The sequence below is a fragment of the Equus quagga genome, chromosome 7 (assembly GCF_021613505.1).
Source record: "Equus quagga isolate Etosha38 chromosome 7, UCLA_HA_Equagga_1.0, whole genome shotgun sequence".
In the NCBI taxonomy this organism is placed as follows: domain Eukaryota; kingdom Metazoa; phylum Chordata; class Mammalia; order Perissodactyla; family Equidae; genus Equus; species Equus quagga.
In genome coordinates, this window is record NC_060273.1 from 18849472 (window position 1) to 18921560 (window position 72089).

The window sequence follows — 72089 nt, forward strand, 5'->3', positions numbered from 1 at the left end:
CACTTGCCGTTCACCCTACCTAGAAATTTCTTTCCCCAGAACTTCACATGGCTAATTCTTGTCATTCAGATGCCAACTCAAGGTCACCTCCTTACAGATGCTTATCTTGACCATCCAGTGTTGTCACCCTTGCCCACTCTCCATCTCACTACCTTGTTTTATTTTCTTCATAGCACTTATCACATTCCACACTTATTTTCTCTTTGCTTGTCTAGCTGCTTATTGTGCCTCTCCCACACTAGAATGGAAACTCCAGGGGAGCAAAATCCTTGCCCATCGTGTTCACTGCTGTATCCCAAGTACCTAGAACGAAGCCAGGAACAAGCTGTCAATCAAAAAGGATCTATGAGATGAAGGAGTGCCTTTCTCCTTTGCCCCACCCCTTTCGTCCAGTGTTCTCCAGGAGCAAAGCCAGCATACCAAAGGCAAGGTTCGTGCCTAAGATGGCACGGGTTTGACAGACACCACCAAGGACCCCTGACAGGAGGAGTAAGCTCACCACTGCATTTGAATTCTGGCTCCATCACTGCTGGCTGTGACCTTGGACTCACTTCCAGGGTGTGTGACCTTGGGCTCCTCTCTCTATGCCTCAGTTTTCCTCCTATGTAAAACTTGGAGAAGAATCGCACCTACCGCACAGGATCACGGTAAGGATAAATGAGATAGGACACACCAAGCAGCTACACAGTGCCAGAACCATTGGATCAGCAGTCCTGGATGCAGAGTTGGGGAGGGGCAAGCACAAAACCCAAGGGATGGCCTGCGTACAAAAAGGCGTCCCCATTTGCACTTCCTCAAGGGAGCTTTGGGAGGATGAGGGGAGATTGAAGGCCACTGCCCTGCTTTAACCCATCAAGCTTGTTACTGTTGGCAAAGCCAGACAGAACCACTTATCAAGAGTCATTTTGGGGCTCCACAAATAATTGCCCAGCACCTGCCAGGTGCCTTAGAGAAGACTGCCCTCTGGGAGCTTAATTTAGGAGTAGAGACAAGATAAAAACACAAGACCAAAGATAACAGAGGAGAGGCGGGAGACGGAGGAACGCCAGGGGACAGTGTGCTGCCACTGGACCAACTTTGCTCCTGGTACCCGGAGAGAGGGCACCCCTTCCCACGGGCCCCTCCATAGGATGCCTTGGGCGTAAAATAGAGTCAGTGGTTAAAAGACTGCTCTTCCCAGCCAGGCACACCCTGTTTTAAATCATAACTCCTTTGTCACCTCAAGTACCTGACCTTACCTCTCTGAACCTCATTGCCTCGTTTATAAAGTAGGGATAATATTGGGACATATTCACGGGGTTCTTGGGGGGATTTAGGGCAGATTACATTAAAAGTACGTGGCACAAGGCGTGCAAATAGGAAACAGGCGGCAAATGCCAGCCATAGTTGTTGTGTTGTTGTTATATTTATCCTAGTTGCAAGCACTTCAAAGAAACATCTCTAGCATTTGCCACTTTATTTCCCAAACCACATTTACATGGAGCTTCTGCGCCAGCCACTGTGATGGAATTGTCTTAACAAACCTATGAGAAAGGTACATTTTTTTGTCTTCTTTTCTTTTTTCACATAAAACGATATTTGCCATCATAACCATTTTTGTGTTCAGTAGTGTTAAGCATGTTCACTTTCTTGCAAAATTCACATTTACGTTCATGTTGTTGTGCACATTGTTGTGCAACAGCTCTCTAGAACCTTGTCATCTTGCAAAACTGAAACTCATCTCCCATTTCCCCCTCCCCCAACCCCTACTTTCTGTTTCTAGGAAGGTACTATTTTAACCCTGTTTCACAAGTCAAGAAACCAACAGCAGCTACATAATTTGCGGGGCTCTGTGCAAAATTAAAATTATGAGGAATGTCAAGATGGCAACAGCAGAGCATTAAACCAAGCACAGCGCCGTTCTGAATGCAGTCACATGGGGCCCATGAAACAGGCCCTGGAGGAAACCAAGGACCAGAGAAGTTGTTACTGTCCCAAGGTCACACAGCAAATTTTGGAGACTCTAAAATTACATTACCTCCTTTACTTAGTGTAAACTCTCTGCAGACAGGGGCTTTGATTGCCCAGTGCCCAGCACAGTGCCTGGCACACAGTGGCACTCATTACAGATTTCATAGCTGGGGGAATGGATGAACAAGTCCCATTCACTCGAGAAAAAAGAGGCTTCTCCAAGTTTCTGTGCTTTGCCCCAGCTCTGGCACAGTAACATTCCCTCCCTACTCCTCCTTTGTGTTTACCTAGTGCCCTCTAATTCCTAGGAGAAGGCAGAGCGGCGTGTGTCTGTCTATATATAATGTCCCCTAGCACTTTTATGAGGCCCCACCCCTGCAGTACATTCCTGGTTTTGAGTCCCACTTTTATGGAGTGGAGTGAAGCTAGAAGACACTGGACAAAGTGAGGTCACTAGTGACATGCCTTGGTTCCAGGTCCCCAGGTCACCCAGAGTCTGATGGCTAAGTCCCCTCTCGGATGTCAACAGAGGAAAACTAGAATCGAATTACTAAAGTATGACCAAAACGTGAGTTTTATGTACAGCTGTGGCATGAAGTGCTGCAAAGAGTTTAGGGAGCTGTCCTAATGTTTGTTTCTTTGAAAGAAACTCCCTTCTTCTGTCTGAATGTTTGTGAGATTCTTTGCTGGCAGTGGGAAGAAAGGGGAGATGGAATCTTAGGGGCACATGAATAGCTTAATCATAATCCTGATCTCACGACCGCTTGTCATCATTGTTCTGTGCATGGCTCCTTCTAGTTTAATTATTCCTTCTGTCTTTATTTTCAGGAAAGTAATGAATACATACCTGTGAACCCACCCAACAACAAGATCATTACCAAAAACTCATATCTCCCCTGGGCTCCCCATCTAGCTCATCCTTCCATCTTGGAGGTAATCACTGTTCTGAATTTTGTGTTTCCTGGTCGTCTTTTTTCAGATGTGTTAAATTTGTATGCCCAGCTAAATAATACATTGTTTAGTTTTACTTGTTTCTGAAATTCATAGAAAGGGTATTATGTAATATGTCACCTTCCAAGACTTGCTTTTTTGACTCAAGAGCAGCTAAAAGGATCCCATCGACATGTTGCTGCACATAACTGTATTTTATTTATTTTCACTGCTGTATAATATTACACTGTCTGGATAAGCTACAATGTATTTTTCATTCTCCAGTCATGGGCATTTGAGTTGTTTCAGCTTTTTGCTATTAAAAAGAGAGCTTCCATGAAATTCTTATGCAAGTACGTGAGTTAAATTTTGCCTTGGGTATAACCAGGAATGGAATTACTGATTCATAGAGTATAGGAATGCTCAAATTTGCAAGGAATGCAAATTTGGCTTCCCAAAATTACTCTTTCAGTGTATATCCCGCCAATGATCGTAGGAGATCCCACTGATGCCCATCTCCCAGACATGGTATTGTCAAACTGTTAATTTTACCAACTGAATGAGTGTCAAATGATAAAATGAATGAATAGTGGGGAAACAACAGGTTGTTCATATGAATTTTCAAGAAATCAGTTCATGTGATGACAAATAATCTATGATGTTTAGCTTTCAACAAATTGAATGTGCCTTAAAACGCTGCTAAGACAAAACAAAAAGGAGTCAACTATAATGTTGCAACAATCTTCTGAAAACTAAGTTCATCCCATCTTTTATAAATCCTCAAAAATATAAATAGCTAAAAAGCAAAAGATAGAAAGTCCCTTTATGGGGCCAGCCCCGTGGTTAAACTCACACACTGCTTCAGTGGCCCAGGGTTTCGCCAGTTCAGATCCCAGGCGCCGACATGGTAAGTCGTCAGGCCATGCTGAGGTGGCACCCCACACAGCACAACTGGAAGGACCTACAACTGGAATATACAACTATGTACTGGGGGCTTTGGGAGGAGAAGAAGAAAAAAAAAAGAAAATTGGCAAGAGTTGTTAGCTCAGATACCAATCTTTAAAAAAAGTCCCTTTATAAAATTTACGTATGATTTGCATCAAACTGTAATGTGTATTTTATGTTTCTTCTTTAACAATATATTTCACAATTTAAAAGGGGCTAAAATGATTTTCGCTCTATATTGTATCCTAGTCACAAAAAAGTTGGAATAGATTACAGAGTTTAATTGAAATTCATGAAGCCCATACATAAACTAGAGGGAAACACAAGGAAATAAATACCTAAGGGGAGTGCTGAGCAACTAGGAACTACTTTTTTAAGAATACAAGTAAAGGTAAAAAACCATGAAGAAAAAAAACATTGATGGATTTTATTACATAAAGATGCAAACCTTTTTGTAGGCTGCAATATTAAATAAATAAAATATAAAGGGAACCAACCACCTGGGCAAGACACATTGGTGATATAAGGGACATATCTACCTTTTAGGAATTTGGGCTGACTGAAACTGAAATTTTGGCACAAGGAAATAAGGTAGGGGATCTGCTAAATGGATGTGTCTGGTGGAGATGTGAGGGTACAGTGGGTTTGAGAATGACAAACGTTTAAAATCCTACGACATGGGAGCTCCAGAATTGCCACACGGGAGGAGCTTGGAAAAGGATGCTTCATTCACTGTAGGTACAGCACAAAGGGCTTTTTGAAGACTTACAAAAATATTGGGGGGGGGGGGGGGGGGGGGGGGGGGGGGGTGGGGGAGATAAAGAAGAAAAAAAAATTAAAAAAAAAAAAGAGTGTTCAGGGTGAACAAGTCTTTGTAAAGGGCTCTTGACTGAGGAGAACAGTTGGACCAAATAATAACAGTGACGATACTCTTTCCAAGGACACACACTCCTGTTCTGGCAGGGTTCTGATCTACCCTAAGAATGTGGGCTCTTTTAAATTCTATCAGGCTGATTAAATTAGGTGTGCAGGGATTAGCCAAAGATGATGAAAGGATACAGATTCATCACTTCGAAGGTGTGAGTACCGAGATAATTGTCATTCTCTTGTCCAGTTTCTCTTTCGTTAGATGTAATTTCCCCCGCTCATTCACACAGGGGTTTTTCAAGAAAAGCAGCAGTTCTCAAGTGGACCCAAGAGCAAGAAAATTTCGGTGAGTTACCTAAGAAGGCAAAAGCGGGAGAAATCTGTTATTTGTGATACGGTTGAGTTAAATTGTATTTGTGTCTTTGAGGCTGCCCTTGATTTGTCAAAATCTTATTGCCACGGTATTTCTATAGACCGTGTAAAATGTATTTAGTTATTCAACATATATTTATTGAGTGCCTACTATGTCCAGGCAGTGTTCTAGGAGCTGGGGATACAGCATAAACAAAAGAGATAAAAATCCCTGTTTGCCGCTCCAGGAGAGACAGACAATTAAAAATAAGCATACACTTGATCAAGTAGCAATGAATGCCTGGAAGAAAGTAAAAAAGGGTAAAGGAAGGGAGAAGGATGGCCGTCCTATTTAGATAAAGTGGCCTTAGGAGATTTTTTTTGACAAGATGATGATTGCTTTAAACCAAGTTCAGTAAGAATTTGGAGTGTGTATTTGGGAAGTCCTGGTAAATTTTGCCACATCTTGACAGTGTGATCTTGTTCTCAGTGACTAACTTCTCTGAGCCCCCCCGTAAAATTAAGAGAGGATGAGGAGAATGCATTGTAAATGATAGTGATTATCGCAGTTTATGAATGCAAGCTGATTATATTATGAATTTTATGGATGTAATAATAACTTCCCCAGGCCCCAAAGTAAGAATATTCCAATCCACTGAGGGGGTTCTTGGCACAGTGCCTGGCATTTATAATTAGGAATGGGATTTGGGACCAGCTACGGAGTAGGCACTCCCCTGATTCTGCGAATTCAGAAAGTGTATGATTGCTAACTTCAGTTCCCTCATCTATAAATTGGAAATAATGGTGGTGCTGACCACTTAGGGTTATTTCTTTACATTGTTAAACTGACATTTATTGAGCCACATTGAATCATGCATCAGGCATGGTCCTAAACAATGGAAATGTATTCATTCATTTAATCGATAACAACCCAGTAAATCAAATATTATTTTTTAACAGAAATTTACAGTCAAGGAAACTGAGGCACAGAGGAGTTAAACCTAGAGTACATTTAGGGTTCCAACCTAGACAACTTGGAACCAGAGGCTGGCAGCATTACAAAGCGCTTAGCCCTGTGCCTAGCACGTAGTAAGAGCTCAATAAATGTTTATAGTGGTTGTTGTTGCTATCACTTCCAGCCAGGGGCTGCAGCAGAATTTCCACTTAGGAAGAGCTTAGGGTAGCCAATTTGTCGGAAAGGGAAACTACGGGGTGCTCGCATAGCAACCATAGTATACTGCATAGCAACCATAATGTTTACTGAAACTGGGGGGGCTTGGAGGAGTTGGTGGGGATTGTGGGGAACAGGGAGTTAGCCGGCCAACGGTCGGCACCCCCACTGTACCGTGGAAACTAGCACGGTAGCAAGCGCAACCTGAGCTCCCCTTCCGGAACCGCCCTATTAGCCGGTCCTCTCGGCAGCCTCCCCCTCCCTTTCGAGGCAGATGGTTTCTTCCTTTCCCCCGGCTGGTTCAGGTTCCGCGCTCCGGAGTCCCAGAACGCGAGGTCACGTGGGCGGGCCGGTGCGCTTTGTGACGCCGCGGGCCCCGCCTCCCGGCCCGCCTATCCGCACACGCCGGCCCCGCCCCGCGCGCGTCGCCCGTGCAATCGCTGCTTAAGAGACCCCGGAGTCGGGCGCTCGCTCGGAGCCAGGCCGCGTCCGCCATAGTGCCTGGCTTGGAGGTGTCGCCTGTGCCTGGTGAGGGCCCGAGAGCGCGGGGGGGCAGAACAAAAAGGGAGCCGGCGAAGCCCTTGCCGTCGCCCGGCGCCTTCCGGGCGTATTCTCGCGATTCTGGGCCGAAAGGCGACGGGAGCGAGAGGCGAGAGAAGCGCGGAGCCCACGGCGAGAGGAAGCGTCGGGGAGCCTCAGCGGCGTCGCCAGGGTCCGCCAAGCCCCCCGGCCGCTGGCTGGGGCCCGGGGTGGTGAGGAAGTGCTTCGAGGCCTAGTTGAGGCCTAGCCCCGGCTTTGTGTCTGAGGCGGCGGCGGCGGCGGCGGCGGCGGGGGGGAGGCGGAGCCGGAGCCGGGGGCGGCCTGCGGGAAGGCCTCTCCTCCGCCGACCGCGCGTTTTCGGCCTAGGCCGCGGGGCCGCGCGGGCCTCCGGGGAGCAGGCGACAGGGGTTTGTGTGCGGTGGGGGCCTGGGCCTGGGGAAGCCGCCGCCCGTCGTCCGGAAGCCAGGAGGAGGCGAGAGGCCGCTCGTGGACTCCGGGCCTGACCCTCTCCCCTCAACCTCCTCCCGGGGCCTGGGTCACCCCGATCCACGGAAAGAGAGACCAGCTGGGAGGTGCGGCCGCGCTATGGACCCCTGACCCCGCGGGGTCATTTGGACTCTAACGTGTGGACTGACCGCTCACTGACTGCACCGCCTGCCCCCCGTCTCCGGCCGGCCTTTAGCATGAGCGAGGGGGACCCAGCCGGGTGACATTGTGCCCGTTGGCGGATTCTCGATTTCCCCTTCCCCGGTCCTCGTCCACCTTCTCCCACATGAAGTGATTCTGAGTCTCGGGGGGGGTCTGGATTATTGTTTTTACGAACCCCTGCTTGTAGTTGGGGTGGGTATTTAATCTGAGGCCTTAGGGTCCTTCGGTGTCTTTGAGTGTTTTGTGTGTGTACATATTTGCTCTTAAGTTTATAAATATACATATATTGAGAGTGTCCACGTCTCCTCGCTGAACCTTAGGAATCCTTTGGCACCATGTCCTGTGTGCATTATAAGTTTTCCTCTAAACTCAACTATGATACCGTCACCTTTGATGGGCTCCACATCTCCCTCTGCGACTTAAAGAAGCAGATTATGGGGAGAGAGAAGCTGAAAGCTGCCGACTGCGACCTGCAGATCACCAACGCGCAGACGAAAGAAGGTAAGAGCCACATGGGCTCCGGATACTTGCTGCTTGAAGCTGGATCCTGGTTGTGAGATGCCTGGCAGGGGACTAACCGCCATTATGTCCCTTGTGGGGTTGATCGTTCTAATAATTTTTATCCAACTTTGATAGCCGAGGGTTACAGCAGGCTGCTTTGGAGTTTTGCTTTGTGCGTACTTGGATCATCTGTAACAGGCTAGTCCCAAAACGTGGAAATCTGATTATGCTTCTGAATTGTTTTTGAAAATGAGGATTTGCGTGGGAGAGGGTGGCGGTGTTATCCAGGTTCTTTGGGTGCCTGCTTGCCTCGTGCCCGGTTGCTAACTTGTTTTTCATCGATGGAGGGGAGGAGAGCACATGCAAGGCTGCCTGTTTCTTAAAGCAGCGATAAAGATAACTTCTCCAACTTTCTAAACCTACGTTTTGGGGTTTAATGGCAAATTCCCCTTCTTCTCTCTCTCCCTGTTTATTTATTTTTATTTTGGAGTTGTCTGCGTTGTTGAGAAGGGATCCTCACTTTAATATTTTTGAAGATTTAATCCAGCTAGTCTTTTATGTTGGAATTGCTTTTGGAACTTGCTATGTTCTCAGGTGACCACTTTTGTGTGTAAATTCCAGTATTAGTAATACAATAATTAAGTAGTTGAGCTCCGAGTTCATCACATTACTCTTAAAAAATTTAGCAATTCAGTAAAGATCAAAAGTACAGATTTTTCTTTTTTTGAAGTAGTAATTGCTAGACTTTACATGATTATGTTGATACTAAAATACTGAAAAATTGTAGGCTGCTACCATATGAGTACAGATAAACCACTGATTGAAATCTTTTTAAGTTCTTTTTAAAAGCATTTTATAATATTGAGAATTTAACCGCAGATAAGAAAATATGACAAACACCCTTTTTAAATTCTGACTCTGAACTTGTTTTGGTTTCTTTTTCTCAGAACTGTAATGCTGATGTGTAGTTTTCAGTGGGTTGGTCTTTTGAGTTTTATTGATGGGATGAGAAGAAATAAAGTGAAATTCTGATTAGATTAGGATATTTTATTGATCACTAAATTTGGCATAAGGTGTGCCATTGGTTCTTTTAGTTGAAATGGAGGGAGCACTGCTAGGTTATGGTTTGACAGGTAGGGTAAATCTGGTGTAAAAGAGCCGTTTTTTATTTACATCCAGAAATAAGTATAATTGTATTATGTTAAGGAACAGCACTACTGGTATATCATGACTCAAAAATGTTCATTAAGGAGGAACTTTATTTACTCACATGATAACACATAAAAGAATATTCTCCACTTCCCCCTTTTTTGAAACATGTCATACCTAAGGGACACGTCATGTGAGGCTTTGGTAATTGTAATTATGTGTAGCATCCCTCTACTTAAGGAGAGGCAGCATTGTTGGTGGTCATGAACAGTTGAGAAACAGCTTTTTAAAATATTTATTCAAGAAAACATCTTAAGGAAATTTTCTTTAAAGCCACCAAAAGCATCCCTTAAGTATTAGAGTCACACTTCACAGAACAGATGGATTTATAAGAAATTTAGACTATCGTGGTATGTTAATGGTACTTAGAAAAGAGAGGAAAGAGAACATAAAAGAAATTAGAGATATTAAGGCAATTGTAATCGTATACTATACAAGTTTCATATTTTAATGGAGTGTTACATGCTTTAATCATTTGGGGCTGGACTTTGTCCACCTAATAATTTAATACAACTTTGTTAAGACTGACATAAATACGATTGACGGAATTCTTGTCTACAAATTTAAGATTTTTGTGATATTGTGTTATTTTTTTCCTAAGCGAGGAAATTATGTGGTACATTATTTTTACAAATCCTGAAGGCCAGGGAAATGCTTTGCCCACCAGCATATTTTCTTTTATATATTTGCGTGAACTGTCCTTATTGGAGAAAGCTTTGATCTTAGATTGGTTTAGAGAAGGAACTTCAGGGGAGAAAATGTGCATTTTATGCAGTCCTCAAATTAGGGGAGGAAAAGATAGTCAGTGATAATAGTGCAGAGTAAGTAAGAGCAGAGTAAGAGATAGTAGTAGAGTAAGGGACTACTGAGTTTTATGGGAAATAGGATCCAGTGTCATAAGGCAGCTGAGTAAGACTGCCACTTGGTTTAAGCACCATCCAGTGAATTAAAGAGTAAAAAATAAATGTTTATAGCTTCATAGTTAGGAGATTGCTTAGGAGGGAATGCTGAACTGGATCACTTTAGTTTGAATTAATGTTTAAATTACCTAACCTGCTGTGTTTCTATAAAACATTCCTTACAGTTTCAGAAATCTGTCCATTTCTGTCAGGATCCATCAAGGTTTAAGACCCTTAAATCTTGAATAGCCTAAAATGCTTAGTTCAGAATTTCATGTTTTAGACTTAAGAATCCTGCTTCTTTATTTCTAGACCATGTTTCAAAATGAATCTCAAATGACCTTATGTTTTCCATATATAACTTTACTATATAAACTTATTTTCCTACTTTTCTGCATCTTCCCCTCCTCCCACAAACAACAACAAAACAGCTTTCATTCTGAACTTAGTGTGAAAGATTTGGAAGCTGAGGATGAAGTGTTTTTGAAAGACTTATAATCTTTCTCTATTTTCTGAAATTCATCTTGTTTTTCATTCCATCCATGATCTTCATGTTTTTGCTTCAGAAATTATGCTGGCTTATAGAAAGAGTCCTTTGAAGCTAACAGGAGGTTAGGGAGATTTTTTAAGGGTAAGAAATCATGAGTGTAATTCAGATACTTAAAAGGTCAATTAGAGCAGGTAGCGTTAGGCACCTGGCTTTTAGTTTGACCAAGTACTGTGCTGATCAAATTAATACATTGTCTTGGAAAGCTACCGTGAACACATTTGCTCTTTTTTCCCCCAGTGAACGCTTTTAAGAGTTGTTACATATTCAGAAACTTTCTGTCAGGTGTTTGACAGCAAGTTTTATTTCTAGAATTTACTTTTTAAAGATCCTCCATCCCCCTGCTCCCAATTGTTCTTACTCAGAGCTTGCTTGGAATTTGGGATTATTAGGAACTATCCAAGATAAGGATGATAGTCTTACATTGGTATGCCTGAACCTAGGAAATTGCATCACTCTAGTTGGATACTGTGAGATAGAGCCTACTACTTGAAGTATACTAAGTTTTCCTGAACAATTTAGTTTATGTCAGGGAATCCTAATAGTATCATGATTAAAATAATAAAGCTGAGATAGAGATATATATATATATATATATATATGAAAGCTTAAAATGCATACATATGTGATAAACTTGAAATAATTGGAAGAACAGAGATATTCACCCACTTGGTGCTGAATAACTTAAGTAAAGCAGGTAAACTCAGTAACCTTAAGAGTGGACCTTAATATCTGATTGCGTGATTAAGGGAGATGGGTACATTTTTTCTCTCTCCCTGTGGTGGGTTGTTTTTCCTTTTGGTAATTTTACAAATTCCTTCCTTAATAAATCTTTTTACCATAGTTAAATTCATTGGTCCAGTTTTTAAATTTCATTCTGAGAGAAGTATCGCAAGTAACAGTCGAAAGAGTAGAAAAATAGGATCCCGGCCTTCTCAGAAAGTGCTCTCAGTGTTCATCCAGTTGCTTAAGCCAGGAATCCAGGAATTCATGCCTGATTCCTCTTTCTCCTGCATCCCCTTACCCCATATTCAGTCCATCCCCAAGCCTTAGTGTTTCTACCTCAAAACTGACTCTCCATTTCTCTCTCTGTCACAGCCCAGCACAGCCCATCATTATCTCTTACCTGGGCTCCGCAGCAGCCTCCTTATTAATCACCGTTTCTACTCTTGTTCCCCTACGAATTCATTCTCCACTTAGACACCAGAGTTATCTTTTTTTGTTTTTAACATAAATCAAATTGTCATCATTTTTCTTTAAAATCCTTCGATGACCTCTTGTTGTACTTAGAAACAAAATATAAATCAGTGTATGATCTGTACCTTTGTACCTGTATTTCAAATCATTCTTTTCATTTTCTTCAGCTAGTCTGGCCTTTTTTTGTTATTTTTTCACCTCTTTTCTCTGTATCAGCTTTTTTGCACGTCTGGCTGACTTCTCAGCCTTTAATTCTCAAAACTCAGAGGGGCCTTCCTTGGGTCAACATTCTAGTCAAAGTTGTATCTCCCATTTAACTTTTTGTTTTAAAACCCTTTCTTCTGTATTCAAAACGTGTCATAATTGTTTTAGTCTGTCTTCCCCAGTAATATTCATGTTTAGGGGCTAGGAGAGACAGAATTTCTTCATTCTAAATAACTTTTTCTCATAGTTCGGATGTTCGGCATTACTGGCTAAATAAACTAGAGAATGACTTAGTCTTTCCGAGATTTGGGGTTCCACAAAAGTAGAGGTGCCAGAGCCAAGAACCTGCTGACACTCTTTGATGTCCTTTGAAGAGAGGCTCCTATGGCTTTGGATATTTGTTCTGAGAATATCAGTAATCTAGATGCCAGGAACATGTAGTTATTAAGGCTTTTTTATATTTAAGTTCATTTCTCATAAGATTTATGTTTGGTTGAAGTTTTCTAATTGAGGCCTGAGACTTACCCAAATCTCCAAATAGAAAGTCAACTCTTTTTCTTTTTATTTACAGAATATACTGATGATAATGCTCTCATTCCTAAGAATTCATCTGTAATTGTTAGAAGAATTCCTATTGGAGGTGTCAAATCTACAAGCAAGACATATGTTATGTAAGTATAAAGTCTCATGTATTTAACTTCTCAAAATAGACTTTTTTATACTTTGAGAAAGAACAAGTATATTTTAGAACTGAACTCATTTCTTTACCCTAATGAATATATCTTCTCAGTCCTTAAAACTATGAGGATGAGTTGGTTTGTTTTTTCCTGATTTCTTCCCCCAGTTAAGTTAACCTGTAATTAGGAGTAAGAGCTATTAGGAAGAATTTTTGCTCTATATAGGCAGTATTTACAAAGACAAGAAAATAATGTTCTTGGGGCCGGCCCGGTGGCACAGCAGTTAAGTGCACACGTTCCGCTTCACTAGCCTGCGGTTCGCCAATTCAGATCCCAGGTGCGGACATGGCACCGCTTGGCAAGCATGCTGTGGTAGGCATCCCACATATAAAGTAGAGGAAGATGGGCATGGATGTTAGCTCAGGGCCAGTCTTCCTCAGCAAAAAGAGGAGGATTGGCAGCATTGGCAGCAGATGTTAGCTCAGGGCTAATCTTCCTCCATAAAAAAAAAGAAACTGATGTTCAAATAAGTGAATAGATATATCTGTGCTCTTCTTTGGTTTTATTTGTCTACACACTTTCTTTTTTTTCCTGTTTTTTCACTATAAAAATGTGTGTGTCTTAAGAGATCTGTCCTAAATAATTCTGACAGCATCAAGAATATTCAGTAGTGCTGACATTTGCTCCTCATCAATAAGGGGCTCTTTTTGAGAGGCTCTTAAGTTTGTAGGCTTTATGGACACAAATGCTGGAATCAGGCTTAGGTTTGACTCTTTACTGCTTCACACCAGTTCTGTGACTTTGGATAAGTTATCTAAAGTTTGTGCCTCAGATTCCTCGAAATAAAATAGGGATATGAGTACTTAACTCAAGAGAGTTGTAAGAATTAAACAGTGCCTGGCACATGGTAAATGCCTGTTATTGGGGTAAGAACAGAGCAATATCCTAGGACTAGTCTAGAGCTTAAGAAAATCACTAAAAAGGCAGGATTAAAACTTTATATCTTTATCTTTCTCTACTTTCTTGCAATGTTAATGGTTTTAGAATTATAATATGTGGAAAGAGTAACATCTTGGGCTGTTTAAAAAGGCTAGTGATTTCTACTTAGAAGTTAGGTAACCTTATTTGAAACAGTTTGGCAAATTCTGAGTTTGGTCATTGAGAAATTCTGGAATTTGCCAGTCCTAGGAAATGGAATGTGTTCTTGGAATTGAGGTAAAATAAAGTCATTTCTTGGAGCTTTGCCTCATGTGAGCAAGTATTCATTCTAAGATTATTTTCATTAGTTTGCTTTGAAGTTATATTCCATATCTTAATGTTTGGAGGTCCTTTTGTGTACTATTTTCTGTATAGTAACAACTTAAAAAGCTGAATTTTTTTTTTTCTGTAAATACTAGTGAACTATGAGTTTGTAACTTAATATAATTTTAAGAAGTTATAAAGAATTAATTCTTAGAGTCTAGTGTGAAATTACGCTTAACCAAGTGTTTTTTTAAAATAGCAAACATTCAGTTTCGTTAGATTTTGTGATGTTCAGAAACTCTTGGGGAGAGAACTATTTGAAGGACACGGCACAATAAGTTGCCTCTTAGACAGAATTGCATATGAAATCATTGTGTGTATGATTTCCTTGGTCATGTAAAATGCCTCTGAGTTTGTTGAGCAAATACTAGAAAATGAAAATTTCGTTTTTGTCTGAGGACTTCCAAATCGTGCACAAACTTAGAAACTCCTTTCAGATGGTGTCTAACATTTCTCCATAATCAGGATAGCATAAACTTAAAACTAAATGTTTAAAGGCTATATTTAGCAACTTAACTCCTGTCCCTTTTCCTGTGTGAACTTTTAAAGGAATTTCTGCCTGGGCTTATTTGTATTTACTTTTAAAAATAGATTTGTCTAATTCTCCATAATCATTTAACTCATTCTTTAAAATATTCTGTCAGACTATGTTGCATTTTTCTGGAAGTTAGAATTTTTGTTCAATCTTTGGTCCTTTTTTTTTTTTTTTCCTTCTGAGGAAGATTAGCCCTGAACTAACATTTGTGCTAGTCTTCCCCTATTTGATATGTGGGTTGCCACCACAGCATGGCTGATGAGTGGTATAGGTCTGTGCCCAGAATCCAAGCCCATGAACCTGGGCTGCCAAAGCAGAGCACGCTGAACTTAACCACTCTGTGGAACTTAACCACTACACTACAGGGTTAGGCCTGGTTACTGTTATTTGAGACTTTCAAAAATGTTTGAAGTAACTATCAGCCCACCTTTCTGAATTTGAAATTTAGTTTTTGGAGCACAGCAGTTTCTCAAAGATCCAAATTATAAACGTTGACAGTAGTGGTATTGCTTGAAGAAAATCAGATGTGTAAAAATTTACATCTGTACCTATTTAAAAAACTGGGGAATAATAGAAATGTTCAAGTTATTAAATAACCACAAAATTTCTTAGCATAACAAAATCCTCATACTACCTTTCAGAAAATGTTTATTGTAAGTGGCAAGGTACATCTATTCTAGAATTCCCCAATGTGGATTTTTTTTTTTTTAAACTACAGATGCACCTTAAACTGTTCAAAGGTGGTAAAGATTAATCAAAGCAGTGTGTTCATTGCTTCAGAAATTGGCTGTTTTTAAACCTTTGTATCAAAGGAAAATCGTGTTCCCAAAAATGTGTGATTGGAGATATGTATTAAGATATTTTAGTGCAAAAATTCATAAATAATTGCTCATAGGTAAATAATATTTTTGTTTTTCTTTTTTAGAAGTCGAACTGAACCAGTGATGGGAACTTCAAAAGCAGTATGTAAAAACACAATCTCACACTTTTTCTACACATTGCTTTTACCTTTATAATGTAGCAGTGAAGTAAATCATTTTAGAACTTACTATGCAACTGATCATAGTGCATATTGTAAATAAAATGTATTTTGATGACAGCTCAGTTGAATATGGATATATGTAGCATAATTTGCACACTTATTTTGTAGAAATGGGTAATTTGTGCCCCCAAAACCCTGTTTCCTATTAAATATAGCATTCTCCCTGTATGACACTGTGTTGTACAGTTAATGTATGATCCTTTTTAGATCGCGTAGGTTTTACACTAATGAACATGATAACATGTTCTACATCTGTCTGTCTATAGTTAGTATTTTGTATGTATGTACAGGCTGTTGTGTGCTTTTTGTTTCTTGCAATAAAAAAATGTTTGGAGTGTATATTTTGCCATTTTCACGTTGTATCACTTAGTTTTTGTTAGTTTTTTTTTCTGCCTGATTGATGGCTTTCAAAAATGCGTTAGCAACATGCAAAGCTTATATTAAAGTTTGATGCTTTCTTCAAGTTCAGACACATCATAGAAAGGAGGTTTCCAGAGACCATTGATGCAGCTTTATTGTAGTTTTGCTTTGTTTGACAATTTTGAGCTCCTATTCTTTGTTTATATCCGTACTACACAGTGAAACCTGAAATTGGGCCCCCCATGAGTATATAAATGTCTCATTGATTTTATACAATTGAGTACGTTGTTTTCAAATTTTAATGCAAAGTCTTTGACTTCTAGTCTGCTCAGTTGTCCAGATTAAAACATTTCCCTCTTTCTCATAAGACATTAAAATGCTGCATTAATTATAAGCTCATTGAAAGCTGTAGTTTATTAAAGGTAACTCCTTTTAACCCAGGGTAAGATCTTAATTTTTATTATCACAAATTAACTTTAATTATGACACCATTTTGACTTTGAGCTCTTAAGTAAAAGGTAGCGGCATTCCTAAGTTGTGGGGTGAAACATCTGTTTTAGAACACAGGTCTTTAGTAATTGGGTGCTGTAAACTCGGTGGTTCTCTAAACATTTTACTACTCAGGCTTGATTTGTACACAATACAAGATGTCTGAAATCTTCATTTAGAATTCAAGGGTATTGCTTGCTGTTTCACTTTATCCTTTTTAAATACTACTGATCTTTAATTGTGTATCAGGCATTTCACTAACCTTGGATCATTGGATCTTAAACATGAAATCATAGAATATCTGAACTTTGGACTTGTTCTCTAAAGTATACGGCCTTTAGTTCTCATGGAACTAAATATAGTGATTGAAAGATCAAAACTCTTAGTGTTTCGGGGTTTTTTTTCCCTCTTTTGGGGTCTGTGGAGTTTTTTTAAGCATAATGCTGTAAAAACTGTCCAAGTTTCTGTTTTGCTGGTGATTGGTTTAAAACTGATTTTTATGTATCCAAATCTAGCACAAATTAGATTGACTATCCTGGTGACTGTAGTAGTTAATGTAACACATTTTGTGTAAAGTACATTTTATATAGTATTTAAACTAATTCAGATGAAGTTTTATTTCTTGAAAACAATTATTTCCTTTTTGTTTATTAGCATGTGTATAAACACAAATCACATGTTCATAAATAAAGTTAACATTCTTTTAGCCTTGTGTGTTCCCTGGCATGTCTGTATTACACTTATAAGAAGCAGTTTGGTTTACACTTAATTAGGTTTCTCTTTTCTTTCTTTTTTTTTTACTACTTTAAAAATGGCTTTAATTTTTAGGTAGAATTATCTGAAATCGAGACATTAGATAATTTAATATCCCCATCATTTATTTGCTTGGGGTACATTTGCTGACATTTAGGATGGAGAGAGAAAGTATTCATCAAGCATAGTAGTACCCGTCTTAGGAGACTTCAGAATCACTTGTATTGTACACATTCACAAAACCAAAGTAAGACGGAGTTGCTAAACCAGATTTTTAAAGTTCCAAATAGTAAAAGTAAATGTGTGTACATTTTTGGTAACTGAAGCCAACTCCAATCAAGGATGGCTGTTTCCATCTGTATTCCTCAGCTTTTTTTTATTTAGTCATCCTTCCATGTTGGGACTCCAAAGCTGGATGTTCTTCCTATTAACTAAACATCAGAATTAGATTTTGTAGGATCCTTGAATTTCAAGCAACTATAGTTGGCATAAAAGATTTCAGATTCTTGCTCCCAGAACCAAGACGACAAATTAGATGTGCGGAGCTGTGTTGATTTTAAGATGTCTACGGTGTGCATCTTAGAGATGCAGTTTTTTTGAAGACTACTTTTTTTTTTAACATGGCAGGGTTTTTTTATCGTTAGTATCTGAGAGTTACTATATTTATTGATGTTTAGTACGTATAAATTCCTCATCATTTTTAAACCATTCCTTGTCAGCATTTTTTGCTTATTTCTTAGTACCTGGTACGTTGGTATATGTAGAAAACAATTGGATGCCTTTGTAAATTTGTGATAAATTTGACCTCCTTGTGGATTATAAGGTATTTAGGTGCTATAGTGATTATTTGGTTGAAAAAGTGATTTAGATGCCGTTGCATATCTGAAACCACTTTCAACTCAATAAATATATGATAGTAACAACTTGACAGAAAGCTAAAAAGAAAGGACAAGAAAGCCCAGCATAAGAACAAAAAGACAATTATATTTTAAGTGTTAGCAGTGGGAAGAACCAAAAATGCTAGTTTTGTAGTTCCAGTGATGAGAAAGTTAATATAACTGATTGCTTTCTTTATAAGGAAGTGATCAGTATTCATATTCTAGATAGTAATGGTCTATTTCTGAAGGCTATTAATTTGTTCTATTGGTTAGAAACATAGATTATGATTGAGAGCAATTTGTTCAGTTCTTGGTACTTAACTCCTGGTTGATGTAAAATGTAACCCTCTTGAAAGTAGATTGAATAGGTCAGAATTAATTCTGAATAAAAATAGGATATTTATGGGGGTTTTTTGGTTTATTTTTTTAATTACCCCTTGAGATTAGTTCTTTAAGGAAAGAATATTTCAAAGCTGGGCAAGAGTGAGAAGCCATTGGTGGATTATATGGAACGTAGGGTTACTCTACAGTCCCTCAATGTGGGGCTAAGAACCTTTTGTTTAAATGTGCCTCCCAGTAATAAGATCCGTCAAACTAACTTTTAAAACCCAAAGATCGTTATAGGGTTTATTTTAAATTTCGCCAACATTTGTATTTACGTTTATTGAATTCCTACTGTGATGGGCATTGCCAGTTACGTTTCTGTTGTTGCTCTTAAGTCGTGCTGCTTTTATTTTAATATTATTAGTTCTTTGGAATACTTGAAAAATACCTGATGAAGACTCACTTCTTTGGGGTTTTTTTTTGATCCAGATATCTGTCTTTCCATTTTAAACAAGAGTTCTGACCAGTAATGCATGAGAAATTCATAACGCTGAAAAGCAAACCACCTGCTACATGGGAAGCTAATAATGTTTTCATTTTGGTACACTTGTAGGGAAATTATATCTTTAGAGTTACATGCTAAAGATATATGTGTGTGTGTATACTTATATATATATATATATACTCATACATGTACACTTTTTAAAAACTGATAGTAAAATAATTTCGGGATGAAATAATGAAAAATTTTAAAATGTCTCGTGAAAATACATTTTTTAAGGCCCTCTTGTATCCTTCATATATAATACTTGCTCCGTTTGATTAAATTAGCTTTCTTTTCTCTACATATTAAAGTCCATCATCATACATGACAGCCGTTGGCCCTTTCCCCAGGTTACTTTTTGTGTCTCCATTTTGGGCTTAACATCTTTGCCCTGATACAGTTGCGGTTTCTTTGGCAAGAAGCTGTTGTTGTTCTATGTACGGGAGAATAAACATACTGAGACTGAGAAGCACATGCTCAAAAAAAGAGAAAAATAGCAATTATGTGAGAGCTGTTTTGTTAAAGCAATTATCTGAGCCTTTAAAGAGCTGCATGGTTTTACAATGTTGTATAATGGCGTTCCAGGCAAGTTAGAAGGATTTCTTATTCTTTGTTCTAGTGTACGTTGTTTTGAGCATTATCCAATTGAGACCATTGACAGACGCAGGACTCTAATTTAGTAGTATTTAGTCACCACTCTGAGCAGATTTCCTATTCGATAGACTTTTCTTTACCCCATTTTTTCATTGTAATTGAGTCCTCCTCAACTGTTAGCCTTTATTACTGTATGTGAAATAGGTAGAGAAGGATAAAGTAGGGTGAGCTGCACTTTCAGCTTTAAAATAGAAAATAACATTCTTTAGAAAATTTCTAAGAAAATGCCCAATATTTGAACATTAAGTGGCAGTAGGGACTAAATGATCACTTCCAGATGTTTTCAGTGTGGAACTTGAATGTGTGTTTAATTTTTTGTGAACAGATTGATGACTCTTCTGCGTCTATTTCTCTGGCCCAGCTTACAAAGGTATATATATATATTCTTGAAAATATAAATCTTTTTCTAACATTTTTTTAATGTGCAACAGTTATTTTAAGAGGGGTTGGGGGAGGAGCTATTTTGCAGAAACAATGTACATATTTTTTACTATCCTGTAAAGAGTAGTTGCCATTTTGAGAAGATAGGGGGCGTATTTTGTCAGCCTCACCATAATGTTGGAGTGTTCATCTTCAAGACAGAAGAAACACATGAAGCTACACTTACTCGTTTTTTTCCCTCAAACATTTTGTTTAATTATACATTGGAAAACTAACAAAGTTCTGGAGGAATTCCCTGGTTTTGGCTGTAAATTATGTGGACTGACTTTAAGCAGCCAAAATAGAAGCTTTCCTTTATATGGACGATTGTGTGGTTATTTCTTGAATATTTGAATTGATCCCTTGAAGGTCAACATTTTAAATGTGATACAATTGTTTCTTTATGCTATAGACTTGTAGTCTGTCTGCATTAGGAGAAGTTTTAAACAACCTAATTTGTTTGAACACAGACTACATGAATTGTGTAAATGTATAAAGCTGTTTGCAGGAATATACCAGTGTGTATGTTTGGCAGAGGGGCAAATTGTTACCTCCTGAAATCATTGTATATGCCATGTTTGCTCTAAGATTGCTTGCATTTTCTGCTCAACAATGTGTACCTTTTGTTTGGGAAAGCACTAGTGATGGATTACTTTATAAAACAATAGATTTAGCTTGCAAATCTTGTCTTAAAAAAGTAAAAGGCAAATATTGCAGAATAGGCAGATTTTTTCTTTTTTCTTTTTCCTCCTTCTCCCCAAAATCCCCCAGTTCACAGTTGTATATTTTAGTTGTGAGTTCTTCTAGTTGTGGAACGTGGGACGTTGCCTCAGCATGGCTTGCTGAGCGATGCCAGGTCCACACCCAGGGTCCGAACCTTTGAAACCCTGGACCGCCAAAGCAGAGCACGTGAACTTAACCACTCAGCCACGGGGCTGGCCCCCAGGATAGGCAGATTTTTGAGGGCAAACAAGGAAGTTTTCTAGTTTTCCAAAAATCCTTTTTTCCATACTATCAGAAATGTAAAACCAAATTTAGCAACCAAGATTGAGTAGATAAGTTTTCCATTAGTGCTGTCCCTATCTTGTCCTTGGCTTTGTTACAGGTTGTGTCCCTTTCCCCTAGAATGTATCTCAGAAAATGTCCTAGTAACAAATATAGCTTTTTAAGCTCCTCTTCTGGGAAAACTAAACATTAAAATTGATGATTCTAAAACATAAAATGAGCTAAAACCATCCTCATAATTTTCTAATGCAAAGTGATTTAGCCTAGAATTAACATCTTTAGTGGTTTATAGTTCACTATGTCAATTCTTATGTACTGTAAGGACCATATATGAGTTTTGGTCTATTCCTACCATTGTTTCTTTGTGGGAAACAGTTGGGGAGTTTTGGAGGTTTGGGGGATTTTTTTTTTTTAACTATTTGTAAGTTAATGTTTGGGTTCAAACAAATTAGTTGTTCAACATCTGTAAACCAGTTTTCTGTAAATGTGCCATTGTTCAAAGCTCTGTTAATGTTAAGCATTCTCTGTATATAAAATTACAATAAACTGTTAAAACTGGTTGCTTGTTTTGTGGATGAATGTAAAGATAAAACCCAATGAATGGCTGATATGAGTGCTAGATGCTTGAAAATTCAAATTATTAGGATTCACTCCCTTAGACCCTGCTTATATCTAGACTATTGTATATAATACCTTAAAGGTGAAGGTCATAAAGCTTTGGAGAGTTGGATTAAAAATTATCAACTCTCAATGCATGTGCTTTACACTTAATTTGAAACTGACACCACTACGTAAAGAGCCTTCTGGCCTTTAATATCTGTGCATAATGTGTTTAATGTTTTATCCCCAACCCTACCTCCAATTTGTAAGTATAAATTATAGTCATCATGCTGTGACACTTGAATTATTTTTAAGGTTTAAAAACATCAAGTGTTTCTTTCCTTACTTAATCTCAGTTTTTAACTCTTAGAGGAGGAGTATGCAAAACTTAATGTAAGGTACAAACAGGGTCTAAGGTTTGAGTGCCCACAGAAGCACTTTCTTCAGCCCCACAGACACTCAAACATCATGTAATGACCTAAGGAACTCCCAGTGCCTCTTCTAAGTTATACATGTAAATACTGTTTTTATGTAAGGTTAGATACTGCTCTTTACAGGATGAGCGGTGTTGTCTTTGGCTGTGTGGTCTTAAATGTGTTTCTAATGTGTGTGTCAAATAATTACCTGTTAAACAGACTGCCAATCTGGCTGAAGCCAATGCTTCTGAAGAAGATAAAATTAAAGCAATGATGTCGCAATCTGGCCATGAATACGACCCAATCAAGTAAGTCCATAAATACTTTACACTAATAGGTACCTTGGGGTGGGTTCCCTCCCCCCCAGTCAAAAGCATTATTTGTTCAAGTCTTTGTGTACATGTAATTTTTTGTCTCTTGCAGTTACATGAAGAAACCTCTAGGTCCACCGCCTCCATCTTATACCTGTTTTCGTTGTGGTAAACCTGGCCATTATATTAAGAATTGCCCAACAAATGGGGTAAGTGCAAAGCGCAAAGTATACCTTATTTTTCTTACAGTTACTTCTTAGCCATCTTATTTTTCTTGGTAAATACTGCCTTCTCTATTAGAATGGCAAGTGAGCACAGCCCTTGGAGCCAAATTGCTAGGCTTCAGAGCCTGGCTCTGCCAGTTAATAGCAGAGTGAACTTGGGCAAGTTACTTGATTTCTCCAAGCCTGTTACTTGTTCTCTGTGAAAGAGAGATAATAGTAGTACTTAACTCACATGGCTGTTGTGAGGATTAAATGAGATCATATGTGTAAAGCACTACAAGTAGTATAGGCAGTAAGCACTGCGTGTTAGCTAACATTAAATAAAAGTAACTGCTTTCTATCTTCCTCTTCTCTCCTTTCCCTTCCAAATAGGATAAGAATTTTGAATCTGGTCCTAGAATTAAAAAGAGCACTGGAATTCCCAGAAGTTTTATGATGGAAGTGAAAGATCCTAACATGAAAGGTGCAATGCTTACCAACACTGGAAAATACGCAATACCAACTATAGATGCGTAAGTATTCAAATTAGGTACCACCTGTGGAGACTACAGTCAGTCCAGGTTATAGTGTTTTATTTAATCTTGGGCTTGTATCTTGGCTACTAGGATTCCTTGTGAACATTGTATACCAAGACTATTAGTCTCCATGTGCTGCATTTCTGTGTTAAGAATGAGGCTGCAGTCTGCTCCATTTAAAGCAAATTTAAAATGGATTTGGGGATTTTTGTTATCACCTAGTGCCACTTCCCTTGTAGTCTTCTAATTTTTTCTTTTTCTGTCATTCCCTGCTTTCTTCCTCATTCACGTACATACTCTCACATAATGTTATATGCTATTTGCATTTTTTAAGTGAACAAGACAAATATCTTAATCATTTTGAGAAACAAGAGGCTTAAGAATAAAAGTTCTGCAAGATGTCAAGGCACATTTAAGTGCCAAGAATAAATGAATACTGAGGTATCTTGAATAAGTTTAGATATACTGTGTGAGTCTTAAGAATCTAAAGTATGGTTTATTTTGTAAACCGTTAGTTCAGATCAGCTATAGTTATGCAAGCTATAGCTTAATGCTTATTTATAATGTATTTTCAGATTTTAATTTATGAGTTTGTTTTTTAATTAAGTGGATAGACATGAAAACCTAGTGGCATAGTTCAACTAGATAACTTCCAATTTTATCTGCTCTTACTAATATATTTAATTACCTTTCTGAATACCATCAACAGTTGTGAACTCACAATATACCACACAATATTGTGTTCCTTTGGACTGTGGTTCTCTAACTTTATTGTTTATAAGAATCTCTTGCAAGAGTATGTTCAGTGATCTGGGTCCCCTGCTCCCATTTTTTGATTTAGAGCTTATGTGATAGGACTCTGATTCTGCATTTTTAACAAGACCTCCGGAAGATTATGAGGTTAGGGGATCCTCAGGACATAACCTTGAGAAACATCAATTTAGAGAATAGATGTCCATATTCTCAATGACAAAAAAATCATATATAAGAACACAGTTTTCCTCAGCTTCATGCTATATTGTTGAAATGTCACGTAGTGAGCAGATGAGGACAATGAAAATGGCTGTGTTACGGAATGATATTGAAGAGATCTAGTGTTTTGGGGTGTGGACTTTAGTAGATACAGTGTTTTATTTTCAGATAACAATTAACGTTTCCTAAACTCCTAACCCTGTTCACTTTCTCAACTTCACCCCCATCTGTTTTTTATCAGTCACCATCCTGTTTTTGTGGTTCATCTTAGATAGTCTTTTGTTATACTGTTTCTAATTCAGACATTTCATACATGCTTCCAAACAACTTTAGGTTGAAATTAATGATTTTTACGGACACAATTTAAGAGCAGACCGCTTCATCATCATATAATATAAAAATGTATGGAAGTAAAAGTATTTAAATAGAAATTTGTGTTGGAAAAGTTAACATCAGCTGTGAACCCTAACTAATAATTAACTTCATTGCTTTTGAATGCTGAAATACAAAAGCGCATTTGTGCCAAACACTCAGCAAATACTGGGGAAAATGGGAGCCCAAATATTTTAAATGAAACTTTCACCCTCTCCACTAACACCACTGATAAGCAACTCAGACTCTTCTTCTGTTTCTTTTTCTATCCTCTGTTCTCCTCTTTTTTTTTTTTTTTCTTTTCTCTCTTTTGGGCAGTGGGAGACTCCTCTTTCACAAATTGGGAACAATGGGGCATAAGCAAATTGATACTTATTTCTGGAATCGTGGTGATGTCTATGGAGCAACTGCAACACAAATAACACACCTAAGGTACCCTCCTCTGTCCAGCTGAGAGTCTTCCATTTTCAGCCTTGAGATAGACACACCCTGTTCCTAAAGGAAATAGAAAGGATTTCCCTAGGAATTCCTGTTTACAAATTTGCCTGATTACAGAGAAGGTGGGAGTGTTGGAGGCACTGGTGATGAGTCTGAGAATAGCATATTTTTGCTTTTTGATTTTTAATATATTTAATATCCAACATTTCTACAAAGTGCATTTCCACAAAAAATGGACCCAAAATGTCTAATGAGATGTTACTTTATATTTTTGTAACACAGATTCTAATCATTTAAGTCATTAATATTTCTTAATTGACTATAAATAGATTAATCTCTCTTTTAAAATACTAATTATAAGTAGATCACTGGATTTGAAGTCTAATTCTGGCTATTAATTATTTGCGTGGTTGGTGACATATTTCTCTAGAACTATCTGCCTTAATAGTGTAGTATCAGTACCAATTTTAGTTTCCCATGTTATGGCATTCACTCTAGTACCTTCACAGATTTTGGGAACTGTTAGGCTGTGGATGGGAAATATTCCCCCCTCATCCCCAAAAAACATAGTAAGGTAGAGAATATTGTGATTTGAGTGTTGTGATATCTAAGTTCAAATTCCTGCCACTTAAGTGTAACTTTGTGGGACTGAATGTGTGGCACTGAACTTGACCTCTTTGGCCCTCAGTTCTTAGAGTTATGGATTCTAAGATCCTTTTAGCCTCTTTTATAGCATTTCTTTGTTTCTTTTGTTACACTTATTGAGGATTTTGTTTTATGTCCTGTTTTGGGGGAGGATGTTCATAATAACTACCTTGTTCTGGAAGGTATTACACTTATATAAACTAATTTGGCATTTTACTGAATTATAAGTTCTCATTACGGTATAGTAGAAAACAAATGTCTTGGAGATACTTTGCCTTCTTAACAATGTTAAAATACTAAAACTTTCTTTTACAGAGAAGCATATGCAATTGGGAAGAAAGAAAAACCACCTTTCTTACCAGAGGAACCATCGTCGTCTTCAGAAGAAGATGATCCTATCCCAGATGAATTGTTGTGTCTCATCTGCAAAGATATTATGACTGATGCCGTTGTCATTCCCTGCTGTGGAAACAGTTATTGTGATGAATGTAAGAAATATATTGAACTTTTGAAGATATATATTTTATTTTAATTTATGTATTTATTAATGCTGAGGAAGATTTGTCCTGAGCTAACATCCACTGCCAATCTTCCTCCCTTTTTGCATGTGGGCCTCCACCACAGCATGGCCATTAACAGATAAATGGTGTAGGTCCATGCCTGGGAACCAAACCTGGGCTGCTGAAGCAGAGCACACCAGACTTAACCACTAGACCACCAGGGCTGGCCAGACCACGTATATTTTAGAATGTGTGTATTTACTTGGAAAGGCTCTTAGTGACATTGTTTGTTTTATAATAAAATATGAAATGTAGGTAATTGATAACTTTATCAATGAGCATTTAATAGCAATAACTATTTCTGTTGCTATACTTTTTTTTAAACAACAGCCTCTTTGTCCTTTTAAATGTTAGAATTGACCACCTTCTGTACGTTCATTGGGGTGACTGCACTGAGGTTTTATAAAATGTAGAACTTTTGTTTCCTGTATGTTTTAAATGATACAAAAAATTTTAAAAACCTTTCGGTCCTCACATATTCTGAAAGTATTTTTAAATGGTACCTAAATCCCTTTCCTAGATTGTGAAAAATAGCTTATTCTGTAATTCCTAAATGTAATGAGAACTGTTCTCTGTAAACATTTGCTATGTGATTACTTGTGGCTTTTTTTCCTAATTATTTATATTACCACTTGGTTTTTTTCTGCCACTTACCTAAATTTATCCCTTTTTACCTAGATTACAGTGGAATCATCTGAAAATTTCACTGCTCAATCCTGCTCTGACCTTTTTCATTTCTAAAGATAGTTTTGGAGTATAAGTCTTTATTTTGGGGCTTCTTCAGTGAAGACCAGAGTCAAGAAGAGATCACTTAAGACCTTGGTTTAACAAACCATTTCTTATTACTGGATTTTTTACTGCACTGAAGTATAATCAGTGAATCTATAATTGAGTGTTATTCTTACCTACTGTGTTATGTCTCTGATTTCCTTAGCTGAATAATGCTTCCGTTTTTTTTCATGCCTTTTTCTTATGATGCTTTTTTTTAAAACCCTGTTAGCTGTATAGAGTTTCTCTCTCTTTCTAGACTGTCTCTTATTTCTGGTTTTGTTTTGTTTTTTTTCCTTTAATATTCTAACTGCTAGCTACGTGAAGAAAATAGTATCTGGGAAAGAGTGATTTTTTCTCCCAATTTACATGGTGGTTTTAAATTATATCCATAACTTCTTAAGGTAGAGACGTTAGGGAAGAGTGTTATCGGCGAGAGATTTTAAGTTTCTTAATCTAAGAATAGAAATAATTAGTGATAAGTGTTTGAAAAACAGTAATGTAAGTGAACAGATGTGAGCTATCTTTTTAATTCATTCCCTAAACACTGAGTTTTCACGATGCTTTTATTAATATTTAAAATTTTATACATAGGTATAAGAACAGCACTCTTGGAATCAGATGAACATACATGTCCAACATGTCATCAAAATGATGTCTCTCCTGATGCTTTAATCGCCAATAAATTCTTACGACAGGTAGCTATCTTTGTATCCCTTTTATGGAAAAAGTCCTTGTGATCTTTTAATTGATTTAACTGTACTTCTGTAAATAAAATACTATATTACATTTTCTGCTTTTTTATGTTTGGTGTCTGTAGGCTGTTAATAATTTCAAAAATGAAACTGGTTACACGAAAAGACTACGAAAACAGTTACCCCCACCACCACCCCCAATACCACCTCCAAGACCACTCATTCAGCGGAACCTACAACCTCTGATGAGATCTCCAATATCAAGACAACAGGATCCTCTGATGATTCCAGTGACATCTTCCTCAACTCACCCAGCTCCTCCTTTATCTTCATTAACTTCTACTCAGTCTGCCTTGGCCCCTCCTGGGCCTGGAAATCCATCTTCTACCCCAGCTCCTGTACCTGATATAACTGCAACAGTCTCCATATCAGTCCACTCCGAAAAATCAGATGGACCTTTCCGGTAAGTATATATTTCTCTTGGTTAGGAAACAAGGTGATTGATGTAGTTTTTTATTATAGTCTGTTCAACAGTCATTTTAGTGACCTGCAATATGTATCATCCTTGTGGACTGCTGTGCTCAGTAAGCTAGGTGACTTGAAAAAAATGACTTAGTCTTATTGGAGGAACAGGCAAATGAAGGAGATTCATTTGCCAAATGGTTAAGCATCCCAAGGTCGAAAACTATACAAGTTGCCGACAAACCCCTGTTAATGAATTATATACTATAACAGCTCTGCAGTTCAGAGGAGGAAGAGTTTGCTTGTGGTCATAATGATGATATTGGAAAAGAGCAGATTTGAGCAGAATTAAGAACAATTTGGACAGATGGAGAAGAGGGGATAAAACATGGGTAGAGGTAGAGAGGACAGGAATAATAATTGGGAGCATAATTATGTAGGAGAGTAGTGAAAACTCACTTAAATCCTACTACTTCAGAAATGAAAGAGACCTTTTACCGTGAAATCCAGTGGCTCATAAATTCCTAAAAAAATCAACCAGCTTTTTAAAGATAGATGCCAGGGGTCTGTTCCAAATGTACTGAAGCAAAATCTTTAGGATTAGGACCTTCACGTGTATGTTTAAGTAATCTCACTGATTAATTTGTTTGATTAATGGCGGCAATAATGCTCGGAGAGTTTATTAGCTTATCTAAGATTACCCCTTTGATTTAGTGGTAGGGCTGGAAGTAGAATTTACTCTTAGTCTTGTGTTTTTTTTGTCCCATACTTTGATTTTCTTCTTTTTTTGAACTTTACTCTTCTCACAACTGAACCAATTTCTATCGTATTTGTGGTAGATAGTACTTCTTAGATAGGTTTCTTCTTACTTTTCACTGAAATATGAAGAACTCTCTAAAAGTCCATCCTCTCTCACTTTCCTCAAAAGTTTTCATCATCATCATTGATTTAATTCACCTTAATGCGGGTGATGGATAAGCAGAGTTAGTAACAAGATGTAATTTTTACTCTTAATCCTCTATTTCTGATGACTTTAATGCATTGTCAATTACATTGTTTTCTAGGGATTCTGATAATAAATTATTGCCAGCTGCAGCCCTTGCATCAGAACATTCAAAGGGAACCTCTTCAATTGCAATTACTGCTCTTATGGAAGAGAAGGTAAGTTTTGCTGACTTGTAAATTTGGAGATTTCTTTTATAGTAGAGTTTTTGGCGTTTTAATTTCTTTTAACTTTCTTAAACTATTCTTTTTGTTGTTGTTTTTTCCTCAAGGGTTACCAGGTGCCTGTACTTGGAACCCCTTCTTTGCTTGGGCAGTCATTATTGCATGGACAATTGATCCCTACAACTGGTGAGTAAAATCATTTTGGTTTGCACTTTTTTTCTTTTATAAAATAGTTTTAACTTTATTTAATGTGGAATTTTATGTTTTCTTACTGTTTTTGTTTTTTGTTTCTAAGGTCCAGTAAGAATAAATACGGCTCGTCCAGGTGGTGGTCGACCAGGTTGGGAACAGTAAGTATATGTTCAAAGTAATCTTAAGATGTTTGCTTTCAAACTAGATAATGGGAATTACAAACACTAGGCAAACACTAGGTAGTGTGTTGCTGAATGTTTTTTATTGTAAACCCCTCTTTTATATGCCATATTAACATAGTTTTTATGTAAAAGTCACAAATTTAAGATTATATGAACATTTTCTAAAAGAATGAGTGATTCTTTTCTAAAATAGTAAAATGTAAAATTTTGTAAATTCTTTTTACATTTGTGTCTTAACAAATGGTGATCTTGACAGGATCTCAGCTAATGAATAGATAAGAATTACTTGAAAGTTTATTTTAAATACTGAACTACTTATTATTCCTAATATATTAAGCTTTTTCCTGTCCTTAATTTGGATGTTCAAAATTTGATTTGAGTAAATAAACATGTATTGAGATTAAAGTCTACCAAACACAAAATTTCTCATTTTGAAGAGTGTATTAATGAAATTTTATTGTATATTATAATCTATAGGGTATGATTTTCTGCCCCAAAATACAGAGAAGTTTGATCTTCTCTATAGGATGTTTCATGGCATTAAAAACAGTAGATTTATTATCTTTCTGTTTATATAATCATTACTGTTTATATAATGCATATAAATAGGCTTATATAATTATATAAACTGGCTTCTATTCTAAAACTTTGATGTTTTTGTTTGAAAGATAAACCAAATTTCTTATTGAAAAAGTGTGTTAATGAAAGACTAGCAGAATATGTCAGAAAGAACACAGGATTTGGAAACAGGTAGACCTGGGTTTGAACACCAGCTCCTCTATTTGCTAGCTACCTGAGAGTAGGCACGTGGTTTTCCTTCTCAGCCTCCATTTCCTCATCTGTCAAATTGGAATGGTGCTACCTGCCTCACATGTAGAAGGCCTTCATAGTGCCCTGCAGATGAAAGGGCTCTTTTCCTTTTCCAGAACAGTCAGTTCACAGAGTAACTTAACAGAATGCTAATTAAAACGTATTACAGAAAATAATCTATATTGAGGTTTAGTTATTGTTACAATACAGTTAATCAGAAAAAATAACTCCTTTTAAGTAAATGTAATGCTTGCTCATATCTCCTCTATCTGGAACAAGTTTCAGAATTAGGATCAGGGAGTTGGGAGAAGTTTTCAGAATGGTGAAAATAGGTGTCTTAAAGTCTGCACACTAAAAGGTCATGTATTATACTCAAGCCTGTTTTACCTTTCTTTCCACACAGTTCCAACAAGCTTGGATATCTTGTTTCTCCACCACAGCAAATTAGAAGAGGAGAGAGGAGCTGCTACAGGTAGGCTTGCTAAAAATTTTGCAAAACAGTAATCTGATGACACACTGAAAAATATAACACAGCAGATTAAAAATTAAAATACAGCAGTGGTGGGGCCGATCATTTAGTTTATGCTTATCTCACTTAGGTCCTTGGTAGTTGCCCTTAAGAGGCCTAGAAAACGATAGATAACGTTTAGTATTTTAAATAATGGTTTTTAAGGCTGCATCTTTAATATTCCTTCCCAGTGACTACTTTCTCCCTGTCAGTACACAGCAGGATATATTGGCTTACACTGACTCTTGAAGGCAGAAGGAAGTGATTAAGGCCCAGACAATATTTAAGGTGTTGGTTTAAAATGAAAGTTAACCAGCTCGGCTCCCAAGTGTAAAGAATTGCATTTATTTCTCTTCTAGACTCAATTCTCCCAATTTTCTCTGACCTTCTCTTTTTCAAAAGAAGAGACGAGATTGTTAGGGTCTCTTGCTCTGGACAGACACAAGCCATGTTAATCTAAGAAGTAAGCCATAGGTCTTGCTATGTAGGTTATCCTTGCCATCAGAATGAAGGGGCCGGCCTGCAAATTAACTTTTGTTATATCGAGAATATTAAGGGTATCTTCTAGTGCTCCACTGAGAATTGCTAAGCTTATGAAAGTTAGTTACTACTTTGTTATTAGATCATGTGTTAGTAGAAGATAATATTTACTAATTCAGGCTTTCTGAAAAGAGGCTTAAAATCTAAACCCCTCTACTGCTGTTTTTTATTAGTTACCTATAATTTAAAGAACCTTTAGCTTAAAAGAAATAAGCCCACTCTTTCAAAGAAGCCATTATTTCTTTGATTAGGCACAACTCAGAAACTTTGGCCAGTTTTGTTATATTTATGTAACGCTTTGAGAGAAACCATTGAGATTCTCAATCGTTAATTACAAATGTTAAAACTAGTATTTATAGGGGCTGGCCCCGTGGCCATGTGGTTAAGTTCACGTGCTCTGCTTCAGCAGCCCTGAGTTTCACTGGTTCAGATCCTGGGCGCGGACATAACACCGCTCATCAGGTCACACTGAGGTGGTTTCCCACATGCCACAACTAGAAGGACCCACAACTAAAAATACAACTATGTACTGGGGGGCTTTGGGGAAAAAGAAGGAAAAATAAAATCTTTAAAAACAAAAACAAAAACCTAGTATTTATTCTACTTTGAAGGATCTTTACTGACTTTCTCCCTCAGAAAGGAGATTACAGGCAGTGGTTTTTCTTCATCTAAACTTTTGGTCTCAGAACGCATTTTGGGAAGAAGTAAGTCACAGAGGCATTAACCTGTCAGTTCCTTTAATCACCAGATTCGGAAGTAGTAGATAACTGTGGAATGATAGTAAGTCTGAACTTCACAAAAGAAAACTTTAAAATATGGCATCTCCATATTTGAAAGGCCCTGTAAACATATCATCCCAGTCCCTAAGAGGCCTTAAAAATTAGTTTTGTTTTGGAGTTACTTTTACATATAAATTTCATGTGTTCTTATACTTATTTGAATAATTGATGTTATTCTGCTGTTTGTAAGTTTGAAAATAGTTATGGATAGAAAAGCCAAGCTTACTTGTCTCAGATGATTTTAGTTTGAAGGAATAATATCTTGGAATTTATTTCTCCAGAAGTATAAACCGTGGACGGCACCACAGCGAAAGATCACAGAGAACTCAAGGCCCATCACTACCAGCAACTCCAGTTTTTGTACCTGTCCCACCCCCTCCTTTGTATCCGCCTCCTCCCCATACACTTCCTCTCCCTCCAGGTGTTCCTCCACCACAGTTTTCTCCCCAGTTTCCTCCTGGCCAGCCACCACCTGCTGGGTATAGTGTCCCTCCTCCAGGGTTTCCTCCAGCTCCGGCCAATTTATCAACATCTTGGGTATCATCAGGAGTGCAGACAGCTCATTCAAATACCATCCCAACAACACAAGCACCACCTTTGTCCAGGGAAGAATTCTATAGAGAGCAACGGCGACTAAAAGAAGAGTAAGTGTTTTAATTTGAAATTACTGTACACTTTCATTTTCTGATGTAACATTAAATAGGTGTCTTTGGAAACGTTTTTCACTGTTTCCAGTTAGTAAAAGAAAAACCACCTAAAAATTAAACCAAAGCCATACAAGCAGCTTCCTGAGGGATTCCTAGTTATTTGTAGTTTTAAAGTGGAAAACTAAATGGCAATTTCATTCATTTCATTCATGATCTAATTACATTTGTCTTGTTAGTTTTCTTAAATGGTTTTTGTTAACTTTCACTCTTTAACTTTATTTTACTAGGGAAAAGAAAAAGTCCAAGCTAGATGAGTTTACAAATGATTTTGCTAAGGAATTGATGGAATACAAAAAGATTCAAAAGGAGCGTAGGCGCTCATTTTCCAGGTTAGTGTTTTGCAAGCCTTCACAACAGAATTACAAACGGGACTTTGAATATCCAGGGATTAGCTATGGATATAAATAACATTGCACTTACGGAATTTTCTGATTCGGTCTAGGTTTATAGAACTGGAGACGTAGCTTATTTCCCAGTATCTGTTTATTGAAATAATATCTCAATGTAAATTCTATTGTAGAATTAGCAGTTATGGGGATTAAATTGCCCTTGTCCCTCCAAGTTATTTATAATGTGAAATAATTGGGAAATGTTTCTGGCAGGAAAGAAGTAGGAGAATAGCCAAAGAACATTTCTGAGGACCATTTTACCCAAGGCTACAGCTTCTTGCTGGAACATTAACCTGTGTAATTATGAAGTAGTAGTAGAATACAAATTACTTTATTGATAGAAAAACTAAATTATAAAAATTCCCTGGAAGTTTGTTTAAAAGACTTATTTTTTAAGCTTACACTTGAAATGTGGTTCCTTTTAAAGCTAGATAATGGCCAATATAGAAGAAAAAAAAATACTCCTACTTAAATAATCAGATAGGAAGTAAAATTTAAATTTAATTGGCATTTCGTTTAATGTTAAGTTAATTAGCTCATATAACTCACGGTACATTAATGCACTTCACTCTGATTGTTAAGATTTCAGTTTTGTTTTGTGAGAAGTGATTCCTCTGATCTCTGTGTACTTTATTCCATCCCAATAGAGGTCACTGTGCCTCTTTAATCATCTAAGAGGAAGCTTGATATAAGGAAGTAACCGTGAGGAGAGCAAGATAGAATCTGAGAGTTTGTATTTTCTTTTATATATATTTCTCAAATATCAACTATTGTTTTGTTTTTGTTTTTAGGTCTAAATCTCCCTATAGTGGTTCATCATATTCAAGAAGTTCATATACCTATTCTAAATCAAGATCTGGTTCAACACGCTCACGTTCTTACTCTCGATCATTTAGCCGCTCACACTCCCGCTCCTATTCACGATCACCTCCGTACCCCAGAAGAGGCAGAGGCAAGAGTCGAAATTACCGTTCACGGTCTAGATCTCATGGATATCATCGATCTAGGTCAAGGTCACCCCCATATAGACGATATCATTCACGGTCAAGATCTCCTCAAGCATTTAGGGGGCAGTCTCCCAGTAAACGTACTGTACCTCAAGGGGAAACAGAACGTGAATATTTCAATAGATACAGAGAAGTTCCACCACCTTATGACATGAAAGCTTATTATGGGAGGAGTGTTGACTTTAGAGACCCATTTGAAAAAGAGCGTTACCGAGAATGGGAGAGAAAATACAGAGAGTGGTATGAAAAATATTACAAAGGTCTTGCTGCTGGAGCACAGCCTAGACCATCAGCAAATAGAGAGAACTTTTCTCCAGAGAGATTTTTACCACTTAATATCAGGAATTCTCCCTTCACAAGAGGCCGCAGAGAAGATTATTCTGGTGGACAAAGTCATAGAAGTCGAAACATAGGCAGCAGCTATCCAGAAAAGCTTTCAACAAGAGACAGTCACAATCAGAAGGATAACACAAAGTCAAAAGAGAAGGAGAGTGAAAATGCTCCAGGAGATGGTAAAGGAAATAAACATAAGAAACATAGAAAAAGAAGAAAAGGGGAAGAAAGTGAAGGCTTTCTGAACCCAGAGTTATTAGAAACTTCTAGGAAATCCAGAGAACCTACAAGTGGTGAAGAAAATAAAACAGACTCATTGTTTGTTCTCCCAAGTAGAGATGATGCTACACCTGTTAGAGATGAACCGATGGATGCAGAATCCATCACTTTTAAATCAGTGTCTGAAAAAGACAAGAGAGAAAAAGATAAACCAAAAGCAAAAGGTGACAAGACCAAACGGAAAAATGATGGATCTGCTGTATCCAAAAAAGAAAATGTTGTAAAACCTGCTAAAGGTCCCCCAGAAAAACTAGATGGAGAGCGTGAAAAATCTCCTCGATCTGAACCTCCGCTTAAAAAAGCCAAAGAGGAGACTCCAAAGACTGACAACGCTAAATCATCATCTTCCTCTCAAAAAGACGAAAAGGTCATTGGTACCCCCAGAAAAGCTCACTCAAAGTCAGCAAAAGAACACCAAGAGACAAAACCAGTCAAAGAGGAAAAAGTGAAGAAGGACTATTCCAAAGACATCAAATCAGAAAAGCCAACTAGTAAGGAAGAAAAGGCCAAGAAGCCTAATGAGAAAAGTAAGCCACTCGATAGCAAAGGAGAAAAAAGAAAACGAAAAACTGAAGAAAAAGGTGTAGATAAAGATTTTGAGTCATCTTCAATGAAAATCTCTAAACTAGAAGTAACTGAAATGGTGAAACCATCACCAAAGCGCAAAATGGAACCTGATATTGAAAAGATGGATAGGACCCCTGAGAAAGACAAAATTTCGTCATCAACTGCCCCAGCCAAAAAAATCAAGCTCAACAGAGAAACTGGTAAAAAAATTGGAAGTACAGAAAATATATCTAATACAAAAGAACCCTCTGAAAAATTGGAGTCAACATCTAGCAAAGTGAAACAAGAAAAAGTCAAAGGAAAGGTCAGACGAAAAGTAACTGGAACTGAAGGATCCAGCTCAACTCTTGTGGATTATACCAGGTATCTGGTTATGGGGGGTGGTGGATGTGGATGTTTGTTTTGGGAAAGAATTTCCTTTAATTTTATCCATGCTTGCACTTTTTATTAAAGTGGAATATGTTTAATTAAGAATGTACTGATGTTGGGGGTTAGGCTGGTTTACTCTTAATCTTTAATGAAAGGAATTGTTAAAGATAAGGTTGAAAGTAGATTTTGGGAGTGAACCACATTTGTTTTTATGCAGTCATTTACTTAAATCATTTATATCTCTATTGGAGCAGAATAATTGTCTTTTCAAAGTTAAAGGGACGTTTATCATGTTTAAGGTAGCCTTTTTATATTTATTGGTTTAATATTAGTAAATTTTTCATTAATTAGAAATATTTTAATTCTTTTTTAGTACGAGCTCTACTGGAGGCAGTCCTGTGCGGAAATCTGAGGAAAAAACAGATACAAAGCGAACTGTCATTAAAACTATGGAAGAATATAATAATGACAATACAGCTCCTGCTGAAGATGTTATCATTATGATTCAGGTTCCTCAATCCAAATGGGATAAAGATGACTTTGAATCTGAAGAAGAAGATGTTAAATCCACACAACCTATAGCAAGTGTAGGAAAACCCACCAGTGTTATAAAAAATGTTAGCACTAAACCGTCAAATACTGTCAAGTATACTGAAAAAGAAAGTGAGCCGTCAGAGAAAATTCAGAAACTCACCAAGGAAGTGAGTCATGAAATTATACAGCATGAGGTCAAAAGTTCAAAAAACTCTGCATCTAGTGAAAAAGGGAAAACCAAAGATCGAGATCATTCAGTGTTGGAAAAGGAAAACCCTGAAAAGAGGAAGAACAGCACTCAGCCAGAGAAAGATACTAATTTGGACCGTCTGAATGAACAAGGAAATTTTAAAAGTCTGTCTCAATCTTCCAAAGAGACCAGAACTTCAGATAAGCATGAGTCCACTCGAGGTTCCTCAAATAAAGACTTCACTCCCAATAGAGACAAAAAAACCGACTATGACAACAGAGAGTATTCAAGTTCCAAACGTAGAGATGAAAGGAATGAATTAACAAGAAGAAAAGACTCTCCTCCTCGGAGTAAAGATTCTACATCTGGACAGAAAAGTAAGCCAAGGGAGGAGAGAGATTTGCCTAAAAAAGGAGCAGGAGATTCCAAAAAAAGTAATTCTAGTCCTTCAAGAGACAAAAAACCACCGCATGATCACAAAGCTACTTATGATACTAAACGCTCAAGTGAAGAGACAAAACCTGTAGATAAAAATCCTTGTAAGGATCGTGAGAAACATATATTAGAAGCAAGGAACAATAAAGAGTCAAGTGGCAATAAATTACTTTATATACTTAACCCACCAGATCCACAGATTGAAAAAGAGCAAGTTGCTGGACAAATTGACAAGAATGCTGTCAAGCCTAAACCCCAGTTAAGTCACTCCTCTCGACTTTCTTCTGATTTGACTAGAGAAACTGATGAAGCTGCTTTTGAACCAGACTATAATGAAAGTGACAGTGAAAGCAATGTATCTGTAAAAGAGGAAGAAACTTCAGGAAAAATTTCTAAGGAACTGAAAGATAAAGTAATGGAAAAACCAAAAGAGAGCCTGGATACTGCAGCAGTCAGTCAAATAGGCGTGAACAGGAGCCAGAGTCAAAGTAGTCCCAGTGTTAGCCCAAGTAGAAGTCATAGCCCTTCTGGAAGCCAAACCCGAAGCCACAGTAGCAGTGCCAGCTCTGCAGAAAGTCAGGACAGCAAGAAGAAGAAGAAGAAGAAGGAAAAGAAAAAACACAAGAAACATAAAAAACATAAGAAGCATAAGAAGCATGCAGGCACTGAAGCAGAATTGGAAAAAAGCCAAAAACACAAACACAAGAAAAAGAAGTCAAAGAAGAGCAAAGATAAAGAAAAAGAGAAGGAGAAAGATGACCAAAAAGTGAAATCTGTCACCGTGTAGAAGGACAGATTTTAAAAAATTGACTTAATTACTAAGTCATCTGTATTAAATTTTGTTATAATGTAAAGAGATTGAAGCCTTGTAAATAGTGATATGGGAGACCCTGTGCTGCACTTAAAATATTGCTGCTTGATTATTTGATTTTTACATCAGAGCTTTATAACACGAACTTTTGTACAGAATTGTGAGTTGTGACCATGTAACATGAGAGGTTTTGCTAGGGCCTATTATTTTTAACCACCATTAATTAGTTGGGGTGGAGTTTACTGTACTGTGAAATTTTCACATTTGAATTTTTTTAATTGCCTGGCAAAAGCTGATATCAGTTCTAAAATATCAGCAGAATGATTTGCTGAATTCATTACAACCCCGTTATGTCACTTTTTGATTACAATAAAAGTTTTCAGTAAACTTTCAAATGTTGAATATTTGCATTATTTGAAGAAAATAGTGTCATATTTCTTCCCCTTTCTATTTCCCTATTTAAAATATCCTTTGAGCCTTTAATATAAGCTGAACCCAATATACCAAATTCTAAAGTAAACATGGACGATATACTTTGTCAGTGGGCTGATAGTAGGTGGCCAGAAATGAGAAATCAGGATTAATTGGAGATCTGCTTGAATAAATCTAGAAGGGTCTTGAATACAGCAATTAGAAATTTGAACTTGAATTTCATAGATGAGGAATTATGGTTTGTTTATGGCCATGTGTTTTTCTTGAAACCCTGACAAATGAATATCAAATTCTTTGATAAAGTGGCAGCTGAAGAACACACACCAGTGAGCATCTGTGGCCTACCCAGTCTGTGCTCAGATGACAGAAGCAAGCAGTAATAGGTCCAGGAGCACTGGGTAAGACTGTAATGGGTTTTCCTTAAAGGCTGAAGGAACTATATTGTCGGCAATGAAAAGCTATTGTAAGGATTTGGGGAATTAGGGTAAGAATGTTACTTGAGAAACATGGTGGTATAAATAAGGATTAAGAGACAGTGGCTAGAAGGAGGAAAAGAGACCAGTCCAGTCCGAGCTGGTGATCCAGGAGTATTTTGGCAGGGGGCATTGGACTGGTGGAAGAAGAGAAGAGGGTTTATATTGGCAGCAGCTTGCTTCTGTTAACTCTCCCTGCCTTGATTCAGTATTTCCAGAGTGTGCTGTGTTTATAGTACTGTATACCATTGTTGGTACTCAATTTTAGAGGATATACAAAGACGCTTTCTTGAATATGTGTGTTTTTAATGCAACATTTAACATTTAAAGAAAAATATTAAGTAATTTAGAGAAAAATATATAAGTGACGTGAATACTGTTGACATCATGAAGGCTATTCAGGACTGACTTAAATTTGGGAAATGCCTTTAGATGAAACCAACTTTCTTGGGCTGGCTCCGTGGCCGAGTGGTTAAGTTCGCGCTCTCCGCTGCGGCGGCCCAGGGTTCGGATCCTGGGCACGCACATGGCGCTGCTTGTCAGGCCAGTTGAGGCGGCGTCCCACAACTAGAAGGACCTGCAACTAAGATATACAACTGTGTACGGGGGGGGGTTGGGGATATAAAGCAGGAAAAAAAAAAAAAGATTGGCAACAGTTGTTAGCCCAGGTGCCAATCCTTAAAGAAAGAAGAAAAAAAGAAACCAACTTTCCCTTAAAAGGCTCTGCTTTTGCTGTGATTTTTAATCACATTTGTTTATTCTCTACGTCTGTCACAATATGGAATGTCTGTTCTACCCACTCCCGGCCCCGTCCTGCCCCCCACACAACACGCAACTGCCACTTCTACTTTCAGATGCTCCAGCTAGGCTGCACTCTTAATTCTTTTTTTTTTTTTTCTTTAAAGATTGGCACCTGGGCTAACAACTGTTGCCAATCTGCTTCTTTTTTTTTTTTTTTTCCTTTTTCTCCTCAAATCCCCCCAGTACATAGTTGTATATTTTAGTTGGGGGTCCTTCTGTTTGTGGGTGGGATGCCACCTCATCATGGCTTGATGAGAGGTGCCATGGCCATGCCCAGCATCCAAACCAGTGAAACCCTGGGCCACCGAAGTGGAGTGTGTTAACCACTCCGCCACATGGCCAGCCCTGTACACTCTTAATTCTTACTAATCTAGACCCAAAATCTCAATTATATCTTCCACATTTACTGAGGATTTGGGCAACCAGAACTCACCTTTTATCATAAATTTCATCATGTGAGGTCGGTTTCATTACCTAGGCTAATTGTTCTTTAATTTTAAGCTCAACTGACCTTCAGTTTAACAGCAGTCCACTCCGATGACAATTTTCTGGAGTTAATCATCATCTGTGACCGTTACCCTCTTAAATTTAAACTCCAGTATTTCGTCCACAACCTGGTCTTCCAGCTCCATCCCCTATTGGCCTTATTTAGGCCTGAGGTTTTAACTCAGCCCTTAGTCACTCTTCTTTCTGCTGTTCTTTCTATAGTTGCCTATACCCCGTCATGTCAACCATATGCTAACACTCCCAAAACCTCCTCCCCCTTATCCGTCTTGCTGTACCTAAACAGCTTAACCCCTGCACCTAGATAAGGGTGCTGAGCCCTGCAGAACACTAACAAAATTTAAAGGCCTTAAAGAAAATTTAAAAAATAAGTTTGCCAGGCCCTGTGCTAGGTGCTTGTACGTTTCTAATCCTTAAAAATTCTAGTGTTTTATAATGTCTAATGCTACTTTGGGCAAGAAATCCACTGCCTATGAAGGTTCAGTCCAACCTTGGATACTCAAGCTAGTGCCTCACTAGTCCAACTCACCCAGCTATTGAGGACTCCGCCTATGGAGGAGCTGGACAACATGTAAGACCCACCTATTTTTGCTAGTCTCCAAAAAGGCCATGTTATGTCTCCATATCTTTTGCACTTGGCTGTTTCATCTGGCTGGAGTTTCCCACCTCCTTTGCCTGTCTCAATTGTCCTGCTCATTGTTCGAGATTTAGCTTGCTTTTTTGGAATTATTCTCACACAGTGCCTGCCGGCCCACCCCCAGACACACCCAAGATGCAGTAGCATCACTGACCAGGCTGTGTAACGTGCCAAATTGTTTTCTATGGGCTCTTTTTACTTGTCTCCCCTTCTGGACTGAGTGTGAGCTCCTCAGAAGGAATGTGTCTGATTTATATTCCAGAAGCCAAACCGTGCCTTGGACATAATGTTTGAATCGATAAGATGAAACAACTTTTTTTTTTTAGCTTTGAAGTTATGTTTTGCAAACTTGGTGGAAACCAGCAGTATGTTAACTTTTTCAAGGGAGGAAAATAAGCTTTGAGTACTATACGTTTGAGGGATAGTATTCTTCCAAAAACTAGCCACTTCAGTGTGCCAAGGATATTCCCAAGCCTTGCAATGAGGAGCCTGAAAATAGCTCCTCTGTAGTCTCAGCAAGCCGAATGCCAGGAGCTAAATCCCCTCCAAAGTGTCGACACCAGGGATTTCAGGGAGGTGGCAGCTAGTTAATGGTTTATTCACCCCAGTTGGTGCAAATGTCCCCATCTGTATCTTGTCTACTTTTTACTGTCTTTAACTCCTTTAATGAAAGCTGCTCTTATTGTACAAAACTATATAGAACAAAACCTCTGATTTGGAACATCATCTTCTCTGAGTCCTTCTACACTACTGCCATTTACTTAAGCTAGCTTCAGCGGGTCTCTTATTTTAGCATGAAAAAAAACCTTACTAATACATATATATGTATATAATGTACCCTGCTTTTTTTTCCTATATATCACAAACACCTTTTTTTTTTTTTTTTTGAGGAAGGTTAGCCCTTGAGCTAACATATGCCACCAATCCTCCTCTTTTTTGCTGAGGAAGACTGGCCCTGGGCTAACATCCTTGCCCATCTTCCTCTGCTTTATATGTAGGAGGCCTGCCACAGCATGGCTTAATGAGCAGTGCATAGGTCTGCACCCGGCATCCGAACTGGCAAACCCCAGGTCGCCAAAGCAGAATGTGCGAACTTAACCACTGTGCTACTGGGCCGGCCCCCAGACACGTCTTTTTAACACTAACATTTTTCACAAACATTTTTAAGAATTGAGAAGGATCATGAAAGAAGAGAATTGAATAAAGCCACTTAAATCCTTGATAAAGGGTGATGTGGAGCTGCCATATGTGGTTAACAATTCAGCACACTAATATGAAATAAATGGGGTTAACAGCAATATTCAAAGATTCCATGTGAGTTCTTTCAGTAATATAAACAATTTTTCAAGGCTTCTCTTTTTTACGTCTTTGAGATTATTTTTAAGATGTTAAAAGGACTTTTAAAAAATAGTTGTTGATAATTTCATTACCCACTTAAAAACAATGGAGGGCCAACAGTGATCACATATTAAAGCCAACCCCAGCATGAACGTTGCTTTTCCACTTTGAAATGTGGCTATTTAGTGATTTGCTGTGAAGTTGCCTTGGCCAATGTGAGTCTTTCAGTTTAGTTTTCCGTTTTTAAAGTCTTTAGTGGTAAAAGATACTAATACAGTAGTGGACATACATTTAGGATTCAAAATAAAATATTCTTTTGTAGAGACATTGGCACCTTAAAATTTTGATCATTGTTTATAAGTGTGTTTTAACCTGGGCTTAATAATATTTAAATAAAGCTGGTAGACTGCTTCTTTCCCTTGGCCTAGAAAAACTAATTAATGAAAAATAAACAAGGGGTAAACTATATATCAGTGCTAGAAAAATAGGGAAAGGATGAAAGAGGCAGACATAGCCAAAAATTTCTGCCACAATACCACATTTTCAAAGTTTTTTAAAGAGGAGAAGTAAAGACAGACACCCAGAATTCTCTTCCTTGAGAAAACAGATGGCCTCTTTGGAAGTGTGAATAGATCACCTTGGGCGTGATGAACGCCTCATAATCTGGAAGGACAAGGGCAGATTATGGAGCACATGAGGAATATTCCTTTTGAGATCACTTTCAATATGATAGAAACAGTACAAAGGAAACGCGAAGCATAGGCTGTAATGTTGGTGGGATAGGGGGAGATTCTATCCAAAAATAGATTTGGGGGCTGGCTCCATGGCCAAGTGGTTAAGTTCGCGCGCTCCGCTGCAGCGGCCCAGGGTTCGGATCCTGGGCGCAGACATGGTGCCGCTCGTCAGGCCACGTTGAGGCGGTGTCCCACATCCCACAACTAGAAGGACCTGCAACTAAGACATACAGCTATGTACGGCGGGGTTTGAGGAGGTAAAGCAGAAAACAAAAAACGGATTGGCAACAGTTGTTAGCTCAGGTGCCAATCTTTAAAAAAAAAAAAAAATAGATTTGCTATACCTGTTCTCATTGCCAGGAAGGAGACCAGGCCACATGGGCCTCAGGCCCTTGGCTGTTACAGGTAAGGGGGAAAAAGTGCTCAAAGCTTAACAGTTTTCAAGTCATTATGGTATTTGTACTAGAATAGGTGGACAAATCAGTGGAATTGAATAAAACTCCAGAAACTGACCCAATATAAAAGTATATAACAACAGTTTCGGCAAATGTGAAAAGGATAGATTTTTCAGTAAGTAGCTTTGAGAGAACTGGATAACCATTTAGAGTAAATTTTTTTCACATCTTTAAATTCTAGATGGATTAAATATTTTTTATCCAAAATTTTATTGAATAATCCAAGTGTTGATCAGTTTTCCTGCAGCCTTCTAGGATCACCTTCTCTTTAATAGTTTAGGTCTTTATTTTTCCAATTGGCCAGTCAACTGGAAAATCAGGATCTTCCCCAGTATTTCTGATGATGCTTGTGAGATTTGGTTTATCTTGGTTTGCTCCTTTTTGGTTTCCTGAAGTGTGTTCCTGGTGCTGATTCTTCTCTTCTGATCCCACTAGAGTTTCAATCTTCGTAAGTTTTATGACATTTCTCCCAGAACACATTACACCCTCTCATTTACTGTGCACAATGTCATCCTTTCTCTTCTGTCCTACACCGTAGGCTCTTCATCTTTTAAACTGAAATTAGTCATTAAGATATTTTTCTGAACCAAGAAGCAATTCCCCTGTGATGAATTACGCCATTAGAGGGCAGAAGAAGCCGCAGTTAGTTCTTTAAAATAGGAACTCTCTTTTTCCCTGTACAACTTTTAAAAATTACAAACTCAACTATTAGAAATACAAATGGCCAATTAACATTTGAAAAAGTTAAATGTCACTGGTAATAAAAATGCCAATAAAACAAAGTTCTCTTGCTTTCAGGCACTTAGAGTTTCCTACAAGTCCAAAACTAAGCTGAGTCTCCATCCTCCACCACCTTAACGTTTCTGCCGGGATTTGTCTCTGGTGCTCAGTTTCTTCACTAAGTTTGCCCAGATCATGATACACATTCTCAATCTGCAGGCTTGTAAAATTTTTAATTGTATTTCTAACAAAGTCATACATAGTTTTAAAAGTCATAAATTTCTTGAAGACTTACAACAAAATACTTCACTGACTCCAGCTCTTCCGAGGCCGTCAATTTCAACTCTGTTAGTTCTTTTTTCTTTTGCTGGGAAAGATTCGCCCTGAGCTAACACCTGTTGCCAATCTTCCTCTCTCTCTCTCTTTCTGTCTCTCTGTCTCTGTCTCTGTCTCTGTCTCTCTCTTTCTTTTTCCCTCCCCAAAGCCCCAGTACCTAGTTGTATATTCTGGTTGTGAGTCCTTCTAGTTCTTCTGTGTGAGCTGCCACCACAGCATGGCTGCTGACAGAGGAGTGGTGTGGTTCTGTGCCCAGGAACTGAACCCAGGCCGCTGAAGTGGAGCACGCTGAACTGTAACCACTAGACCATCAGGGCTGGCTCTGCTGATTCTTTAAAAAAAAAGAACAAAAAGTCTTGTTATTTGTAAAAAGCGTACTCCTCTTATTTCTTGATTTTTCAGTTTCAAGTATTAGCTAGTACTGACTTTAACCCCTCCCTCTCTCCCCCCACTCCACGTATATCCTCTCCCATCCTCCAAAGAAAAGTTTTACTTATGGGCTAAATCAAAATGGTGTGTTCATTATTATGTCTATTTATATATATAGTTCAGAATTGAGTCATTTGGCGTATTAAGATTCCCTTGTAAAATTTTGGTTTTCCTGGAATTAATAATTGGCTTATTTTTAAAAACTTTCATTTCCTATAGATTATCAAAAATGTAAACGTCCTCTAAGCATATTCAAATAAACCAAATGTTCCTCCGGTTTTATGTTTTTTCTTGTGACAGCCCTCCTAGAACCTGTTTTCTACCTATTCCTGTAAAAATGGGTTGTCCTCTAGGCCTGCCACACAGCCGTGACCCTACAATCCCTTTCTCCTACCATTCCTGGGAATTTTCCTCATCCCCCTCCTGCAGGGGATCTTTGTGTCTTCCGTCCTGTGTCTCTTTCTAGGTTTCTTTCCTCGTTTTGGGTGGAGGGCTCAGGATCTAGGAAGTTTGAGAAAGTCTGCATGAGAGGTGGATGTTTGGCGAGCTTGGAATACCCCAAGTCTTCTTGGTTCACCCCACACTTGGCATGTGCTGTAACAGGGCCTGCAATTCTAGGTTGCAAATTATTTCACTCATGCTTGGAAGCATTTCTCATAATACAGCTTCTGGTGTTGCTGATAAGAAGTTCAAAGCCATTCAGACCTACTGCAAGGCATGTAGTAGTGAAACTGGCAAAAGTGATTGACAAAGAAAAAATACTAAGGGCAGAAAGGCAAAAGAAAACAACCTACAAAGGAACCCTAGCAGGCTTTCAGTGGATTTCTCTGCAGAAACCTTACAGGCTAGGAGAGACTGGAATGACGTATTCAAATCTTTGGAGGACAAAAACTTTCAGCCAAGAATATTCTATCCAGTGAAAACATCCTTCAGATTTTATGGAGAAATAAAAACTTTCCCAGATAAATAAAAGCTAAGGGGGTTCATAGCCACAAGACCCCCCTACAAAAAATCCTCAAGAAGGCCCTCATACCTGAAGAAAAAGGGATAAAGGGGTTACAAAGCACAGAGTAAGGAGATAAATAGGTAGACAAAATCAGAAAATTGTAGCTATACATCAGAATAGGTTAGCAAATACTCAAGTATAACCTTAAAGATAAAGGGAAGGAAAACACCAAAAACAAAAATAGTCTTGTCATTTTAACCACAAACTCACAAGACAAGATGGAATAAGATATGAGAAAAACAACTTAAGAGGAAAGAGGAAAGGTACTGAATCAACTTAGTCTAAGGAAATAAGAGGCTATCAGAAAATGGACTATCTTATCTGTGAGATTTTGAATACAAACCTCATGGTAACCACTAAACAAAAAAGCAGAACAGGGACACAAATAATAAATAAGGAGAAAACAAAGAAACAAAACATAAAAAACTACATAACTCAATTGGTAGACCAAAACACACAGGACAAGAAACAAAGGGAATACAGGAGAACTGGAAAATGAGTGATAAAACGGCAGCATTAAGCCCTCATATATCAATAATCACCCTAACATTAACAAAATGAGAAATAAAAACCACATGATCATCTCAATAGATGCAGAGAAAACATTTGACAAGATCCAACAACTATTTATGATAAACACTCTTAACAAAATGGGGATAGAAGGAAATTACCTCAACATATATGCCATATACAACAAACCCACAACCAACATCATACTCGATGGGCAAAAACTGAGCACTATCCCTCAGAACAGGAACGAGACAAGGATGCCCTCTATCACCACTCTTATTCAACATAGTACTGGAAGTTTTGGCCAGAGCAGTTAGGCAAGAGATAGGAATAAAAGGAATCCAAATAGGGAGTGAAGAAGTGAAAAACTCTCACTGTTTGCACACGACATGATCTTATATATAGAAAATCCTAAAGAATCCATCAGAAAACTATTAGAAATAATTAACAATTACAGTAAAGTTGTGGGGTATAAATTCAACTTACAAAAATCAGTTGCATTTCTATACTCTAATAATGAATTCACAGAAAGAGAACTCAAGAATACAATTCCATTTATAATCTCAACAAAAAGAGTAAAATATCTAGGAATAAATTTAACCAAGGAGGTGAAGGACTTATACAATGAAAACTGTAAGACATTATTGAAAGAAGTAGATGACGACATAAAAAAATGGAAAGAGATTCCACGCATATGGATCAGAAGAATAAGCATAGTTAAAATGTCCATACTACCCAAAACAATCTACAGAGTCAATGCAATCCCAGTCAGAATCCCAATGATGTTCTTCACAGAAATAGAATAAAGAATGCTAAAATTCATATGGGGCAACCAAAGACCTCGAATTGCTAAAGCAATCCTGAGAAAAAAGAACAAAGCTGGAGGCATCACAATCCCTGTCTTCAAAATATGCTACAAAGCCATAGTGATCGAAACAGCATGGTACTGGTACAAAAACAGGCACACAGATCTATGAAACAGAATTGAAATCCCAGAAATAAAACTGCACATCTATGGACAGCTAATCTTCGACAAAGTTGCCAAGAACATACAAGGAAGAAAAGATAGTCTCTTCAATAAATTGGGTTGGGAAATCTGGACAACCACGTGCAAAAGAATGACAATTGACCATTATCTCATGCCATGTACAAAAATGAACTTAAAATGGACCAAAGACTTGAAGATAAGTCCTTAAACCATAAAACTGCTAGAAGATAATATAGGTAGTATACTCTTTGACATCGAACTTAAAAGGATCTTTTTGGGGCCAGACCCGTGGCCGAGTGGTTAAGTTCGTGCACTCCACTTTGGCAGCCCAGGGTTTTGCTGGTTCGGATCCTGGGCACCACAGCATGGCACCACTCGTCAGGCCATGCTGAAGTGGCGTCCCACATGCCTCAACTAGAAGGACCCACAACTAAAATGTACAACTATGTACTGGGGGGATTTGGGGAGAAAAAGGAGGAAAAAGAAAAAGATTGGCAACAGTTATTAGTTCGGGTGCCAATCTGAAAAAATATAGATAAATAAATAAAAGGATCTTTTTTGAATACCTTATCTTCTCAGACAAGGGAAACGAAAGAAAAAATAAACAAGTGGGACTTGATCAGACTAAAGAGCTTCTGCAAGGCAAAAGAAACTAGGGGCAAAACTAAAAGACAACCCACCAATTGGGAGAAAATATTTGCAAATCATATATCCAACAAGGGATCAATCTCCATAATATATAAAGAACTCACACAACTGAACAACAAAAAAACAAACAGCCCAATCAAAAACGGGCAGAGGATATGAACAGACATTTTTCCAAAGAAGATATACAGATGGCCAATAAACACATGGAAAGATGTTCAACCTCACTAATCATCAGGGAAATGCAAATCAAGACCACACTAAGATACTACCTAACACCTGTTAAAATGGCTATAATCACTAAGAGTAAAAATAACAAATGTTGGAGAGGATGTGGAGAAAAGGGAACCCTTATACACTACTGGTGGGAATGCAAACTGGTGCAGCCACTATGGAAAACAGTATGAAGATGCTTCAAGAAACTAAAAATAGAAATACTATGTGACCCAGCTATCCCACTACTGGGTATCTACCGAAACAACTTGAAATCAAAAATCCAAAGTAATATATGTACTCCTACATTCGCTGCAGCACTGTTCACAATAGCCAAGACATGGAAGCAATCCAAGTGCCCATCGACTGATGATTGGATAAAGAAGATGTGGTGTGTGTGTGTATACATATACATATATATACACACATATATACATACAATGGAATACTACTCAGCCATAAAAAAGACAAAATCATCCCATTTGCAATAACATGGATGGACCTGGAGGGTATTATGCTAAGCGAAATAAGCCAGACTGAGAAAGACAAACACCATATGATTTCATTCATATGTCAATATAAACACATGGACGAAGAAAACAGTTCAGGGGTTACCGGGGGAAGAAAGGTGGGCAGTGGACACAGGGCATGAAGAGGAGCACTTATATGATGATGGACAAGCAATAATGCACAACTGAAATTTCACAATGATGTAAACTGTTATGAACTTGATTATAAAAAATAAAAAAAGAAATTGCCAAACTATTTTCTAGAGTGTCTGACCATTTTACATTTCCATCAGCAGTGTATGAGAATTCAAGTTGCTCCTCATCCTTGTCAACACATAGTATGGTCAGTCTTTTTAATTTTAGCCATTCTAATAACAAGTAGTATCTCACTGTAGTTTTAATTTGTATTTCCTGTAGAATACTTTCTCATGTGCTTTTTGCCATTCACATATCTTCTCTAGTGAAGTATTTGTTCTTTTACTCATTTTTAAATTGAACTATTGTATTTTGAGAATTAGTTATATATTCTGGGTATAAGCCCTTTGTCAAATATGTGGTATGCAAATATTTTCTTCTAGTCTATGGCTTGTTTTACATTCCGTTAACATTGTCTTTTGAAGACCAGAGTTTTTTACATTCAATCTTTTAGACCATGCTTTTGGTGGTGTTTCTGAGAAATATTTGCCTCACCCAAGTTCACAATGATTACTCCTATGTTTTCTTCGAAAAATTTTTATGGCTTTAGGTTCTACACTTCGATCAATGATTTATTTATTTATTTATTTATTTATTCTGAGGAAGATTCACCTTGAGCTAACATCTGTGCCAATCTTTCTCTATTTTGTATGTGAGCTGTCACCACAGCATGGCTGCTGACAAATGGTGTAGGTCCACACCCAGGAACTGAACCCAGGCTGCTGAAGCCAAGCGTGCCAAACTTAACCACTAGGACACGGGGCTGGGCCCACTGACCCAGTTTTTAATGCCAGCTTTCTTGAGATATATTTCACAAACAATAAAATTCACTCTTTTAAAATATACAGTTCAGTGGTCTTAAGTATGGTCACAGCATTGTGCAATCATTACCACTATCTAATTTTGTAACACTTTCATCTCCCCAAAAGAAACCCCATATCCATTAGCAGTCACTACCCATTGCTTCCTCACCTCAGCTCCTGGCAACCAGTGATCTACTTCCCTCTCTGTGGATTTGCCTGTTGTGGACATGTCGTGTGAATGGAATCATACAATATGTGGCCTTTTGTGTCTGGCGTCTTTCATTCAGGTTCATCCATGTTTTCAAGGTTCATCCATGTCACATCATGTATCAGTGCTATTTCTGTGACTAAATAACAATCCGTTGTATGGCTCTTCCACATTTTGCTGATCCATCAGTTAATGGGCATATGACTTGTTTCTCCTTTTGGCTGTTATGCATAATGCTTCTATGAACATTTGTGTGCAAGTTTTTCTGTGGATATGTATTTTCAGTTCTCAATCCTATAATTGGAATTGCTGGATCTTATGCCAAATTGTTTTCCAAATTGTACCATTTTATATTCTCACCAAAAGTGTATAGGAGTTCCAATTTCTCTACATTCTCCTCAACACTTGTTATTATCCATCTTTTTGTTTACAGCCATCCTGATGGATGCGAAGTGGTATTTCATTGTGGTTTGGGTTTGCATTTTCCTAATGACCGATGATAATAAGCATCTTTTTACATGCTTATTGGCCACTTGCAAATATTTTTTTGGAAAAATGTCTATTCAAATCCTCTGCTTGTTTTCACTTGGACTATTTGTCTTTTTACTGGTGAGTTGTAAGAGTTCTTTTTATAGTCTGTATACAAGTCCCTAATGAGATATACGATTTGCAAATATTTTCTCCCATTCAGTGCGGTGTCTTTTTACTTTCTCTATGGAGTCCTTTGAATCACAAAAATTTGTAATTTTGATGATGTCCAATTTATCTTTTTTCTTTTGGTAGTTGAGTTTTGGTATCACATCTAAGAAAACATTGTCTAATACAAGGTCATGAAGATCTATTCCCCCATTGCCTTCCAAGTATTTTATTATTTTAGCTCTTACATTTAGGTCTATGATACATTTTGAGTTAATTTTCGCAAATGGCAAGAGGTAGGAGTCCAGCTTCTTTCTTTTGCTTGTGGATGTCCACCTGTTCCTAGCACCACTTGTTGAAAGACTACTCTTTCCCCCATTGAAACTTGACACCTTCTCCAAAATCAGTTGACCATAAAAGTAAAGGTTTATATCTGGATTCTTAATTCTATTCCATTGATAGATATGCTTATCCTTAAGCCAGTACCCCACTGCACCATTATAGTAAGTTTTGAAATTAGGAAGTGTGACTCCTTCAACTCTGTTGCTTTAAAATATTTTTTGGCTCTTCTGAGTCCCTTGTATTTCCATATGAACTTTAGCATTAGCTTGTCCATTTCTGCAAAAAAGGCAGCTGGGATTTTGGAAGGGGTTACACCGAATCTGTAGATCTCTTTTGGTAGTGTTGCCATCTTAATAATATCAAATCTTCCAGTCCATAAACACAGAATATCTTTCCATTTATTTACACTTCTTTAATTTCTTTCAGCAGTATTTTGTAGTTTTCAGTGTACAAGTTTTGTGCATCCTTGCTTAAATTTATTCCTAAGTATTTTATTATTTTTGATGCTATTGTAAATTGAATTGCTTTTTTAATTTGATTTTTGATTGTTCATTGCCAGTGTATAGAACTACGATAGCTTTTTACATATTGATCTCATATTCTGCAGTATTCTGGAGGAGCTTTGGGAGTTTTTGTCTTTCTTGGAATATGTTTATTTTACCTACGTTGTAAACTTTATCAGCATAAAGTTACTCATAATATTCTCTTATTATCCTTTTTAATATCCATAGAATCTAGAGTAATGTCACCTCTCTACCTCTTGATATTGTAATTTGTGTCTTCTCTTTTATTTTTCCTGATCAATATAGCTAGAAATTTATTGATCTAAAATTTCAGCTTTTGGTTTCACTGATTTTTCTGTACTGTTTTTCAGTTTTCTATTTCATTGATTTCTGTTCTAATCTTTATTATTTTCTTTATTCTCTTTACTTCGTGTTTCCTTTGCTCTTCTTTTTCTGGTTTCTTAAGGTAATAGCTGAAGTTATTGAGTTGAGATCTTTCTTTTCTATTACAGGCATTTAGTGGTACAAATTTACATTTAAATACTGCATTAAACAAATTTTTATATATTGTGTTTTCCTTTTCATTCAGTTTGGATTTCTTTCTAATTTCCTTTTTGATTTCTGCTTTCACCCGAGTTACTTAGAAGTGTGTTATTTTGTTTCCAAATATATTTGGAGATTTTTCAGATCTATTTCTGTTATTGATTTCTAATTTAGTTCCATTTTGACCAGAGAAGATACTTTGTATGATTTTAATCCATTTAAGTTTATTGAGATTTGTTTTATGACTGAGACTATGATTTATCCTGATAAATCTTCTGTGCCCTTGAAAAGAATGTGTATTCTGCTGTTTTGTGGAATGTTCTATAAATGTCAATTAGGTCAGGTTTGTTAAAATGTTTGAGTCCTCTATACCCTTATTTTCTGCATAGTTATTCTATTAATTATTGAAATATAGGAAATATTGCAATATCTGCCTATAATTGTGGGTTTGTCTGCTTCTCCATAAGGTTCAATCCGTTGTGCTTCATGTATTTTGAAGGTTTCTTATTTGGTGAACAAATGTTTAAGATTGGTATATCCTTTTGATAATTGACTCCTTTGTCATTATGAAATTACCCTCTTTATCCCTTGTAGTAGACATCTCTCTCTGTCTGATATTAATGGAGCCACTCCAGCTTTCTTTTGATTAATGTTTGAATGGTATATCTTTTTCTATCCATTTATTTTTAACCTATTTGTATTTTATATTTAAAACAGATTTTTCTCACCACATAGTTGGTTCTTGCTTTTTGATTCAATAAAGTAGATTTTCCTTAACACATAGTTGATTCTTGCTTTTTGATTCAATCTTACAATCTGTGTTTTTGAATGTGGTGTTTAGACCATTTACATTTAATGTGGTTATTGATATGAATGAGCTTAAATCATCTGTTCTTTGTTCCCTCTTTTCCTTTTTTTCTGCTTTCAGATGAAATGAATATTTTTATTATTCCATTTCATCTTCCTTGTTGACTTACTAGCTGTGACTCTTAATTATGTTATTTTAGTGGTTGCTTTAGGGTTTATCATATGCATCTTTAACTTATCACAGCCTATTTTCAAGTGATTTTCCACTTGACGTGTAGTTAGTATAAGAATCTGACAACATTATACTTTTATTTCCACCCTCCTGGTCTTTGTGCCATTTTTGTCATATATTTTACTTCTACTTATTTTGTATACCCACAATACATTGCTATTATTTTTGGCTTTAAATGTTATTTTTAATAGACAAATAATAAGAAACAAAACTTTGGGGCTGGCCCCATGGCCAAATGGTTAAGTTTGCGTGTTCCTCTGTGGCAGCCCAGAGTTTCACTGGTTCGCATCCTGGGCGCAGACATGGCACCGCTCATCAGGCCACGCTGAGGCAGTGTCCCACATGCCACAACTAGAAGGACTCACAACTAAAATATACAGCTATGTACTGGGGGGATTTGGGGAGAAAAAGCAGAAAGAAAAAAAAATGAAGATTGGCAACAGTTGTTAGCTCAGGTGCTAATCTTTAAAAAAAAAAAAAAGAAACAAAACTTTACATTTACCCACATAGTTTCCATTCCTGTGCTTCCCATTTCTTAATGTAGATCCAGGTTTCCATCTAGCATCACTTTCCTCTACCTGAAGGGCTTCCTTGAACATTTCTTATAGTGTGGGTCTGCTGGTGATGAACTCTTTTAGTTTTTGTATGACTAAAAATGCTTTTATTTTGCGTGCATGTTTGAAAGATTTTTTGCAAGGTATAGAATTCTAGGTTGGCTTTTTTCTCTTTTAGTTCTCTAAAGGTGTTACACTATTTTCTCACATGCATTCTTTCCAACAAAAAATCTGTTGTCATCCTTATCTTTGTTCTTCCATATGTAAAATGTCTTTTCCCCCCTCTTACTGCTTTTTTATTTTTTGTAACAGCTTTATTGAGATATAATTCACATACCATACAATTCACACATTTAAACTATATGAGTCAATGGTTTTTAAAACATTCACAGAATTGTGCAATTATCACCACAATCAATTTTACAACATTTTCATCACCCCAAAAAGAAACCCAGACCCTTTAGCTCTTACCTCGTCCCCAAGATCCTCATCTCCTCCCACCCTAGTCTACTTTCTGTCTCAACAGCTTTGCCTATTCTGGATATTTCATATAAAAGGAGTCATATGATATATGTTTTTTTAGTGACTGACTTCTTTCACTTAACACAATGATTTCAAGGTTCATCCATGTTTAGCATGTATCAGTATTTAATTTCTTTTTGTGGCCAAGTAATCTTCCAGTGTATGTATAAACCACATTCTGCTTATCCATTCATCAGCTGATGGGAGTTTGGATTGTTTTAACTTTTTGGCTATTGTGAATAATGCTGGCATGTATACACATTTACAAGTTTTGATGTGAACATATGTCATTGATATGTTTTACCTTATTGTCACATGATGGCTTCCTCCCATGACCACATCCAAATAGCAACAGGTGACCAAAAAAAAGGACTTATTTTCCTTCTGAGCCTCTCTCTTATCAAGTAGCAAAATCTCTCCAGAAGCTCCAAACGGTTGACCCTTTCAGCCCTCTGGCCAGAACTGTCACATCCCCGCTTCTGCAGCAATCACTGGTGAAGGAGTATGGTTGCATCCCTGGGCTGGAAACATTGCTGTTGGAATAATCACGGGCTTTTGCTGATGAGGAATATGAGTTGTAGAAATGTGTAAGGCAAGATCTCTGCCCTTGTTGTCTGCATGTTGTCTGGGGGAGGCAACAGAAACACAAACAGACACAGCAAAGGCAAATTGCATAGTCACACAAACTCAGGTGTGGAAAAAAATGTAAATCCTCTATTTGTCTACAACCAAACCTAATTTCTACCCTAAGCCCCCATTCTCCCCTACATAGGAAACTTAATCTATCATGTCATATAAACTCAGTCAGGGGTAGGCAGACAACTGTGTCCACCACAGACACCGTCTCTGCCCCTACTGTTTAGAATGGCGCAGAACGAAACTTCTGATTTGGAACAGACTCTTTCCTCTAAGAAGCATTTTATGTTGCGGTCTATCTGGTCTTAAAACATCATCCACCTTCGCACAAACAAGCCCCAAATTGCAAAGTGACAGTGAATCATACTATCTCCTTCTAAGGAAAGTGGTTCCCACAGTTTGTTTACTTGTTTATCTGAGTGAGCACTGGAGCTTAATATCAACCCTGGGGTGGAAAGCGACAAGAGAAAAATCTTTATATTGACTTACTTTAAATCTGAAGCAGAGAAAATCACCCAGATGAGTTCATTTGCAAGTGACTAGATTAAATTTCCTGTATTGGGCAGAATGGGGAGCGGGACTGGAGGTAGGGGTGAAGTTTGGTTGTAGACAAATAGAGGATTTACATTTCGCATGGCTGAGTCTGTGCGACTCTGAAATTTGCGTCTGCTGCATCTGTTTTCATTTCTGTTGCTTCTAACAGACAGCATGTACCTCAAGGACAGAGATCTTGCTTTATGCATTTCCTCAACATCTCTTCCCTCCTCTCTCAGTTCCTGGCACATGACCTACAACATAGTAGGAGCTCTACAAAACTGTTTGTTTAATAAAAGATGTTTGAGTGAATGAATAAACAAGAAAAGGAGCTTACTGCAATGGGAGGAAACAAGCCCAACAAATTTTTAAACCAAATCTGTTTAACTGTATCCTGATTAAGGAGACGAAACGTAAAAATGCACGCGTGCACACACACACACACACACAGACACACAGATGGAGAGAGAAGGAGAGAGAGATCTACAGACAGAGCAGAGCTATGATCACTAAGAGGAGGCAGCCTAATCAGGGAGCAGACGGGGCTCCACCTGACTCCTACTGCAGCTGGGGGAAAAAAAAAAGGACTAGAACATTCAGCGAGAGCAGTTCTCCTCTTCTCCTGCAGTTTCACGGTCTCCCCACCTCCGCCCCACTCCCACTGCTCTGTGAGGAGGCATGGAAGCTGTGGGGAGGTGAGGCAGCCGAGCTGGCCTTTCCAGAACGAGGCAGGATGGTGTGAGCTCAAACGCCCTGCAATTGCTGGAGCAACGGTGGCGACACTTGAGTTATTCACAAAGGCTGGAATTCAAATGAGGCTGGCACTGCTCCAAGTCGCAGTAGCTTAGGAGGAGAGAGAGAGAGCGTATTAACTATTCATCAAGATCTGAGTGTTGCATGGCTCTGAGGGTTCTCCATCTGCATCTCTCCCTCTATCACTGATTTTTAGGGGGAGGGGGCTCCTCCAGAAGCACTTTGTCAGTCTGTGAGCTGGAGGTGGGGGTGGGGGCTGAAGTTAGGCAGATTTGTCTCATCACATGATGGGGGACCTGTATCATGTGATGACTCCGGTGATGTTGGAGGCAGCATGTGACTCCCTGGGCTACGTGGGCTCAAAAACAATTTAAATACAAAAACACAAGCAGGTTCCCCTCCTCTCCTTTGCCTTTTGGTCTGGCTCTCCCTACCTTTGGGTTGGCGCCTGACTGAATGGAAAACCCATCGTCTTGCAGCCACTAACCTGTGAGCAACGGCTACCTGGAGACCAGGCCCCTCTGCTGGGGGTCCCCCAGGAGCTGTGCCCCATCATTCTGCAGCCCACTGACTCCCAGCCTGGTAAGTTACTGAACACTTGGAGCAATTATTCGTGAAGCTGTCCTAGACTGCCTCATTAGCATGCGCAGGGCACCCTCGTTGGGCACGTTGGAAGGAAAGTGCCCGCCAGCTCTGGGGAGCTGCAGCTCTCTGGCGGCCAAACATACGCAGCCTTCCCGGGGAGCAGTGCTGCGCTGGTTACGCTGTGCCGGTTGCAGGAGCTTCTGCATCGCTCTCCTCCCTCTGTCTTCCCAGCCTGCCTCCTTCCCATCTTCTCTCTCCTCTCTCAGCCTCGCTCCTCTGAGTCTCTCTTTCTCCACTCACTGTCTCCTACCCTCACTCTCCCTCTCCAACCCTGCTTATTTTCTCTTTTTTTTCACTCCACTTTCTACCTCTCCCACTGCTTTTCTTAGGAGTTCCTCTCTCCTTGCCTTTAAAGTTATTTTTTTGGATACCTATATCCTATGTTCTTTCTGTCCAGACCTGCAGGACCAGCTTCTGAGCTCTTGGTGATTGGAAATGTACTAACTATCCCTTCTAAAATGCTTTCTTGTTAAGACAATGTAGATGGCCCAGTTCCGGTTGCGTATGCGTGTGTGCGTACATGTGTTAAGGGTGATTGTTATATTTCTTGGGGCCACCAGAACTGTTTTCCTGGTTGGGTGTTTGTTGGCTCAAGATGCCAGCTCAGTTAAGGGATCATCGAGTGATAGAAGGAGCAGTTACATGAGTTGGAGGACAATGCTCTCTGACCCCAAATGTCTGACTCTCTGTGGGAGAAATCGGGTCTGAAAGCAGAAGACAAAATCCAGTCCTCAGTGCTTGAGGGCTTGCTCAGGTGTCACAAGGCATCCCATAAAGCTGGCTCAGAGTATGAGGCCACACCTTTGCCGAATGAGGTAGAACCTTGGATGAGAAACTAGCCATGGGGAAGATGAATGCAAATTCAATCATGGCAGTGTCTATAGCCACATAGGAAGAAGATGTTGGCTATGCCAGAAGCTTCTGGTTCACTGTTATCCAGGTATGTTAACATCCATTCAACAAGAAATAATTAACAATTATTAAGCACAATTCACCCAACTCAAAAGGAAGGTGCTATTTTTATTCCCATTTTAGAGATGGGGAAACTGAGGCAAGACCAGTTAGTTAGGTCACTCAGCTAGTAAGTTATAGAGCTAGGACATGAGCCCAGGCAATTTTTCTCCAGAGTCTGCACAGTTAACCATTATGATAAACTGCCTCAAAAATATGTATCCACATTACTATGTGACAGGTGGTGTGCAAGGTTTGGGGCTACATTTGTGAACAAAATAGAGACATCTTGTTCTCATGGAGTATACAATCCAGTGGAGAAGGCAGCTATTAGACATATCATCATACAAAACGATATATCACTTCAAATTAGGATATTTGCCAGAAAGGAGAATAATAGAGTAGCATGAGAATATATAAGCAGAGACACTCTGCAGTGGGGGGTGAAGGGGAAGAAGTGGTCAAAGGAGTCCCCTCTGCTGATGTAATATTTAAGTTGCGACCTGAGAGAGAAGCAGGAGTCAACCAGGTTAAGAGCCAGGAAGAGCATTCCAGATAGAGGGAATAGCATGTGTGAAGGCCTTGAGGTGGGAAAAAACTGGGACCACTTGAAGGGCAGCAAGAGTGCTGATGGGCTGAGCACAGTGTGTGGGTGGGACCATCCAGGAGATGAGGCCATCCCAACTATGTGGGTCTCTGTAGGCCTTGCTAAAGTGACCTGAGTTTCATCCCAGGATAAATGAACTACCATTTAAACATTTTAAGTAGGGAAGAAGTATAAACGGATCTGCAATATGAAAAGACTTCTTCAAGAGGTGTACCAGTTAGTTTTTGCTGCATTACCAACCACCCAAGACTTAGTGACTTAACAGTCATTTATAGCTCATTATGGTGCGAGTTGGCAATTGCAGCTGGGATCACCTGGACAGTACATCTGTTCTTGCATGGGTTCACTCATGTAGCTAGTCAGCTGGCAGGCTGGCTGGGGTGGTTGATTTTAGATGGTCTGCGGATTGGCAGGGGCAATTGAAATTGACTGGGCATAGGTCTCCATGTCTAATGAGCTAGCCCAGTCATCTTCATATGATGACTGGGTTCCACAAGCAGCAAGAGAAGGGAAGGCCCAGTGCAAAGGCACTTTTCAAGCATCTGTTGCATTGTATTTGCGAGTGCTCCGTTGACCTAGACAAGTTCACTGGTCAAGCTCAGATTCAAGAGATGGAGAGTTATACCTCTTGACCAGAGGAGTTACAAAATACCAGGTCTATTTGTTTCTAGTCGACTACGTGAATTCAGAATAATAAACCACATACTTCTTCCTCTGCTATGGGAGGAACTGAGAGCCAAGAGGAAATGTAGAGTCGATTTTTCTATGATTGGAGATGAACTTAGACCTGGTCATGTATCAGACTCTGTTTTCTGTTTCGAACAAGCAGGAGTCTGAGCATCTGTTTTGCACGTGGTTCAGGCGGGTGTCTAGAAAGTGGTGTAGAATGTCTCCTTCTCTTCTCACAGGATTATCTGGGAATGACTTGGAGTCCGGCAAGACTTTTGAGGTTGTCACCCTAGAAGGACATTTGGACTACATGGAACTCAGAATGTGTTTAGGTGTTCTAAGCAAGTCAACAGCATGTGCGTAGGCCCTGAGGCAAGGAAGTATGTGGTTGGTTTGGGAAATAAGAGGCACTTTAGTTTAATATAATTGAAGTGGAGATGGGACGGGAGTGGACAGATTAGAAACATATTTAAGAGGTGGAAAGAACAAGCCTTGCTGACGGATTTGATGGAAGTTGAAGGAAAGGGACATGTTAAAGCAGGCCTGCAGGTTGATGACACCATTTCTTATGGTGGGAAGACTAGGAGAGGGTCAGAATATTTTTTGGTAGAAAAGGCTGGGAAAAACATAAAGGATTCTATCAACCGGGTCAGATGTTTCTGGGGCATTGAGTCAATTTATGACAGGAAAGTGTCTTTTTGAGTTGGCAACATGGAGGCAGCTGAAGACTTTGACAAAGAGCAATTCTGGTGGAGTGGTGAGGATGGAAACCGGATTGGCATGGGTTAAGGAGTGAATGAAGGTAAATAATCTGTAAAAGAGAGCATAGAGGGGTTGGCCCCCTGGCCGAGTGGTTAAGTTCGCGCGCTCCGCTGCAGGCGGCCCAGTGTTTTGTTGGTTCGAATCCTGGGCGCGGACATGGCGCTGCTCTTCAAACCACGCTGAGGCAGCGTCCCATATGCCACAACTAGAAGGATCCACAACCAAGAATATACAACTATGTACCGGGGGGCTTTGGGGAGAAAAAGGAAAAAAATAAAATCTTTAAAAAAAAAGAGAGAGCATAGAAATCAGGCAATATTTAGATATGAATCAGGAGAACTGTCTTGATTTTATGTTTACCTTAAAAAGAAAAAAAAAAAACAGGAGCGTCTAGATTATATAAACTGTTGAAGTAGTCCACTTGAAAAGGAGAGAGGGGATGGGATGCAAAGTGTATGTGAACGAATAGACAATGACAGATTTTTATTTTTCACAGGAGGGAATAATGAGAAAAAAGATAGAAGTGATATACGAAAGCTTGTAGATTTGGTGTTGAGAGAATAAAGAATTTCCTATCTGTCAACGTTTATTTTCCCAATGAAGTCTAAGGCAAGGTCATTAGCAGAGAGAAAAGGACATAGGAAGAGAGAAGATGAGTACATATAAAATGATCATCTTGGAGAGGGTGAAATAAGCCTCCTAAAGAAAAAAGTAGAATTGCTGGGCAAAGCAGCGTGCCTACTGAGAACAGAGAGCATGTATTTGAAATTGTGTCATTTTCCCCAGTAACATTCAAGCGCTTGGGTTCAAGAACCTGAGATGATACAGTGCAGTCGGGTTGAAGTTTTGCTGGACAAATTCCACAGAAGAGAAAAGGGCAAGGATGTTGAAGGAGTTTACAAGGCAATGGTTGTCCAGGGGAGCCACAGGATCCAAGCTGGACCAGAATGGGGATGGAACCAGGAAGGAGTGATGGAGAATGAGTGAGTGGTCGGCTCAGTGGACCAGAGGTTATGATGAGGGGAAAGACCTCATCCCAAGGCTTTCTTGAAGGCCTTTTTTTTTTTTTTTCCCTGGAGATGCTGTAATTTTATTTTTTTTTTATTGAGTTGATAGGTTACAATCTTGTGAAATTTCAGTTGTACATTAATGTTTGTCAGTCGTGTTGTAGGTGCACCACTTCACCCTTTGTGCCCACCCCCCACCCCACCTTTCCCCTGGTATCCACTAAACTGTTCTTAGTCCATATTTTTAAATTCCTCATATGAGTGGAGTCATACACAGATTATCCTTCTCTCGCTGGCTTATTTCACTTAACAGAATTCCCTCAAGGTCCATCCATGTTATTGCAAATGGAATGATTTTGTTCTGTTTTGCAGCTGAGTAGTATTCCATTGTGTATGTGTACCACATCTTCTTTATCCATTCGTCTGTTGCTGGGCACTTAGGTTGCTTCCACGTCTTGGCTGTTGTAAACAGTGCTGCAATGAACATTGGGGTGCATAGCACTTTTGGGATTGCTGACTGAAGGCCTTTCTTGAAGGCAGTCTAGCATCAGCCTCACGTGAGGCCCTGTCTCAGAACTTCTGAATCCAATTCTGTATTTTAACAAGATCCTCAAGTGATTTCTATGCACATTAAACACCGTGAAGCAATGATCTAGATTGTCTTCTGAAAAAAAAAATGGTGCTATTCTGGGCAAGATGAGAAGGTAATGGGGGCTGGCCCCGTGGCCGAGTGGTTAAGTTCGCGCGCTCTGCTGCAGGCGGCCCAGTGTTTCGTTAGTTCGAATCCTGGGCGCGGACATGGCACTGCTCATCAGACCACGCTGAGGCAGCGTCCCACATGCCACAACTAGAAGAACCCACAACGAAGAATACACAACTATGTACCGGGGGGCTTTGGGGGAGAAAAAGGAAAAAATAAAATCTTTAAAAAAAAAAAAAGATGAGAAGGTAATGAACTCAAAAATGTCACACTTCTTTATTTTTTTTTTTCCTTTCAAAACATATCTTGATTTAGCAAAAATTCCTCTTTTTTTGCCTCTGTTTTTATTTTATTTTAATTTTTATGATGCATAATTTCAAGCATATATAAAAATTTGGTGAAACCCAGTATACCATCATTATTTTCAATAATTTTCAGCTCATGGCCAATCTTATTTTCTCTATACCATCCCCCCACCCAGGATTATTTTGAGTCAAATCTTAGACATGATGTAATTTCATCTGTAAATATTTCTTTAACCACCTCTAAAAGACAAGGACTCCCTTTTTAAACATAACCACGATACCATCACCACATCCCAATAAAATCAAGAGTAAATCCTGGGGCCAGCCCAGCAGCGTAGTGGTTAAAGTTCGAGCACTCCACTTAGGCGGCCCGGGGTTTGTGGGTTCAGATCCCCAGCGTGGACCTCACACTGCTCATCAAGCCATGCTGTGGCAGCGTCCCACATACAAAAGAGAGGAAGACTGGCAAGGATATTAGCTCAGTGACAATCTTCCTCAAGCAAAAAGAGGAAGATTGGAAATAGATGTTAGCTCAGGGCCAACCTTCCTCACCAAAATAAAAAGGAATAAATCCTTATTATCATCAGATATCCACTAGTGTTCACATGTCTGCACTTGCCATATTTGTAATTTGCTTGAATGAGCGTCCAAACAAGGTAGATGCCAAACATGGCAATTGGTTAATACGTTTCTTAAGTCTTTTGTAATTTATTGGTTTCTTCTTCATCTCTTTTTTTTCCCTTGAAATTTTGTATTGAAGAAACAAGATAATTTGTCCTCTAGATTTCCCCAAAGTCTAGACTTTGCTGATTATTTACTCATGGTATCATTTAGTATATTCCTCTACCCTTTGTATTTTCTGTAAACTGGTAATTAGACCTAAAAAGAATTGCGTCTGTAAGAGCTTTCACAGTGAAATATATCACACATAAAACACGTATAAAAAATATATATAGCCTGAAGGATAAAAATATCCTAACAACCACCTAGTGCTTTGGAAGCCCTCTGGGAACACCCTCTCCATCTTCCCTAGAGGTAACCTCTATCTTGACTTTTGTAATAATAATTCTTCTGCTGGTTTTATCACATCTGTGCGCATCCTCAAGTAATACGCTATTTAGTTTTTGCCAACTTTTTGAGTTGTATGTAAATGTCATCATTCCACAGATACTCTTCTGTGACTTCTTTATTTTGCTCAGTGTTTTATTTTTGGCGTTCATCCATGCCGATGTTTGTAGCTGTAGTTCATTCATTCTCACTGATGTATAGTAATCCACCATGTGAACGTGCTACCCTTTATGTATCCATTCTCCTCTTGCTGGGTATCTGGGTTGTCCCTCCAGTTTGGAGGGATATAATGCTGCTACGAGCATTCTTGAACACGTCTTGTACAGGCCAAGTACCTGGAGGTGAAGGTGCTGGATCACAGAGAAGGCACAAGTTCAGCTTTGCAAGAAAACGCCAAACTGTTTTCTGCAAGGTGTTTTTGTTTCTTCCTAATCCTTACACCTTTTAATTTCTTTTTGTTGCCTGATTATACTAGCTAAGGCTTCTAGGACAATACCATAGATATGGTGAAAGCAATTATCCTTGTCTCATTTTGATCTCAAAGGGAAAGCATTCAACATTACACAATTAGGTAATATGTTTGCTGAAAGGGTTTTTTAGAGTTGTGTTTTTTACCAGATTAAGAAAACTCCTCTCTATTTCTACTTTGCTCAGAGTTGTTTGTTTTTTAAAAAACTTTGTGTGTGTGTGTGTGTGTGCGTGTGCGTAAGAATCACCCAGAGCTAACATCCATTGCCAATCTTCCTCTTTTTTTTTTTTTTTTTTGCTTGAGGAAGATTAGCCCTGAGCTAACATCCGTGCCAATCTTCCTCTATTCTGTATGTGGGATGCCTCCACAGCATGGCTGATGAGCTAAGCAGGTCCACGCCTGGCATCTAAACCTGCGAACCCGGGCAGCCAAAGCAGAGCACACGGAATTTAAACCACTCAGCCATGGAGCCAGCCCCATTCAGAGTAGTTGTTTTTTTACATATGAATGGTTTTTGAATCTTATCAAATACTTTTTCTGTGTCTTTTGAGATAATAAAACGATTTTCCTACTTTATTTTTTTAGTGTAATGAACTATAATGATTTTCTTTTTTTCCCAGCTTTATTGACATACTATTGACATATAACATATGTACATTTAAGGTGTACAACATGATGATTTGATGCACATATATATAGTGAAATGATTACCACAATAAGATTCGTTAACACCTCCATCCTTTCATGTAATTATCTTTGTGTGTGTGATGACATTTAAATCTACTCTCTTGACAGCTTTCAAGAATATAATACAGTATTGTTAATTGTAGTCACCACACTCTACATTAGATCCCCAGAACTTACTCATCTCAGAGCTGGAAGTTTGTACCCTTTGACTAACAACTCTGCCATTCCCACCCCCACCCAACATCTCCACCATTCCCATCCCCAACCACCACACTACTCTCTATTTCTATAAGTTCTGATTTTTTAGATTCTAAGTATAAGTGAGAACATACGGTATTTGTCTTTCTCTTTCTGACATTTCACTTAGCATAATGCCCTCAGGGTCCATCCATGTTGTCACAAAAGGCAGGATTTTCTTCCTTTTTATGAATGACTAATACTCCATATATATATGTATATGTGTATGTATATATATGTATATACACACACCACAGTTTCTTTATCCATTCATCTGTTGACAAACATCTCGGTTGTTTCCATGTCTTGGCTATTGTGAATAATGCTGCAATGAACATGAGGGTGCAGCTATCTTGAGATAGTGACTTCATTTCCATCAGATGTATACCCAGAAGTGGGATTGCTGGATCATATAATAGTTCTATTTTTAATTTTTTGAGAAACCTCCTTAGTGGCTGTACCAACTTACATTCCCACCAACAGTGCATGGGCAGACCTGGATCCTGGGTCCACAGGGTCCAACCAGGGGCTGGGGACCCCTGGGGTGGGCCCAGCATCTAAATTCATGGCAGCTGGTAGGCTACTGGGATAGGCCAGGAGCCTGATTTCCAGGGAGCAGCCTGGAGGCTGAGGCCACAAGCGGCAGGCTGGTGGTAGGGTGAGCCTGGAGCCTGGGGCCACAGGAATGAGCCCACAACCTGGGGCTTCAGAGGCCATCTTGGAGCATGGGTCTGCTGTGAGTGGTCTGGTACTGGCGCCAGCCGAGAGCCTGGGTCTGTGGAGGCTAGCCTGCTGCTGGGGCTGGTTGGGAGCTTGGGTCTGTGGGAGCCAGTTTGGAGTATGCCGTCTGGTTCTGGTCCCAGCTGGGAGCTTGATTTCATGGGAGCCCACCAAGAGCGCAGGAGCCTCCTGGGGCTGCTGGATCTGGGAGGCGCCAAAGTGAGCAGGAGGCCTGGGTTCACTGGAGCCCACAGGGTATGACCTCGGGCTGCGGGAGTCAGCCTGGTGATGGAGCAAGCCGGTTCTGGGGTCCACAGCAAAGTCAGGCACTCACTTCACTTTCCTCTTGTGGGGAGGATTTCTAACACTGCACTGGCCTGCCTGGGCTCGGGGTGAGAGGAAACGGGGCTAGTGTGAATCTATTTTCCTTCCCTCCTCAGTGCATCTTTTCTTGTTTCTGTGCTTCACCCAGGTGCTGTAATCTATCACCTGGAATCCTCGGCTCTTGTTAAGATATTTTTGTGTGCAGATAATTGTTAAAATTGACTTTGTTAGGGGGGATGAGCACTAGAAATTCCTATACCGCCATTTTGCTCCAAGTTCCTGCTTTCGATGATTAATTTTCAAATGTTAAGCGAGTCTTGAGTTCCTGGAAAAATCCCAATTTAGTCATGATAATATAGTATCCTTTTTATATAACTAGATTCGTTAGTTTTTATTTTTATATTACATATCTAGATTTACGTTGGCTTACATTTTATGATTTTTACATCTGTGTTTGTGAGAGAAATATACCTTTCTCATACTAATTTTCATTTCTCATCATATTCTTATCAATAAAGTTATTCAATATGTACTCATAAAATGAGTTAAGAAGTATTTCTTCGTTTCAATAGCTCCCTTGAACAAATTTGTTTAAGATTGATGTTATTTCTTCCTTGAACGTTCAGTAGAATTCATTGGTGAAGACATCTTGGTTTAGAGGTTTCTTTGTGGAAGAGTTGTTAATTATGGATTTAATCTCTTTAATAGATGGAGGACTCAAAATTTTCTTTGTGTGTAAATTTTGATTTTTTTTCTAGACATTTTCTCATTTCATCTAAATTCTCAAATTTATTTTCATAAAGTAACACATGACGTCTTACTGTTTCTTCATTATCTGTTGGTTCTGTAGTGATTTGCCCTTTATCCTCATTTTTTTCTTGATCAGTTTCTACTAAGGATTTATCCATTTTTGCTTAAAGTTTCTTCAAAGAATCAGCTTTTAGCTTTGTTGATCCTCTTTGTTATGTTTGCTTTCTATTTTATTAATTTATTAGCTTTATTATTTCTTTCCTTCCAGTTGTTTTAAATTTAATTTGCTATTCTCTTTCAAAATTTCTTGATATGGGTGCTTGATCATCGCTTCTTTCAGCTTGTTTTTCTTTTCTAATATATGTACGTAAGGCTATGCATTTCTCTTTAAGAATGAGTTTAGCTGGATCTCACATTTTTATTATTATTCAGCTCATAATATTTTATCATTTCCATTAGAAGAATGTTGTTTAAAATGTAGTGCTTAACTCCTAAATATGTGAGGGAGGGTAGTTCTCTTTTTCTTAGTAATTTCTATCTTAATTTGTGGTCAGAGAACATGCTCTGTATGATTTCGCTCTTTGGTATTTGTTGAGGTTTTTTTGTTACGGTGAATGGTCAGTTTGGGCATACTTCCTGTGTGTGCTTTAAAAGGATTTATTCTGCAGATGTTGGCTGTCAAGTTTTACATATGTTAGGTCAAATTTGTTAGTCATATCCTGCAAGCCATCTGTATACTTCTTGATTATTTTTTTGGTCTGCTTGTTTTATCAGTACAGAGAGAACTATGATAAAATCTTTAACTATAATTGTGGATTTATCTATTTGTCCCTTGGGCATTTTAATTCAGGGGTTCTTGACTTTTTTGTGCTGTGGGCCCCATAAGTGGTCTCGTTAAATCTACGTATCGCTTCTTGGTATAAAGTGCATAAATGCATAAATAGAGCACATGGCATTATAAAGAAACTGATGTTATTGAAATACGTTTATCAAAATATTTTCAAACAGAGTGATATACATGCTTCCTTCGTCATGTATTAAATTTCGAAGTCTAGAGGCAGGTCTGATACTGCCCTAATTTTGAAGCAGTGTGAGTATGAGAGAGATTTTTAAACACCTGCAACAGCTGTAATTTGATATGGAAGTGTCTGTGATTTCCAGGGGCTATCAGTCGCAAGTGCTGCTGGTACCATGCCAGTGTGGTGCTTACATACATCTTTTAAGGAAATGATACATTTTATTCGAGGTTATGGGGTTAAAGCTATAAGTTCTTCCCCTCCAAGTTTATGGGCCCCTGAGTTACATCCAAGAGCCTAGGTTAAGAACCTCTACCCTAATCCAGTGACGGATCGAGGTTATCCAAAGCTGGGTCTCTGTTTCTGTCAGGGATGTCCTATTTCTATTTGCTGCTATGCCTAGTCTGTGGCCTGTCAGGGCCTAACCAAATGACTCAGGTATTTCCCGGGCTCCCTCTCCTTGACTGGTCCTGAACTCCGACTGTTGCCTCCCATTCCCAGTCTTGTGAATCTGCTAAAAGCTTTGCTCATCTTCTTAGTCTTTGTGCCACATCCTTCCCCTGGAAGGGAGACCTCTGCTAAATGCCTGCCTTACCTCTGTGGGCTTCCTTTCTGTCCCTGGTCTTGGCTCTGTGATTCCTTGCTGCCTGATTACCTCTCTGATGCCTTCAAACAGGTGTGTGTGTGCTTAATATCTAGGTCAGCTTTTATATTGCTTCTCAATAAGAAGTGAATCTGAAAGAATTTAGAGCTACTTATTGCTTTTCCGAAAAAAATGTATTCAAGTATAGCATGCATACAGAAAAGTGCACAAGTCCTAAGTGCAAAATACACTTGAGAAACCAACATCCAGATAAAGAAATAGAATATTACTATCTGTGCCTTTTTTTGAATTGTGAATAAATGAAATCATACTGTATACTCTTATATGTCTTCACATTGATTTTTGAAGTAATTTTTAAAAAATTTTGGAGATATTGAATGCATAAGGGGAATGCTACATAGCAGTGAAAAAGAATGGCCTATTACCATGCAACTACACGCACGAATGTCGCAGACATGGTGTTGAATGAAAGAAACCAGGCACAAGGAGTGCATAGCTCATTCTGATTCTGCTCACGTGACGTTCTAGAATAGAACAAACTAATCTGTCATAATTGAGTTTAAAATAGCAAATTCTTGGGGCCAGCCCGATGGCTGAGTGGTTAAGTTCACGCTCTCTGCTTTGGTGGCTCAGGGTTCTATTTTTATTTATTCCTTACGTCATTCCTTTTAGTTTCTATTTAATGAGTGTTTTGTAATATACTGAATGTTACTCCAATAGTACACATACATAAAGTATAAATAAATACACATGTCTGCAGGGGTACAGGCTCAAAACGCACACTGCTGACGTGAGTATTCAAAAGAGTCTAGAGACTATTGCTCTAAACTACTACCTTCTACTTTCTCTTCAGAGAAAGTATGGAACTGATTCACTTACAGCTTTCTTAATTACCAGCAGACCTAAAAATACATTCCTGCCGCCTCGATAGAGCTGTGTTTCCTAAGTATCAATAAATTAATATTCCAACTATCTCTTGGAGATAGTGAATTTAGAAACTTTACCTATTATCATGGGTCTCACTCCCAGAGAGTCAATTGCGAGTGTAAAATAGAGACTACGTTCTCTGTGCCTCATGAAGTTAGCTAGTTGTTATTACAGACGCAATAGGATTAATTCTGCTCTCCAACCACCTGAGAATAAGGTGTTAAGGTAAGGAATTGCCTATTCATTGAGGCGTAAGTCAATAAGTGGAGTCGACTAATGATAGACCAGGGAACAATCAGGTACAATGTAGTAAATTATGTTCTGTCATATTGTAATTCTTAATAACTCAGCTGTCACTCTAGGCATTTTTGCATCTTTGTCTGAAGAATGGAAAGAAATAAAATTTAGGCTGATGTTACAGACAAGTTAAAAACCCTGGGATGTAGGTGGAAGAAAGACTTCGCAGAGAAGGCTCTTAAATTGGAAGCTGAAGAGTGAGTGGAAGTTCACCAAGGTCACGAGGGGAGAAATGGAGGAGAATATTCCAGACAGAGGAAACGAGATGGGCACAGACACAGAGAAAGATGACTTCACTGGAGAATGGAAAGTGGCATGGCATGGCTGGGGCACACAGAGGCTGTGTGTGTGGGAGTGCAGGAAGGGGAGGACGAAGAGGCAGGGTGGTGGCCAAATAACATGGTCATTAAGAGACAAGCCTGGGATAGCTCTGTGGCTCTGAGCAAGTAACTCTGTAATATTCATAATTCTCTATCTGTAAATTCATAATAACAACACTGGGACCTACCTCCTAGGGTTATTGTGAGTTTGCAGTAAGAGAATACATTTGAAATGTTTAGAATGGCACCTGATCACGTGGAATCATTTAAGGTCTCAGTAAATAGAAAGTGTTGTTATACAAATCAGGGGATTAGATTATGGGATGGCTTATATGCCACTTCAAAGAGTTCAGGCTTTATCTTTTAGGTCAGTGTTTCTAAAATGTGATCAATCTGTCTGTAAAATAAATGGTCCTCAAGTAATCTGGCAGCTTCTGTGGCATAAGCAATGGAAAAAATATGTTCCTAGGAATTGTATAAATTTGAAACGGAAGAAAAATTATCAAATACTGTTATATTCTTAATAATAGTTCAAGTATGCAGATGGCTCAAATTGGTCAGACTCTTAACAAGGTATAGTTAAAATTCAGTTACTAGGATATAGTTCATTTTAGCTCTATTATCTGCATATTATTGTTTGTGTGAGTAAAATTTGCATTTTTTGCTGTTACTATGATGTTGTGTTATGGTTCTGACTAACAAAAATAGATTAATGACTAAAAAGTGGTTCATTGAAGTGTAAAAACAATGATAAAAATAGTAGTAGAAACACTGCAACTCCGAAGCATCATTAGTGAACAGGACTTCAGAATCTGCTGGGACAAGAGCATCTGTGAATGTGATGATTTCACCCAAGCAGCTGAAAGGGAAGTGTGAATGGGAAGTGTGGCTGTGAATATCTAAAAACCGGATTTTATTGAACAGGGCTTTATCCCCCTCTGGTCTCCAATGCGCGGGCTATTAGAAAACTCTATCAGAGAGCTGCATGATGTTCTCAGAGATTTCACATCATTTCCAAAATAGAATAACCTTTCTGGTCAACCAGCAGTTTTTCTTGGATCAAGTACAAAATAGTACTTTCTAATATGAAATTGATTAATTTTATTTCTAAATGCAAAGAGGCCAAAATGATAGCCAAACACATGCAAGTCATGCTCTGGTCAACATGCTTGTGAATTCAGCCTCAAATTCAGGACAAATTAAATGCTGGGAGAGAAAGCAAAACTAGCCATAAGCAAATCTAATGATGGGGTTGTATGCTGGATAGCAGAATGGCGTACAAATATGGTGGAACTATTATTATTGTAATGGTGACAGCCAATATTTTGTTTCACAGTAGAGTGAAACCACTAGTGGGAAAAGTATGAACCAGCTCTTTGCATCTCTGTGGTACATACATGAATGAGAAAAACACACTTGATAATTTTGAGTTCTATTTATCAATCTTCTATTATTCTTGTGAGACATCATGCACATTAGAAGTGTATTTGAGGTAATGCTGATGGGGGACCAGCCATGTGTCTAACAAAGAAAGTTTTGGTGTGTCAGCATCAACTGCTACCATGACACAAAACAACCACAAAACCCAGTCATTTGAATAAGACGAATTTATTTATCTCATGAGTCTATAGGCCAGCTGGGTGGTTCTTCCTGTCTCAGCCAGGCTCACTCAGGTGTCAGTGATAAGACGTGGGCAGGCCCAGCTACATAATTTGTGGAGCTAAGTGCAAAATAAAAATGCAGAGCCCGTTATTCAAAAATCGTTAAGAATTTCAAGACGATGACAGCAGAACATTAACCCAAGCATGGGGCCTTTCTTAGCACAGGGCCCTATATGTCTACAAGGTCACATGGCCACGAAGCCAGCCCTGGCTGTGAGTCATGTAGGCACTCTGCTGTTCTAGGCTGGGTTCCTTCATACATCTGGGTATCAGCTGGCTCTTGGCCAGTCTAGGATAGACTTAGCTGGGAGAACAAGGGTAACTCAACTCTACTCCATGGATCTCATCTTTCAGCAGGCTAGCCCAAGCATGTTCTTAGGGCAAAGGCAGAGGAACAAGAACAAGCAAACCCAAATATGCAAATATTTACAAACATGCAAATATCCAAATATGCAAGCACTTTTCAAGCCTTGTCACATTAGCTAACATCCCATTGGGCCACCGCAAATCACACGGCCAACTCCAAGATAGAGTGGGAGGGTGCCACAACATTATCTGACCAAGGACATGGATACAAGGAGGAGTGAGAAACTAGGGCCATTTTTGCTATCTACCTCACTTGACTACTCAAAAATGGTCATATCTGAGTGCTAAACTGCCCACTGCTTTACTTACCAAGAACAGTTATGCATCCTGATCTTAAGTGTTGATGAAGTAATGAAAATTGTGAATGCAATCAAATCTCAGTTACTGAGCATATGTCTTTCCCGTGTGTTTTGTGAAGAAATGAGTGGCTTGTAAAACTGCTTTTCCACACCAAAGCGTACTGGTTGTCCAAGAGGAAGGGACTCATGTATATAATTGAAATGAGGGAGGAGAGAAGATTGCTTTAGAAACCATAAATCTGGACCTTGTTGTCATTATCAGTGTTGTGAGGAAATGTTATCCCTATGATTTCACGTGGTGTGTCAACATGCTGTGGTCAGCGGCTTGAAAAGCCTGGACCTCTCATTTCAGGCCCGACATAATAGGATATTCAATGCTGAAGGGAAGATGTCAGGAAACTGAACTGAGATGCAGGAGGCTTCCTTGGCAGTCACTGGCTCTCTCCTAACACTGGATATTCTTCATTCTCTGGAGAAAGAAATCAATGACAGATTATTGGGCATATTTAAAAACCATACGTAATGCCAGAAAACATGAAGAAATTCTTCCCAGAGCTGAACCCAAACAAAAAGCTTTAGCTGTTCCTTTGCAACCACGCCCCAAGTTAAAACATCCGAGCTTCCAGCCTTTGAATGAGACATGTTCTTTGACTTAGCCGCTCCTAGAAGTGGTCTTTAATGAGAAACTTCACCACTGTTTCTAGGTACATGTCCCATTCAAACATACAAATCCATCTGTCAGGGCCACCAAGCATGTACTGCCTTATCTAAGAGCCCATGATACTTAGTGCTTTTTGATTTAGTAGAACAAAAATAAATTGAATGTCATCAATATATATAAATGCACACACACATATGTATATATGTCTGTATGCATGTGCGTGTATGTATACTTTAATGATTGACTGCAAGCAACATTATCCCTTTTGCTGTTTTGGAATTTCTCAGCATGCTACTTTCGGCTATTTCAACTCTCTCTAC

The 72089-nt window shown here is 38.6% G+C and overlaps 1 protein-coding gene across 2 annotated transcripts; it reads left to right on the forward strand.

Annotated features, from left to right (window-relative positions):
* Positions 1 to 6647: 6647 nt before the first annotated feature.
* On the forward strand, positions 6648 to 38114 carry RBBP6 (RB binding protein 6, ubiquitin ligase). 2 transcript variants are annotated; one of them, XM_046665732.1, is made up of 19 exons: positions 6648 to 6742; positions 7723 to 7903; positions 12531 to 12630; positions 15399 to 15435; positions 19843 to 19887; positions 22178 to 22266; positions 22382 to 22478; positions 22866 to 23005; positions 25751 to 25923; positions 27358 to 27461; positions 27584 to 27921; positions 28985 to 29081; positions 29195 to 29273; positions 29383 to 29437; positions 30675 to 30743; positions 32380 to 32742; positions 33033 to 33134; positions 33986 to 35743; positions 36123 to 38114. In XM_046665732.1, the coding sequence occupies exons 2-19, from the start codon at positions 7738 to 7740 to the stop codon at positions 37693 to 37695; spliced, it is 5385 nt and encodes a 1794-aa protein (XP_046521688.1). In that variant the 5' UTR covers positions 6648 to 6742; positions 7723 to 7737; the 3' UTR covers positions 37696 to 38114. The 2 variants fall into 2 exon arrangements, with proteins under 2 accessions (XP_046521688.1, XP_046521689.1); XM_046665733.1 differs by lacking the exon at positions 33033 to 33134 and having other exon boundaries at positions 6650 to 7903.
* The last annotated feature ends 33975 nt before the right edge of the window (positions 38115 to 72089 follow it).

Coding starts and splice junctions, on each gene's coding strand:
- RBBP6 (XM_046665732.1), top strand. CDS start 7,738: ATGTCCTGTGTGCATTATAAGTTTTCCTCTAAACTCAACTATGATACC. Junction 19,888..22,177: donor CTCTGGCCCAGCTTACAAAG/GTATATATATAT, acceptor CCTGTTAAACAG/ACTGCCAATCTGGCTGAAGC. Junction 23,006..25,750: donor GCAATACCAACTATAGATGC/GTAAGTATTCAA, acceptor TTTCTTTTACAG/AGAAGCATATGCAATTGGGA.